Genomic DNA, 69,729 nt, shown 5'->3' with positions numbered 1-69,729 from the left:
CCTTCTCCCTCAGTCACCGAAGACTTTGCAGTCGCTGCAGGCTTCTCGCATTCCCCGGCTCCTTTTGCAGCTGCTTCCGCTTCGTCAACGTCCATGATGTGGTCCGCCGAATCTACCACCGACGCAGTTCCCGTAGCCACTGCGTACGTACGTACGAATTCCTCCTCACCGTTGCCAAAACGTCTACATTTCGAACACCTTGGTATCTTGCATTCTCGGCCTATGTGGCCCGTGCCGCGGCAGCGCAAGCACTGCATAGGCCGTCCAGGCACGACTACGAGGGCCAGCTCTCCTGCAACTCTCATCTGATGCGGCAGGTCCTCGAGCTTCATACCAGGCTTCATCTCTAGGAGCACGGTTCTCGTGGTTGAACCCTTTTCGAGGACGCCTTGAACAGGCCAGCGCTCACGGGTCACTTCAGTGACCTTCCCAAACGCCGCAAGCGCCGCTTGAATGTCGTCGTCGGCCACGCCATGAAGCATCCAGTGGAGTCGAAGCTTCACCTGTTGGTATTCTGGGTCCAGGACAAAGCACTGGCGCCCCTTGACGTTCAGCTCCTTGAAGGCGAGAAGCCGCTTCGTTGCTTTCGTGCTGCCTAAAGTCACCGCCCAGACGTGGTTGATTTGGTACGCCCCCAAAGCCACCACTTCAGGGAGCGTACCGGTCTTGGTCAGCGCGTCTCGGAAATCTTCGACTCTAAACGGTCGCACTCGTGGGTCTCCGTGCAAAAAAACCGTGTTCAAAACAACACGTCTGGTGGGCAGAGTTGGCAAAATAATCTGATACTCGCTATCTTGAACTTCTTCAGGCCTGTTTCCCCGGCCGCCGAAGGCCGCAATCGCCGCTCCGCTGGAGCTCATGATTCGCCGTCCGTCACGCTCGGTGGCAGAAAGTAGAATGCTACCGAGGCAGACAGTACGCACCACACGACGTGTCCAATCTCCTTACTGCTATTTTAGACGGAGTTGAGAAAGTAAAATAGTGTGTAGCAGTGACACCGCATAAGATTGGAATATACTTTCAGTATAATGCCTAAATATGAGTGCACCATCGCGTCAGGGAGCAAAAATAGATCGCCGCCTTTGCCACGAGTGAGGATAGAACTCAAGACCTTCAGGTTATGAGACTGACGCGCTGCCTACAGTGTTACCGAGGCTTTTCTTTTTTTTTACTTCCGGTTTGCAATACATACAAATATGAACAAAACACTGCGAGAAAAAAATTAAGAGCGCCTGCTACTCTGAGGCTGACGCGAGGTATTTAAAAGCACTTCATAGATGCCAGTTCATCTAATACTGAAATCCACTCATTGTCCTCGTTTCATGCCGTGTACACTTCCCGCACGAGGACCATGCTCACAATAAAGTTTTCCCTTGAAGACTGAACCTTAATATGCTCATGACGTATCGCCATTCGTGTTTTCCATAGACTGTGTAGACACAATAACATGAACATATTGGCACGCACTAGTTACGCTAGAGGTCGAGGAAGAAGAAGTGTGCGTGGTAGCTGCTGCAAACACGAACTGTAAACGGCTGTTCGCTTAGAACTGACTGACTGGCTTTTCCTCTCATGACAAACTGGTGGAAGTGCTGGGTACGCATCCATCGTATGCCTACGGGTCCTGAACCAGAAGCTACCGACGCCAGTACCTCGGGGACGGCAGAAATCTATCGAAGCAGCCGTCGCCTCCAAGGTCTTCCACCGCAATACAGTCCCCTGGCAAGCTCCGTGAGGAAGATGTCAACAACTACCGCAAGCCAAACCGAGGTGATCCCAAATGCTCCCGTACCATGCATTCTCAACGCGCCTCGCACGCCTAACCCGTTCCATGGCGACGCCTTTGAGGACGTTGAAGACTGGTTGGACCATTTCGACCGGGTCGCCGCCTTTAACGACTGGGACGATCGCCGTAAGTTGAAGAACGTCTACTTTTCCCTTTTAGACGCGGCGAGAGTATGGTACGAGAACCACGAAGCCTCATTTACCAGCTGGCAGGAGTTTTACCGACTGCTATGCGAAGCCTTCTGCACTCCCGAAAGGAAAGAAAGAGCCGAACAGGCACTGTCTTCGAGGTTCCAAATGCCAAACGAAACCGTCGCCATGTTCGTCGAAGACATGACGCGATTGTTCCGTCGGGCGCACCCACTAATGCCAGAAGACAAGAAGGTGCGTCTGTTAATGCGAGGCGTAAAGGAACAGCTTTTCGCGGGCCTCGTGCGTAATCCTCCTACAACAGTCTCTCAGTTCGTTCGTGAGGCAACAGTCATGGAACGTATGCTTCGGCAGCGGCTCTCGCAGTATGAACGCCAGACCACCATGACTGCTGCATGCTCTCTCGTACCTGCAAATGATGACAGGGAGTCACTTACCGAGCTAGCTAATACGACAAATTGTTCGAGAAGAACTGCAGAAGTCCTATGCATCGGCTTCGACACCTCCTAGTGCCGCGGTTCTTGCGGATGTCATTCGAGAAGAAATCGGCAAAGTGGTTCATCCCTCGCCACCAACACGACCCGAACCTCCCACGTTCTCGTACGCGGATGCTCTTCGGGCTTGCGCGCCGTCGACGGGCCGTTTGTCGCAGCCGCCTGCTGGGATTTCTCGACGCTCCCAAAGTCCAATCCACCGCACGAATCCGCCAGCACCCTTTCATCCTGGTCCGCGCAAATCTACAGTATGGCGCGCCCCCGACAACAGTCCGTTGTGCTATCACTGCGGGGAGGCTGGTCACATGTATCGCGATTGCCAGTACCGACGGATTGGTCTGCGGGGATACCATCCGGACGCCCGTTGCCCGCGCTATGGCGAACGCCCGCACGAAATCGAGAAATACTTAGAAAGTAACCGGCTTCCTCCTACCCAACAGCGAAGACAGTCACGGTCGCCTTCACCTCGTCGGTACGCGTCACCGAACCGTGCTCGACCCGCCTTTGATTCCGCTGGAGTCAACGGTGGAAGCCCGCGCCGGGGAAACTGAAAACGGCGACCTCCGGGGGTGAGGCCGCTGTCATGCGAACCGTCAAATATCCTCCGCCGACGCCATCCCCTCGCGACGTACCACTGACGCCTTCATTCGCAACTGCAAAAAAAAACTTCTGCTGCTATTACTGCTTCAATCGACGGTTATCCAGTAACTGCACTTGTAAATACGGGAGCTGACTACTCGGTTATGAGTGCCTCACTGGCGACTCGGCTACGCAAGGTGCTGACAGCGTGGGACGGCCCACATCTGATTACGGCCGGAGGACACCTCGTGTCACCCATTGGACGATGCACCGCCAGACTTGCAATTTCTACTTCGACTTTCGTAGCGTCTTTCCTTGTGCTGCCCAAGTGTTCTCGGCTAGTTATACTGGGCATGGATTTTCTCCAGGAATATGGGGCGATCATTAACCTTCGTGACTTGTTCGTGACTTTTTCTAACTATGTTTCTTCGGATTCGAATGTGGCGGATGAACATCACCGCGCGGCTTTACGCGTGGTCGATGACTGCGTGACGTTACCGCCTCGAAGTAGCATCTTCGTCCTCGTTGAATGCCCTCAAGAACAACTAGGAATAGGCATCGCCGAAGGTAACCTCACCATATTGCTGGATCGCGAAGTCGGCGTCGCACGAGGTCTCGTAGAGCTCCAACATAGGCAAACCACGATTCTAGTTACGAACTTCAGTGGCGACTACAAACACTTTGCGAGGCATACCACCATGGCCTACTTTGAAACGGTGGCCGAGTCCAACGCCTGTGCTTCGGTAACGACAATCTCGATTCCGGAACCCAGCGATGTGGACTTGACCAGTCACATCAACGTCAACCCACAGCTCGACCAAGACGAGAAGGAGAGGCTCCTTACTCTGCTATCGTCATTTAGCGACTGTTTCGCCACCACGTCGAAGGTCAAACAGACTTCTTTAATCAAACACAGAATCATCACTGAACCGACCGTCCAACCTGTTCGCCAACACGCTTATCGCGTGTCGCAAAGAGAACAGGATGCTATTCGTCATCAAGTGAAACAAATGCTCGACGATGTCATTCAACCATCGACAAGTCCTTGGGCTTCACCTGTTGTATTAGTTAAAAAGAAAGACGGTTCACTAAGATTCTGTGTCGATTATCGCAAACTGAACAAGGTCACGAAAAAAGACGTTTACCCACTTCCTCGAATTGACGACTCCTTGGATCGCCTGCGACATGCCCGTTACTTTTCTTCAATGGATCTACGTAGTGGGTACTGGCAAATTGAAGTTGACGAACGGCACCAGGAAAAAACGGCGTTTATAACACCCGACGGTCTCTATCAATTTAAGGTCCTCCCTTTTGGATTGTGTTCCGCTCCGGCCACATTTCAACGCATGATGGACACAGTTTTATCTGACCTCAAGTGGAACTCGTGTTTAGTCTACTTAGACGATGTAGTTGTTTTTTCCACCACGTTTGAACAACACATCCAGCGGCTTGAGGCGGTTCTTCAAGCTATCCGCACCGCCGGCCTCTCCCTGAAGCCCGAAAAATGTCACTTTGGCTACGAGGAGCTCAAATTTCTAGGTCATATTGTCAGCAGCACCGGTGTGCGCCCTGACCCTGACAAAGCCCTGGCAGTTGCTCTGTTCCCGATACCGAAGACAAAACACGATGTCCGCCGATTTTTAGGGCTTTGCGCGTATTACCGCCGTTTTGTACCCAATTTTTGTGAAATTGCCGAACCTTTGCAACGACTCATCAAGAGCGACGTCACATTTGTTTGGGGCCCAGCACAATCCGACGCCTTCCACGACCTTCAGCGACGTCTACAGACACCACCGATCCTTGGTCACTTTGACACCGAGGCTGACACAGAAGTGCATACTGATGCTAGTAACGTTGGTATCGGAGCGACACTCGTTCAGTTTCAAGCTGGTGTTGAGCGCGTTATTGCGTATGCCAGCCGAACCTTGTCCGCTGCTGAAAAAAACTACTCAGCAACTGAAAAAGAATGTCTGACAGTCATATGGGCTATCCAGAAGTTCCGCCCATACCTGTACGGACGCCCCTTCCGTGTCGTCAGCGACCACCACTCTCTCTGCTGGCTGGCGAATCTCAAAGATCCTTCAGGCCGTCTCGCAAGATGGAGCCTTCGGTTACAGGAATTTGATGTGACCATCGTCTATAAGTCTGGCCAGAAACACACTGACGCCGACTGTCTCTCCCGCGCCCCCGTCGAACCCGCACCACTAGATACTGACGACGATTCTGGTTTTCTTTGCACTCTTCCGTCTTTAAACCTTGCTCAACAGCAACGCCAAGATTCCGAGCTCCAGCCCTTGATTGAATACCTTGAAGGACGCTGCCCACAACCCCCACGGCTGTTCGCGCGCCACTTGTCCTCTTTCTGCCTACGTGGCGACATCCTATACAAGCGGAACTTTCACCCTACGGCAGCCGTTTTCCTGCTCGTTGTTCCCGCTACTCTCCGCGACGACGTTCTACGTGCATGCCATGACGAACCAACGCCCGGGCATCTTGGTTTCACGCGTACTCTCGCGAGGATCAAGCAGAAGTACTATTGGCGAAAACTCACAAAAACCGTGAAGCAGTACGTCAGAAGTTGTCGAGATTGCCAGCGCCGCAAAGTTCCACCACTAAAACCAGCCGGTCTGCTTCAGTCTGTCCGACCTCCTTGCTCACCTTTTGAACAAGTCGGGATGGATTTACTTGGCCCATTTCCCAAGTCTTCGGCTGATAACCGCTGGATCGTCGTCGCCACCGATTACCTCACTCGATACTGCGAAACACAAGCCGTTCAGCGAGCTACTGCTTCACATGTTGCTAACTTCTTTATCAAAAATATCGTCCTTCGACATGGTGCTCCCGCTGTCGTCATCACAGACCGTGGTACGGCCTTCACTGCCCAGTTGGTCCTAGACATTCTGCAGCTGAGCGGAACAACGCACCGTACGGCAACTGCGTATCACCCGCAGACTAACGGTTTAACAGAGCGTCTCAACAAAACGATTGCGGATATGCTTTCCATGTATGTTGCCACGGATCATAAAAATTGGGACGAACTGCTCCCGTATGTGACATTCGCGTACAACACTGCCTTACAAGAAACCACCGGGTTTCCTCCTTTTCGTCTGGTCTACGGACGCGACGTCACCACTATGCTCGACGTGATGCTCCTACCAACTTCGTCTCAACCTACCACAACCTATACAGACGCCTTTGTTCAGCGTGCCGAAGCGGCGCGGCACCTTGCGCGGCAACGAATTCTATCCCGACAAAGTCAAGATGCTCGTCGATACAACATATGCCATCGAGACGTCGCATACAACCCGGGAGATCTTGTATGGGTTTGGACCCCTATACGTCAACGAGGCCGGTCAGAAAAATTATTGCGCCGATACTTTGGACCCTACCTAGTTTTGCGTCGTCTAAGTCCTGTCAACTACGAAGTTATTCCAGCCGACACTTCGCACCACTCCCGTAGACCACGTTCCTCTGACATTGTTCATGTTACCAGGATGAAGCCTTACCTTTCGCGCTGACTCTCATCCACAAACTTTGTGATGCGGCCCCTGTCGTCTCGTCCGTTGTCTTTCTCATTTCTTTTATTTTTCCTTGTGGCATTTAACATCTCCCCAACTTTATTTATTTATTTCTTCTTTATTTTTGGAGGGAGGGGTAATGGCACGCACTAGTTACGCTAGAGGTCGAGGAAGAAGAAGTGTGCGTGGTAGCTGCTGCAAACACGAACTGTAAACGGCTGTTCGCTTAGAACTGACTGACTGGCTTTTCCTCTCGTGACAATATTATGAGGGACTCCGCCGTCATTTGATGTAGGGAGAAAGCGGATTCCGTACGGCGTCACCGGTAGCTCCTTTTTTTAAAGTTCGTTGCAAAATGTCCCACAAGAATACTGCGTCTGGCCGATCCAGGAACATGTGCTCTATTGTTTCTGGTTTTCCGCATATTAAACAGTTGACTGACCATGCTACAAACAAGCCTTTTTGTTCGAGCCATGGCTTAACCGGTAACGTTTCGCTGTGAAGTTGAAAGAAAAAGGACTTGGCTGACGAGCGCACTGGCATCCGCTTTACCCTTTTTAACCCAATTTCCTCCATTTTCTATACAAAACTTGGCCCTATAGATAGGTGTAGGGAGCAATGTGTCGACGTCATCTTTGTAGAGATTATTTCGCTTAACACTGCTTAAATACTCTAAAGAAAAACGCGTGCACAAGAATTGGTACGCCCGTACAACTTCACGCAGAAAGCCCTTGATAGTTGTTCTCACTAGTCGTGTTGACACAATATAATTTGGTAAAGCGTCACTCAGACGTTCCTGAAACAGAGTTAATAAAAATTCATTTTGTTGATCACGCAAGAACATAAAACGTGAAACAACTTGCTTCAAGAACAAGTGAGCTAGGCCCAGGCCGCCTCGTTTAACCGATGTGAACAAATTGGTGCGGCTGGTACGTTCCCACACAGATCCCCAGATAAATACGGCAAATTCCCGGTGCAGTTTTTGTATGCTCGTTCTTGATGCGCGTATGGCCTGTAACACGAACCAAATCTTGGCGACGAGAAAGAGGTTGCATACGGTTGCTCTCGCGAACATGGAAAGGTCCCTCCCACCAAATTGTTTTGATTTTTCCTTCACTTCTGTGCATTGCTCTTTTCAGTTGTCCGGAAAATGCTGTAGCGGTACACCGAGGTACCTCATAGGGGTAGTCCTCCACTGTACACTTTCCATTTCAGTGGGAAAATGTTCCCAAACCCCATACAATATGCCAACTAATTTTCCCCAATTAATGACCCTTCCTGACAATTTACAAAAACTTAGGGCCCCATCAACCGCTTTATTAACGCTTTCTTTATCCCGGGAGAACACTGCCACGTCATCTGCGTATGTTAGTATCTTTATTTCCCTCGTGCCTATCCGATAACCTGCGATTTCACTACACAAAAGTACCTTTAAACAATATGGCTCTAAATATAATGCAAAACGCAAAGGTGACAAACAGCAACCTTGTCTAAAAGAAGATTTGAGTTGTATATTTTCTGATAATGTATTAATAATGATATTCTTAGAAACTATTTGATCATAACACATTTTAACACCTTCTAGTAACATACATCCAAGGTTCACATGTTCAAGTATAAGAAAAAGGATTTTATGCGCCACCCTATTGAATGGCTTTTCCAGGTCCAACTGTAATATTGCCACCTTCTCTGAAAAGACGTCACAACACTCAAGGACCGTCCGTACCACATGAATGTTTGTCATAATGAACCGTCCTTTTATTCCACACGTTTGGTGTGGTCCAATTAACTTCTGTATGACCGACTGTAGTCGCCTCCCGAGAACTTTCGTGTATATCTTGTAGTCTGTATTTGTAAGGCTAATGGGACGATATGCCCGCACCGAGAGTAGAGTTTGAGGGTCTTGACGCTTTGGTATTAATACCACTTGGCTCTCACGAAACGAAGGTGGTAGAACTTGTTTCTCATATGCCTCATGAATTAACTGATATAAAAATTATTGCCATTTCCTTTTTAAAAGCCTTATAAAAAGCGGCGCTTAATCCGCCAGGCCCTGGCGCTTTACCTACAGCTAACTCATATATTGCTTGTTCTATTTCTGCGATAGTAATTGGCTGCACAATGTTCAGCCTTGCGTCCTCATCCAACTATGGAAGAAGCGTTAAAAATTCACTATTGAAACCTTACGAGTGCTCGCGTTTACTGCCTTACAACTCGCTGTAATAGTCATAAAAAGCCCGCTGGATAAGTTGGTTTTCATGTACAATTGCGTTTCCATATGCGATGGCCCTTATCTCCTTTCGTGGAGCGTAGCCCTTTTCGTCCGACAGAGCTCTTTTGGTCGGTACTTCACTGCACCATAATCTTCCTGCGCGCGCACGTATAACCGCACCTCGATATTTCTCTTGATCGCCGCTTTCTAATTGAGATTTTACTTCTTTTATTCCCTTCGCAAAGCTACCTGGACAAACACCTTCCATTGTTAAGTAGAAGTTAAGTTGACACTGCAACTTTTTTTCTTTTCTTTTTTCCTCCCGTCGTAAAGTACATGATCTTTCCATTGCCATTAACTTCGTTTCCTGCTTGAAACATTCCCATGCTTCTGCAATACTTTGATGGTCCTTTATTAATAGGTTCTGAATATGATCTTTAATTTTCTGAAGGAAGACATCATCATCTAGTAGTTTAGAGTTTAATTTCCACAACGCCCAATTAAATTTTGGTTTTCTAGGGCCCAACACAAACATAGCTAAACAGTGGTCACCATATGACACAGATTTTACCTCATAGTTGCTACACATTGGAATCAAATCAGCAGACATATACACTCGGTCTAATCGTGCGTGGCTGACACCTTGAAAATGCGTGAACCTTGTATTCGTACCATTTCGCATGACATGGCCCACATCTACCATATTCACTTCGCCAACAATTTCGGTTATAAATTGCGCACTTGCATCGTGAACCGGCGGGCTTAGCACTCTGTCCTCAGCGTAACACACACAGTTGAAATCCCCCATCAATAATATGTTGGTTTCAGAATTAAATCGGCTTTTAAGGCATTGAAAGAAAACCTTGCGCTCACATTCCGTGTTAGGTGCGTACACACATATCGCTCGCCACTTCACTGCTGCAATAACAAAGTCGCACACTATTTGTGGGCCATTAACATCACAAGCCACGCTTTCAATACTTAGGTCCAGAGAACTGCGAACAAAGAAGCCGCACCCACCAGACTTCCCTACGCAATGTGACACACACACATAATACCGTGGCCGAAAAGCTGCTACCATACGTTCCGTTCCTTCTTCACTTTCGATTTTAGTTTCTTGCACTGCGATAATGTCAAGATCGGTTTCCATGAACAGCCTGCTTAGCTGGTACTGTTTGCGTTTAGAACCAAGGCCCTTTACATTTATACATCCAACACGTAACGCGACATTGGTGGAATTCATTATGTTATGAAGGAGGAAAAAGACCGGTCAGGACCTACATTCACTGCACCTAACTCGCTGCACACTCACCTTTACCGGCATAGCACAGCGAAAACCATCCTGTGGATTGTCGTTGTTGGATGCCATATCTATGAATTTCCATCGCGAAACTGGCGTCTTGTTGCAGTCACCCGCTACCCCACCGTTCCCCAGCACCCCCCAAAAATAAAGGTAAAAGGAAAACGGAAAATATCTGTAGGCACGCTCATGCTATGTCAGCGTTGACGCCGACGGTTTCCTATTGGACGGCACATTCGGCGTCGGCTTCAAAGTCGGTCGCCGGGCATTGGTTGTCTTCAAAGGCGGCTCGCTTTGAGCCGCTTTGATTTTCCCTCGTTCGCCGTCATTGCTCTTCTCAAGGGACCTCTTCGGCGCCGTACCGCTTGGGCCACTGGTGTCCATAGGGGTTGCCTTCTCCGCTTCTGTCTTCTTTTTGTCTTTGCTGCTGTCCTTTGTGAAGACCTTAGTCACTGCGTCCTTGGCAGACGTTTCCGCGTCCGCCTCTGTTCTTTGCACTTTATCGTCCTTTCCCTGCTTGACAGTGCTGCTGGCTCCGTCAGGCGTAGCGAGGACCTTTGCCTTTGAGCCTTGCGTAACGTCGGACCCACCAGCCGCTTCCTCGGCATCAGCGGCATCCATGACGTGCTCTTGTAATACCTCGTCAGACTTTGCGGGGCCTGCGATGTTCGCATACTTCCGCACACACTGGCTCTCGTCATGGCCAAAGCGCCGGCAAATAGAGCAGCGCGGTACGCGACACTCCCTCCTGATATGTCCCGTGCGGTTGCACCTCAAGCATAAGAGAGCCTTTCCAGAGGCCACGAGAAGTGCCATCATACCGGCTACTCGAAACTGATGTGGCAGATCCTCAATGGTCACGCCCGCTTTCAGCTTCAAGGTTACGGTGCGCGTTGTCGAACCTTTGTCCGTGGTGGCTTGCACACGCCAGCGTTGCCTTGTCACGTCACCGGCTTTTCCATATGCTACGAGTGCCGCGCGGACGTCTTCGTCTGGGACATGGTGAAGGAGCCCGAAAACCTTCACGCGTATCTCCTGGTTAGCCGGGTCCAACACTAGGTACCTTCTTTCTTTTACCTCAGCTTCGCCGCACGCCAACATTTTTTTTCGTAGACTCCGAGTTCCTGAACGTAACCGCCCAAACGTGGTTCATCTGGAACGCCCCCAAGGTGACAACCTCGGGCAGTAGTCCCGGACGAGCCAGCATGTCCCGGAAATCTTCGGCGCGAAATGGCCTTGCCGTCACGGCCCCGTGAAGGAACACAGTATTCAAAACGCAGGGTCCTGTAAGCAATTGCGGCAAAACAACTTGGTATTCCTTGTCTTTATCGGCAATAAACCTGTTTCTGCGGCTCAGCTGAGCCGCAAACACCGCCCCACCGGAGCAAGTCATTCTGCGTCCGCACCGACCGGTAGCCGGAAGTAGAATTGCCACTGCGCTACCGAGGCAGACAGGGTGCACGACAAGACGTGTCCAATCTCCTTACGGCTATTTTAGACGGAGTTGAAAAAGTGAAATAGTGTGGAGCAGTTACGCCGCATAAGATTGGAATGTACTTTCAGTATAATGCCTAAATATGAGTGCACCATCGCGTCAGGGAGCAAAAATAGAGCGCCGCCTTTGCCCGGAGTGAGGATCGAACTCACGACCTTCAGATTATGAGACTGACGCGCTGCGTACTGCGCTACCGAGGCTTTCATTTTTCTTTATTAGCGGCTTGCCAAGTACATACAAATATTGTCAAATACAAACGAGTGTTAAAACGTCTAGCCGTTAGTAAGACTGACGTGTCATGTTAAAATGGCTTCATCGAAGCCAAACTGTCCAGCACCGAAAGCCAAATTGGTGGATCACTTAGCAGTTTCAACACTTCGCTTGTATAATTAACATTCTCAATAAAATAATACATTGCTGACCTCGCATGAACATCAGCATTTCGTACAGCCATAGGAGTTCGCCACACGCTTTGCATGCACAATAGCATCAACATGTCTACCGGCACACCGTCAGGTTCAGCACATGGCAAAAACGCATTGATAGGAAGCTCCTTTTTTAATGTTCTTTGCAGGATGCCCCAAAGAAAGCGGGCACCGTGACAGTGAAGAAAAATATGTTCGACAGTTTCTTCCTTGTTACATATAGGACAGTTGTCTGAACATTGGACAAACAAGCCCTTACTTCTTAGCCACGGCTTAACAGGCAGTGTGCCGGTATGCAGTTTGAAAAAGAATGATTTTGCGTTAGTTCGTACAGGCATATTATTTACTCGTTTGAAAACATCTCGTTCAGGCCCTAAGTAATAGATAGAACGATACACTGGTGTAGGTACAAACACACAAGATCCTTATACAATTGTTTTAGTGACACTGCAACCAAGTAGCCTTTCGAAAAACGAGCGTTTAGAAGACGTATCGCCATGGAAACTTCACGCAGATAGCCCTTTAGTGCCATCGGTTTGATTGCGTGCGACGATACAACAAAATCGGGCAAAGCGTCGCGCAATCTCACTTGGATTACCGTTCGCAGAAACCCATCGCTTTGGTCGCGGAAGAAAACAAATCTCGACACAAGTTGCTTGAAAAACAAATGTGTTAAACCTAGTCTCCCATTGCGCAATGTGTGAAACAAATTACTTCTGCTCATGCGTTCCCACACCGAACCCCAAATAAACTCAGCAAACACTCTGTGTATTTTTTGAATTGAAGATCGGCTCATGCATAGCACCTGCAGGACGTAGAACATTTTAGCTACTAAAAAGATGTTACATACTTTGGCCCTAGCAAACATTGAAAAGTTGTGGCCTCCCCATTTGTTAGTTTGCTCTTTCATTCTGTCTCTCTCGCTCGTCCAGTATTCGATTGGCTCACTGTAGGCACAGAGCGGAACCCCAAGATAAGTGCCTGGTAATACACTCCACTGCACTTTGCAAATGGCTTCAGGTGCATCTGGCCAATTCCCGTGCCAAAACCCTAAACATTTTGACCAACTTATGGCACTACCGGAAGCATTGCAAAAAGCTTGGGCTTCTCTCACAGCTTCTGCAATGCTCTGTTTATCGCGACAGAACACTGCTATGTCGTCGGCATAAGCTAAAACATTTATTTCTCTACGAAGGAATGTGTACCCGCGAATATTATGGCTATGTAGTAACTTTAAACAGAAAGCTTCTAAATAAAGTGTAAAGAGCAAGGCCGAGGTCGGACAGCCTTGCTTTATGCTAGACATTACCGCAATCCGCCTGCTCAGTTTGTTGTTAATAATTAAGTTTGTGGTACAACCATCATACATCATTTTCACCCCATCCAAAATGACTGATCCGACATTAACATAATCAAGAAGCATAAACAGGATTTCGTGTGACACCCTAGTAAAGTTTCGTTCGTTCTCCGTCCTCGCTTCACCGCTGGAACTTGAAGCTTCTCGGACGATGATCGGCAGTTGTTGATCAAACGCAGACAGGAAGCGATGCAGATCAGATGTACAAGAAATATTTATACGTAAACTTTTCTATATACATGGCAGGTAAAACAAATACATTACAAACTTGAACAACTGAGAAACAAAGTCTCACTCTTCGACTGTCTCAATGACTGTTAGAGCCCAGACTCGTTTTAACGTACATAGTACGGAGGCTCACTGATCTATCAGCAATCCTGATTTCAGCCAAGTCTAACGTACATGGTACGGAGCCTCACTGATCTATCAGTAATCCTGATTTCAGCCAAGTCTCAGGGACAGCATGTCGTCCCGATTTTTATAGCCCAATTACACAAAGAAAAAAAAGGCGGTAGGGCCGTTGGCCCGTCCCACAAGTTCAGTTGCCAATCAGAGTCAACCGTTTGTTAAGCCACAACCCACAGGGATGGGCTTACTCTTCAAAATAAACATATTGGAAAACAAAGCTATTTTCCTTCTTCCCTAAAACTCCGATGCCCTCTCATTTCTCCGTAGTTAGTGACGGGGTCAGCAAAACACGCCAGGCCCGAACAAGTTATCGCTAGACCGTTTCAAATCCCAACGGCGTCTAGGCCGCAAATGTCTCGGAAGCAGGGGCATCGATACCACGTAGTGCGGCCGTACTCAAAGTTTGTCCGCGTGGGAGACTGATGGCCCTCCTTGTCCTTCAAACTTATTGTCTACAAGACAAAGTTCTCCGAGTGCGCGTTTCCAAGACGCCGTCGTCCGAATGCACTCTTTACGTGTGCACCGCATTCCTACAGCGTGCACTGTAAGCTGGCCTTCGACACCACACCGGCAGCCGCACCCAACAACAAGGCTGGCGATTGCGTTCCGGACGCGTAGAAGATTAGGTCCCTGCTCACTGCATGCGGAACGGGGTCAGCGTTGCTAAGCCCTTCTTAACCTCGGCGGCGCCTCCAATTAGTCAGGCACTCGGGAGCCACAGCCACAATACCTTGTACAGCGGTCCCTTTCAAGGCTGGTCTGTGTGGACTCGTGTGACCGTCGGCGGACTGCCAACACCGTGCGCACAATGCCGACTTCCCGGAATCGGCACTCGCCCACCTGACACCTGCCGCGACGCGTCACCCAACACCGCGCGGTGCCTGTGACCCCACATAACACAGCAACTGTCGCCCGGTTGACACGGGGACAAGTGAACCCCCTCTCTATGCACAACGCACGTGGCTGATTCGTGACACTTACGAACCCGAACAATCAGAGCGACCTTACACGTCCCTCCTAAAGAGTATACTGGGCTCACAATGTGCCCAGCTATACTACAAGAGCCAAAGGGCGCTGTATCGTAAAATTTAGGCTCTGAAGGTTCCGTCAAAGAAAATTGACATACGCTGCCCAACACGGGTGCTGCGGAGCCCGTAAGGAACAGGAAAATGAACTAAAAGGACCACGAAAAAAAAAACAATTTTCTCACAGCGATAAAAGAAAAGGGCGAAAGCTCAACACATTCATGACAGTGAGCATGCAAAAGAAACATTCATGTATGTACAGGAACACTCCAACGCACTGCACGGCACAACAGCAGCAAAGTAACATATGCAGGTTATATACATAGTATGTCCACAGTCTTATAACCCTCACACACAGGGACGACGACAACCACCGAAAGTTCCATCAAGGCTGAACTGTCCCACGCACACGTCCTTCGGGTGAAGGGGAACATTCACGCCTGTCGTAGCTGGCATGGCTGTTTCTGTCTATCCTTTCTTTTCTGCTCTTTACTCGGTTGGCTCCCATGAACGATTCGAGAGCCTTGACAATGCATCAGCGTTGGCGTAACTTGTTCCTTTCCGGTGACGCACCGTTACATTGTAGCGCTGTAGTGAAAGCGCCCATCTTGCTAACTTGGCCCCCTGCGGGGTGCTGGTTGTCAAATATGACAATGGGTTATGGTCAGAGACAACATTCACCACTGCTCCGAAAAGCCAGTAGTCAAATTTCTTGAGTGCCCAAATAATAGCAAAGGCTTCTCTTTCTATAGTCGACCAGCGCGCCTGTGTCGGGTTAAAGCGATGGCTAGGAAAAGCGATCGGCTTTTCTTTTCCGTCCGCTGACATTTGAGCTAAACAGGCACCAGCCGCCGTCGCCGACGCATCAGTGAATAGCCGGTACGGCTGATGAGGCTCAGGAGTGTTCATGACGACAGCCAGACAGAGAGTTAACTTTTGACTTTCGAACGCGCACTGCGCATCTTCCAACCATGGAATTGAATTAGGAAACCCTCGCCTTGTCAAAGCTGTTAGCGTGCTCCCCGCGTCGGCGTAGTTCTCTCTCAGAGTTGAGGGCACCGCAATTTCACCCGTCCAAGTTTGCTGCAACATTGATAGGGACCCATTTGGGTTTCTACCGTACAATGGCCTGAACGGCGCCACCCCGGTGGTATCATGCGGCACTTCGTGATACGCCCACAGAACAAATGGGATCAGCTTGTCCCACTTTCTTCGGTCCCGTTCCATTACATGATACAACATATTTTTGAGGACCGTTCCATCTCTCAACCACTCCGTTGCCCTCAGAGTGTTCGGCAGTGGAGAACCTGGGTGAACAGCCCAGTTTTTCTAACAACAACTGTGTCAATTGAGATTTAAAGTTAGTACCTTGATCTGAATAGATCGTTCCCGGCACTCCAGTACGACTGAAAATTTCCAGTAAAGCCTCGCATGTGGCCCTCGCTGTCAGGGATCGGAGCGGCACTGCCTCATTGCGTCTTTCTTCTGGTAGGACCAGTTGTCTCACTTTGACTCCCGCTAAGGAATCCCAATGGTACAAAAGTCCGTCTGACACGAACATGCTAGCTTTTCCATTTCTCGCATCATACGAGGCCTTTTTCAGGCTTTCATCGGCTATCTGAGCAGCTCGAAATTCCTCGCGCTGACTGGGCACCCCATTGATATCTTGTAACAAACTGTTCCCTTGCAATTTAGGGATTTCATCTGTCGTTTCCTCGCAACTTAGACCGCAGTCTCGCTCGGTATTATGGACCATTTCAACTGATCGAACTCCAACGGAATTGGCTACCCGCGGAATACTTTCTCGTTCAAACTCGTCTTTTTCCTGCGCCTGTAGTAGTTCCCAATCTTCCTTTGACAGCAGGCAGTCAACCCCGTTTGCAAGTTCGTCTGTAACCGCGCACACCAGATCGATCCTCTGCGGTTGTATCACAGCCCCCGGGCGATGTATGCCTACGGGCAGCGTAGCTAGGTTAGCTCGAATGGTCTTTCCGAATGCCGACTCGAGCCTTACTGTTCCCGATGGCTCCTGTAAAACGACCGGCAACATACTTTTACGGACGACCGTTATCTCACTACCTGTGTCCAACACAGCTTCTGTTGCTATATTCCCGCACATGATAGGGATAAGGTCCAGCTTTGACCTCCCTGAACTAGCATTTTGAGCTACGACTTGCACTCTAGCGCTTAGCACCCTTTCTTGCCCTGGTGGAGGTTCTTCACTTACAACAGCAACCTTCTGTACCCTTTGTTTTTGCACAGTCGGCACGTTCCCCTGCTGTTCTTTATTTGAAGCTTTTGGGCAGTCTCTGGCTAGGTGACCCTGTACATGACACATGTGGCATTTTAAATGTGTCCTGTGCGGGCTAGCTAGTTTTGCGTGCTGCAGCAGTGATGCTGTTGCGGCTGGCTTAGTTGCTCGTCCTTTCCCTTTAGCTTGCTCGAAAGTCTCGAGCACTTTCGCCACCTCCACTGGCTTAAACCAATCTTCGCCCTCCCGCAAAAGAACATATTCAAGGGCTTCTGAGCTTAGACTGGCTTTCATACGGTCAGCGACCATAAGCTCCGTCATAGCTTCTTTGGTGTTTGCATTTCGAGATTGAAGGTAATAGGCCAAATAAGTTCTCCCGCGAGACGCGAACTGAGCCCAAGTTTCCTCCTTTCGTTTAGATGCCTTTTCAAACCTCTCCAAGTATTTAGCTGGCGTGAGCTTAAGTTCATCTAATACCGCCTTCTTTACAGTCTCATAATCTGTACATTCCTCGTCATTGAGGCCACGCAACAGATAACGAACCCGCTCGGCTAGCGCCGGCATGATCAAATGTACACGGCTATGTGCTGGTACTTGAAAAGATGCAAACAACTTTTCGACCTCATTAAACCATATCGGAACGTCAGCGTCACACGGCAACCTGTATGCCTTAAGCACTTTAGCACATTGTGCTATTCCATCCGTGATGGCACCGCGCCGATCGCTTCCTTCCGACACCGAAGGCGGCCTGCTCGACTGCTCGAGCTCCACTCTCCGTAGAGCAATGCGCTCGCACTCTAGCTGTAGGCGCACCTTTTCCAGCTCCAGCTCCAGGCGTCTCACCGCCATGGCCTCTGGATCTGTCGTGCTCGGAGCCTGAGCAGCGCCTTGCGCCTCACTATCCATTTCAGTATCCGACGTCTCAGACTCGGTCTCTCCGACGCGTTGCAGCTCCTGCCGTCTCTGACCCTCTATTTGTTCAGATGCAGTATCAATGTTTATGTTAGCCTCAATCGCATTTGCTGTTCTGCGCGTGAACACCATTAACCTCACTGAACAACAGCCATGCCAACCTCGACAAAACGCAAGGAATCCCGCTCACCCGTTGCTGCTGGGGGCGCCGCCTGACGTCCTCGTCCAGATGAAGTGCAACCCTTGCGGAATTGGCTGGTGGCCCTCTGATGCCTTGCGCCTGGCTCGCTGCTCGTTGTGGGGCTTGCCGATCCTGTCGGCTGCGCCAGTAAAGTTTCGTTCGTTCTCCGTCCTCGCTTCACCGCTGGAACTTGAAGCTTCTCGGACGATGATCGGCAGTTGTTGATCAAACGCAGACAGGAAGCGATGCAGATCAGATGTACAAGAAATATTTATACGTAAACTTTTCTATATACATGGCAGGTAAAACAAATACATTACAAACTTGAACAACTGAGAAACAAAGTCTCACTCTTCGACTGTCTCAATGACTGTTAGAGCCCAGACTCGTTTTAACGTACATAGTACGGAGGCTCACTGATCTATCAGCAATCCTGATTTCAGCCAAGTCTAACGTACATGGTACGGAGCCTCACTGATCTATCAGTAATCCTGATTTCAGCCAAGTCTCAGGGACAGCATGTCGTCCCGATTTTTATAGCCCAATTACACAAAGAAAAAAAAGGCGGTAGGGCCGTTGGCCCGTCCCACAAGTTCAGTTGCCAATCAGAGTCAACCGTTTGTTAAGCCACAACCCACAGGGATGGGCTTACTCTTCAAAATAAACATATTGGAAAACAAAGCTATTTTCCTTCTTCCCTAAAACTCCGATGCCCTCTCATTTCTCCGTAGTTAGTGACGGGGTCAGCAAAACACGCCAGGCCCGAACAAGTTATCGCTAGACCGTTTCAAATCCCAACGGCGTCTAGGCCGCAAATGTCTCGGAAGCAGGGGCATCGATACCACGTAGTGCGGCCGTACTCAAAGTTTGTCCGCGTGGGAGACTGATGGCCCTCCTTGTCCTTCAAACTTATTGTCTACAAGACAAAGTTCTCCGAGTGCGCGTTTCCAAGACGCCGTCGTCCGAATGCACTCTTTACGTGTGCACCGCATTCCTACAGCGTGCACTGTAAGCTGGCCTTCGACACCACACCGGCAGCCGCACCCAACAACAAGGCTGGCGATTGCGTTCCGGACGCGTAGAAGATTAGGTCCCTGCTCACTGCATGCGGAACGGGGTCAGCGTTGCTAAGCCCTTCTTAACCTCGGCGGCGCCTCCAATTAGTCAGGCACTCGGGAGCCACAGCCACAATACCTTGTACAGCGGTCCCTTTCAAGGCTGGTCTGTGTGGACTCGTGTGACCGTCGGCGGACTGCCAACACCGTGCGCACAATGCCGACTTCCCGGAATCGGCACTCGCCCACCTGACACCTGCCGCGACGCGTCACCCAACACCGCGCGGTGCCTGTGACCCCACATAACACAGCAACTGTCGCCCGGTTGACACGGGGACAAGTGAACCCCCTCTCTATGCACAACGCACGTGGCTGATTCGTGACACTTACGAACCCGAACAATCAGAGCGACCTTACAACCCTGTCAAAAGCATTGGCCAAATCTAGTTGTAGCATAGCTACATGATCTCCCATCGCATCGCAACATTCAAGTATGCTTCGCGCTATATGTATATTTGTGAATATAGTCCTGCCTTTTATACCGCATGTCTGATGTGCACCTACTAGGGATTTCACTACACTCTGAAGGCGATGGGCGAGCACCTTCATAAATACTTTATAATCAATATTTGCTAAGCTTATTGGCCGGTAGGCCTCTACGGATTGAAGTTTGATGTGGTCTGTTGATTTAGGTATCAGTACTACATGTGTCTGTCGGAAAGAAGGAGGCGTCCATTTTTGCTCGTAACACTTGGTTATGACGCGGTGCAAAGCCTCAGCCATTTCAACCTTGAAAATTTTATATATCGCTGCCCCAAGTCCGTCCGGTCTAGGCGATTTCCTTACACTAAAGGTCATCTATAGCTTTTTCAATTTCTCTTACAGAAATCGGCCTCTCAAGGGCGTCCTTAAGTTCGCCATCAATTTTCGGCATCAGAGGTAAATATTCCCTCTTAAACGCTTGTCCTCTTGCTTAGCAGCGTGCTATAGTAGTCAACGAAAGCGCGTTCTATCATTTCCCCGTCATTAGCGTCATTTGTAAGCTGCCCTTGATAAACGATTTTTTTTACTTCCTTGGTCATAGCGTACCTCTTCTCATCACTTAAAGCTCACTTGGTGGGCGTTTCACCCAGCCATACACGTTCAGCGCGTGCTCTTAAAACCGCGCCACGATATCTCTCTTCATCAATCACTTCAAGTTTCGCTTTAAGTTCTTTGATATCATGTGCAAATATACCAGGCGCGCCGCTTTTCATGTTCAACAGGTATGCTAACGTGCATTGCAATTGGTTTTCTTCTTGCTTTTGTTTCTGCCGCAACACGCATGCTCTCTCTAAAGCAATCGTTTTCGCTTCGGTTTTGAACATCTCCCAAGCTTCTACAACATTTTTTGCATCCTCAAGGAGAACAGCGTCTAATTTCTCTTTTATTCTTTTAAGAAATACTTCATCTTGCAAAAGGTTGTCGTTAAGATTCCATAGGTGCCAATTAAATTTCTGTTCTTTCTTTTTCATACCTATCGTAACCATTACCAAACAATGATCACTGAAACTGATACATTCTACACCATATTCAGAAAGTAGCGGAACTAAGTGAAGAGGAACATAGATGCGGTCTAACCTTGAGTGGCTGTCTCCTTGAAAATGCGTATATTGCACATGACTGTAAGAACCAAGAACACTCCCAACATCCTCAAGATCAACATCACACAAAATTTCATGCAGAAGTGCAGCAATTTAATCTTGGCTAAGTTGCTTTTTCAATCGATCTATCGGCCGGCACACACAATTGAAGTCTCCAAACATTAGAACGTCTCTTTCACACCGCAAGAAAGACCTCAGATAAACAAAACATTGTTCACGTTCTCGAGCATTATTAGGTGTGTGTGAAGTGATTTTTAAAGAGAAATGGAAGAGATAAGTGCAGTGCCGTAACTGTCTCTCACAGGAGGACACCTCAATAGCACTGCACGGGGAAAGGGTTGTGGGGAGAAAAAGATGGAGATAGTGACCGGAAGTAAAAAGGAGACAGAGACCGGAATAGCAAAAAAGAAAAGACGACCATGTAGCTAAGCGTTTGCGGGGCCTACAGCCGCGCTGTGAGGTGTGTTGCTCCACAGAATTCCATCAATGCTGAAAGTGCACGCTTGGTGATGGAACTGGGAGCATTGGGGAAGAGTAGGCACTGCAGGGTGGTGGATGGCAAGTCACATCGGCGGTAGGAAGCGTACAGAGCCTCCCTGTCGGTCCCGAAGGCCGGGCAGTGGCGCAGAAGATGCTCCAGTGTCTCCACGCCGTCGCATCTACCACACACGGGGCTGCCGGTTCCCGTGAGCCTGTGTGTGCGCGCCGCTGTTTTGTAGCAGCCGATGCGCAGGCGGAGAAGGAAGGCGCAGTCAGCCCGAGAGAGGCCCGCACGCGGGAGCAGGCGCGGGGGCGTTCCCGCCGCGACGCGCCGATCGGGTTGTTGCGCAGTGATGCTGCGCAGAACCGCTGTCTTGGCCGCGTCGAAGCTCGTCACCAAGTGGGTGAGGGGAAAGCGCTCACCGTGCGCCGCCTTGGCGAGGGTAAGGTGTTCTAGAGGGGGGTAGTGGGCTCAGGAGGCGGAGCGCCCTATGCATTGCAGCGAGGCGGCGAGTGCGGACGGGACGCGGATTTTTCTGGCGGCGCTGCAGTCGCGTGGGCTGGCTCCCTCCGCTGCTTCGCCATGGAATAAAGGGCTTCGCGCGCTTGTTCATGCGGGCTTGATTCGCCACGTTGTCTGTTTTTTGGTGTCTCAACTTGCCATTCGAGTCTGTTTCGCGCGCAGTCGGCCCAACACGTGCGAAGTAGGAATGTCGAAACGTCAACGGCAACGACACTGCTTCGCTCCCGGCTGTGAAACGGGATATAAGTGGAAAAAAGGTAAGCAGCCGTCGTTGTTTACCGCGCCGAAAGATGAAGAAAGACGGCGAATTTGGGAACGGAACTTGCACCGCCAAGACAAGAAACTCGACGAAACATGTGCTGTTTGTGAACTTCATTTCGACCCATCGTGTATTGTGCGAGATTATGTGCACATAATAAACGGTGAAGAGGTGCGTACTCCACGAGGAAAGCCGGAGCTCCTGCCCGATGCCGTGCCGACGCTGCTGCCAAATGCCCCTAGTTACTTGTCAAAAAAGCCGGCGCAGCCAAGACGACCTAGGAAGCGAAGCAGCGCCGACGTGTTATGTTGTGAGTACAAGAGGTCCAAAGTGTGCGGTGATGAGCAATCCGACTGTCATGAAACGGAAACAGATGCCGATGAAGCTGCCGCGACGACGTCTCAACGTGCGCCCGGTGTGCCTGAGTATTTACTGGCTTTGAGTGTTCCTTCCATCTACTGGAGTTGCCACCGTGTTCCCGATTACACTGGCGTTCTGTACTGCAAATTGAGGATGCACGCCAACCAAGTAACATCAGAAAGGGTGGTGATCTTCTCGCCGGATGCGGAGACGAGGACACTCGGCGTCGCATATACAGCGTACCTTTGTGGCCGAATCATCGACCAAGGACACGTCACATGCGGTGCGGAAGCTGAGAAAATTCTACGAAATGTTGACACATATCGTATCTGCAAAGGTGCATTGCCAACTAGCAGCATGTCACGGGCGGACTTAACTAAGGGCCTTGAGCTGCAAGTGACCACCCGTGAGGGCATGTACTTCAGCAAGCGCTGTGCTGGAAAAGAACCATCGGAAGGTATGTTTAACTGCTGCATGATTGTAATTATAACTGTCATGCAAATAATTTTTCATCATAGTTTTTTAACACCTGCACTGTCTGTTAGAACGGATCGGGTAACTGCCCCATTTGCTGTTTTTGGTTTTCAGGGCAAGCATGCATCTCCTGTCGATACCTGAGAAAGGCCCTTCTAACGCGACAATCAAGGCTGAAGCGACAACTTAAGAGGAAAGTATCAACTACGGCACAGAAGCTCCGCGCAGCAAAGAATAGAATCAAACGACTGGCATCTCGCTCTGCAGCCCTCAAAGACCAGCTGATAAACATGCAGCAGGAGAATGCCTCAAAACCAGAAGAAGTCCTGCGAGCACAGATTGAAACTTTGCCTCTCAAGCAGCGGGAATGTGTTATGCACTGTTTCTCTGCTGCAAAGAAGAAAAATGCTAAAGGAAACATCTATTCAAAAGACTGGATTCTTGAATGTATTCTAATGAAAATGAAAAGCGCCAAATTGTACGAGCATCTTCGCAGACATAACATCATTTCCCTCCCGAGCAACAGTACATTGAAGCGCTACCTGAGGCTCTACAAGAGTGCATTTGGGTTTAGCCACAAGGTGCTAAACCAGCTCAAGCTCAGAACAAAACATATGAGCAGCATGAATAGACGGGGCGGCCTTTTGGTCGATGAAATTAAGCTGTCTGAGCACCTTATGGTAACTCCTTCTGGCCACATAGAAGGCTTTGTCGACATGGGCCCTTTCACGTCTGAAGGGCAAACTGTTACCTGCGACCACGGCATGGTAGTAATGTTCGTGCCATTTACTGGAAAATGGAGCCAGGTTATTGGTGCATTTGCTACAAGCGCTAACGTGAAAGCAGAAATGCTTGCGAAAATATTAATTGAGGCAACAATTCTTGCTGAAGCGAGTGGACTGTTTGTTGATTTTGTTACGTGCGATGGCGCGTCTTGGAATAGGCGGATGTGGAAAATATTGGGAATTGGAGTCAAGTCAAACAAGATCACTTGCAAGCTAGACCACCCTGTGGACTCTGCTAGGCATCTCCACTTCTTGTCCGATTTTCCACATTTGCTGAAGTGCCTCAGGAACACGCTCCTCAAGCATCCCCTGAATACACCTGATGGCATGGTATGTGGCAAAATTTCATATTTGTAACACAGTTGTGGACACAGTTGTGTAACATCTTGTGGACGTTCCAGTGGAGAGTTATTTATGCTTCCAAGTACAATAACACAAATAAAGAGCTAAATGTCTGTTTTATATTATTTGGCCATTTTTCCAGGTTTCTATCCAGCCTTTGAGGGAAGCTTTCAAGATCGACTGCACCAACGTCACTTTGAAAGCAATACCTGGCCTTTCATCCGTTCATCTGCAGCCAAATAGTTTTGAAAAGATGCGAGTGAATTTCGCTTTTCAACTCTTCGGAGACCGTGTTATCAATGGACTCCAGTTTTATAAGGATAAACTGGAGACTTCGTGGGGCAGCATTGATGCTACACTGTCATTCTTTCGGTAAGCACCACGAAAATAATCCATGTTACTGTTATTCTGCATGATGGAACAGTACGGTGCGCCATGTCAATGGCATTCCAATTCGCCGCTCGAGCGTTGGTGGTGGGGAGGGCGTAGAGTGCCCTGGATGTGGCCACAGAGTTGTACACGCGCAGTGCGAGTTGCGGCGTGCATCCGTGTCCACGCGCGAGAAGAGAGCGCGCGGAGCTGGCGACTTTCCTTGGTTGCTTGCAGATGTGGGAGACGGCCGCATTGAAGTTGACGCGGCAGTCGATCTGCAGGCCGAGGTAACGGACGCTCTTGCGCCACGGGAGAGGGCAACGGCGCAGAGTCAGCGGTGGCGCTTCGGAACGTGCTCGCGTTCCTCGCGGGTGTACCAGTAGTGCCTCTGTTTTGGTCACCGACAGCTGGAGGCCGGGGCTTCCCATGTACTGGTCCACCGCGTCAATTGCAGTCTGGACAGATGCACGCACCTGATAGCCGACTTGAGTAGGGCCAGTCGCAAAGAGGGCGATGTCGTCAGCGTAGATTGCCACCCGTACTTCGTGCGACATCGCTTTTGGGATGTAGTCCGGAAGTCGCGCGAGGGCAAGATTAAACAAAAAGGGGCTTAAAACACTGCCCTGCGGAACACCAGAAAACACACTGCGCGGCCGGCTGAGCGCACCTCCAACCCGCACCCGAAGCGTGCGATCAGACAAGAAGGCTCGCACGTAGTCGAGTAGCCGGTCGGTGATGCCGAGCTCGTGCAGCGCACTGACGATCGTAGAATGCGGCAGCCCATCGAAGGCGCCCTGTACATCAAGCAGGACAAGGTCCGCGAGCTGCTCTGCGTCCGCGAGCTGCTCTGCGCTCAAGCCGTGTGCGACCGCGATGGAAAGCGCAGGACAGCGAGGGACCTTTGGTCGAAGGAGAGCGCCGAGAATGCGCCACGGGCGCGATCTGTTGCGCGCATCGTCGAGCGACACACACAAACTGCTCCAGCTCTGATTGCGCCGCCGCCTGGCATGACGGCGGCACGCCGCATCAAGGCGATTGTAGATAGTCCAATCCTCTCTCCTGTCACTCTTGATGGCTCGATGTTCAGCGCGGCGCCGGACAGCTCGAAGGTTAAGCAGCTTGATGTCGGGCACCGGCGTTCCCGCAGGCACAGAACAGCACTTCGTGGCGGCGTCGACACAACGTGTCACGTGAGTCAGGAAATCTGTGTTCGCAGTAGGGGGCGTGGCACAGAGTTTCCGAAACTGTGTCCAGTCGGTAACACGGTAGGAGCGCCGCGATCCATGGGCTGTAGCGTGCGGCTCGAGGGAGATCGGGTAATGATCGGAGCCCTGAGTGTCGGGGCTGCGTCGCCACTCGTAGTGGCAACCCTCGCTCACAAGCGGCAAGTCGATGGCGCTCTTCCGCGCACCCCGGCGCACGAATGTGGGACTGCCGGTGTTGAGAAGGAGGAGGCCCCAGTGGCGTAGCAACAAGGGGGGCCGGGGGGCCGGGGGCCCCGGGTGCAAGGGGCCAGTGGGGGGGGGGAGGGGGTGTCATATACGCCTGAAGACACCCCTCTTTCTGCCGGCTTGACTGGGCGCAAATTGCAAAGAATGCTCCGGTATCCAGTAGCCCGAGCTCATGCACCCGATGCGTTGCGCCGCAGAATTGTCGGCTGCAACGCTGTCAACACCCCACGAAATAATTACACGAATGTGCGGGCTAAAAAATACAATTCTCAAAATGGTCACTAAACTACTCGCCTTAGCGGAACGTTTCATGTGGGGTGCGCTCGTGCCGTGAGTTCATGCTGGCAGCAGGGGTCGCTAAACATACAGTGAGGCGTTGTAAGGCGTTGGGGCTCTTGGGTCCCTCTTCTGCTCAGAACGCGCAACGAAGACGAACAAAGACAGCAGCAAGAGGGCGTTCAACCAGCGCACCCGGCGCTCGCGTTTACGGCGAAGCGTTCGTAGAGAGCGACGTTGCATAGGTGCGAACGTCAAAAGTCGCGAATGGGATTCTCTGGGCCTTCTTCAGACTCGATGCGGCAGAAGAGTTCGGCGGCGTACGACTCGAGAGGCTGTAGTCGCGGGCCCGCCGCGATGTTTGGCTCGCTTTTACTTCCCCTCTCCCGTTCGCTCCGAGAAGCCGCTGCGAAACCTGCCGTTATGTTTCACGCTTTCCTTCTTACCCTCGAAAGTTTCAGAAAACTGTTGTTGTTGCGTGACTTAATGTCACAAGCACAGTGTCTGTATCAGCTGCACAGAACTTTATAAAAGAAGAAAGGTGAATTTCGTAAGGATATTTCCCGATATTCTATGAAGTTATGTATCTTTGTGATTAGTGGGAACTCGGTAGCGTGAAAAATATGGCAGATAAGTAATAACCATATCCTTAATAATCCTTTAATTAGTACTTATAGAGGAAGCACTTCAATTCGAGAATTGAGGACTCAAAAGTCATATTATTAACTCAACAAAAACTTCTTAAACAAAACCGTTTTGGGTGCTACAACTTACAGAACTTTGGCACTGCGGGCGGCGCCCAGTATGGCAGTACCGAAAGAAATATGAAATAGTGAACCAGTGACGTCGATCTCTCTATCCGCTCCATTGCGGGTGCAGACCAACAGTAGTGGAAGCTTTCGCTGGCACGGGCTTCATCGCGGTCTTCTTTTTTTTCTTTTTTTTATGATGACGCCAAGAATCGACGCGAAGCGTGCTCTATTCTGTTCCCAATCTTTTGGTGGTACCGCAGCTCGGATAATCACGTTTGTCCGTATAGCAACAACTAAAAACAAGGATTTATTGATCACAATGAAGAGCACTCGTAATTGTCATAACATTGGCGCCCGTGCTGCAGGGATGCAGGTGGCGTTTTCCGTTTTTCTAATAGGCTGAGGCGATCGGCGTCACTGACACACAATTTAATTTTCGTTTTCGTTCAGGGCTGTCCACAGCCAAAATATTGCGTGCCATATAGTGCCTACGAGGATTTTTGTGAAATTGTTGTTGGGCAAAATATGAATGTCGGCCTTCAATTTTGCAAATGCAACGTTGCCGCTAAAATTGGTAATTAAAACTTTATAAAGATATTTTTCGTTACTTGTGACGTGAGCCGTATTTGCCACGATGCCGCATTTGTATTGGCTGCCAAGCCTTACAGTTTGACAGAAGATGTGCACATGCGCTTATCACAAGTTATCAGTGCAGCACCCTGTGTTATTTGGCGCAGAGAAAAACTGCGTGTATACCTGCTGCATTCGCCATCTCTGGGAAAGAAAGCGAAGCAGAGGGGGACCCGGGGGACGTGCGCGGTATCCAAGGCGGCTGTAGCGGTGCTGAAACCCGGAAATTGTCGATATCCTCGCCTTCCTCGACTACACCCGGTGGGGGGGTGAGAGAAGATCTATGGGCCCCGGGTGCCAGACGACCTAGCTACGCCACTGGGAGGCCCGCAGAGAGGATGGAGTTCAGCAAGTCCCTACCTCGCGGCTCGGTGTGCGGGCACCCCCATGTTGTGTGGTGACTGCTGAAGTCAACCAACACCACACAGTCACCTCCGATGCGAGTGACAAGCGCAACCACGAACGAACTGTCCCACCGACGCACGGGCCGAACATAAACACTGGCGACACAGGTGTCCGCACCCCCAACACGCACAGTCACGGCCACGCACTTGATGCCACTAGTCACGATGTCGGTGACATTTACGTCGGCTTGAGCGAGACATGCGCGAACATACACAGATGCGCGGGACCGTCCAGGCGAATGCAGCGGGTCACAACAATGAGTATTGTTGCAGGTCTGCGACTGGCATTCGGTGGCACTGTGATAGACCACAAATCTGGGGAGGTTAAACTCGCCGGGACGCGCGTAAGTTTCTTGTAGCGCGAGCACGTCGTATTCGTGTAGTGAGAGGTGCTCGGCGAGTTCAGCGTGACGGCGGCGCATCGAGCGGACATTCCACTGGAGGATGCGCGGCCGACGTTTCGGAGATCGCCTATCCATGCTGGGGCAGGGCTTGCTGGGCTGCAAGGGCCGCGACGCACATTTGCTGATTGGTGTCGTACATCGTTGCTGTCTCTATGAGGACGCGCAGTGCTGCTGCGAGGGCCGCAATAACTGCATCCTTCAGGCTGACCTACCGCTGCGGCGTAAGAACGCTCACATTTGGCGTCAACAAGCCCGAAACTTCGGCACAGAGAACATCGGTGAACTTTACAGTCGCGGCGTACGTGACCGTTTCCTTTGCAGCGCAAACACTGCATCGACCGTCCAGGGGCGACGACGAGGGCCAGTTCACCGGCGACCCGGATCTGATGGGGCAGGTCATCCACGGTGACACCGCTCTTGAAGTTCAACAGCACGGTCCTCGTCGTCGAGCCTTTCTCACTGACGCCTTCAACGCGCCAGCGCTCCCGGATGACCTCCAGCACCTTGCCGAAGGCCGCAAATGCCGTCTTCACATCCTCGTCGTCGACACCGTGGAGTAGCCAGTGCAGCCGCAACTTCACCGTCCGGTCCTGCGGATCGATGATGAGGCAGCGCCGCCCCTTCACCTGAAGCTCCTTGACGGCCTGCAGACGCTTTGTTGCGTCAGCGCCACACGTGGTGACCGCCCAGACATGGTTTATCTGGTACGTTCCCAGCGCAACGACTTCAGGCAGCAATCCGGTAGGGCGCTGGGCCCATCACGAAAATCTTCAACCTTAAGAGGCCTCGCCCGGATGTCGCCGTGAAAAAACACGGTGTTCAACGCGACACGACCCGTAGGCAGCTGCGGCAAAACAATCTGATAGTCGCTATCGTCGTTCTTGTTGAGCCTGTTACCGCGGGACACGCCCGCCTGAGCCGCTCCATAGGAGCCCATGATTGCACGTCCGTTCGCTGTGGTGGCCGAAAGTGAAATGTGCGCTACCGAGGCAGACAAGGGGCACGACAAGACGTGTCCAATCTCCTTACTGTTATTTTAGACTGAGTTGAGAAAGTAAAATAGTGTGGAGCTGTTACACCACATCAGATTGGAATATACTTTCAGTAAAATGCCTAAATATGAGTGCACCATCGCGTCAGGGAACAAAAATAAAGCGCCGCCTTTGCCCCGAGTGAGGATCAAACTCACCACCTTCAGATTATGAGACTGACGCGCTGCCTACTGCGTTACCGAGGCAGACAGGGGGCACGACAAGACGTGTCCAATCTCCTTACTGCTATTTTAGACTGAGTTGAGAAAGTAAAATAGTGTGGAGCTGTTACACCACATCAGATTGGAATATACTTTCAGTAAAATGCCTAAATATGAGTGCACCATCGCGTCAGGGAACAAAAATAAAGCGCCGCCTTTGCCCCGAGTGAGGATCAAACTCACCACCTTCAGATTATGAGACTGACGCGCTGCCTACTGCGTTACCGAGGCAGACAGGGGGCACGACAAGACGTGTCCAATCTCCTTACTGCTATTTTAGACTGAGTTGAGAAAGTAAAATAGTGTGGAGCTGTTACACCACATCAGATTGGAATATACTTTCAGTAAAATGCCTAAATATGAGTGCACCATCGCGTCAGGGAACAAAAATAAAGCGCCGCCTTTGCCCCGAGTGAGGATCAAACTCACCACCTTCAGATTATGAGACTGACGCGCTGCCTACTGCGTTACCGAGGCAGACAAGGGGCACGACAAGACGTGTCCAATCTCCTTACTGTTATTTTAGACTGAGTTGAGAAAGTAAAATAGTGTGGAGCTGTTACACCACATCATATTGGAATATACTTTCAGTAAAATGCCTAAATATGAGTGCACCATCGCGTCAGGGAACAAAAATAAAGCGCCGCCTTTGCCCCGAGTGAGAATCAAACTCACCACCTTCAGATTATGAGACTGACGCGCTGCCTACTGCATTACCGAGGCAGACAGGGGGCACGACAAGACGTGTCCAATCTCCTTACTGTTATTTTAGACTGAGTTGAGAAAGTAAAATAGTGTGGAGCAGTTACACCTCATCAGATTGGAATATACTTTCAGTATGATGCCTAAATATGAGTGCACCATCGCGTCAGGGAACAAAAATAAAGCGCCGCCTTTGCCCCGAGTGAGGATCGAACTCACGACCTTCAGATTATGAGACTGACGCGCTGCCTACTGCGCTACCGAGGCAGACAGGGGGCACGACAAGACGTGTCCAATCTCCTTACTGTTATTTTAGACTGAGTTGAGAAAGTAAAATAGTGCGGAGCAGTTACACCGCATCATATTGGAATATACTTTCAGTATGATGCCTAAATATGAGTGCACCATCGCGTCAGGGAACAAAAATAAAGCGCCGCTTTGCCCCGAGTGAGGATCGAACTCACGACCTTCAGATTATGAGACTGACGCGCTGCCTACTGCGCTACCGAGGCATTTTTTTTTCTTTATTACCGGTTTGGCACTTCCAAACACAGAACTCTTAAATACAATTTTACAAGTACAATAAAAGACGCGTGAGCCTTTTCATGGCTGGAGTGTGAAGCTAAAATGGCTTCAGAGAAGCCAGCTTATCGAGCACAGGTATCCAATCCGGTGGGTTCCTCTGGATTTTGAGAACATCTCGTATGTACACACAGTTCTCACTGAAGTTTTGCATGGCCGATCTTGCGTTGACATCCGCATTTCTGACCGCCATCCTCGTTTTCCACACACTATGCAAACACAGTAACATGAACATGTCGCATGGCATTTCATCTGGATCTTCACATGGCAAGAATCGGATACCAAAGGGTGTTACTGGCAAATCTTTCTGAAGTGTCCGTTTAAGGATGTCCCACAAGAAAAAAGCATCGTGACAGTCCAAAAAGATGTGTTCTATCGTTTCCTCCTTTCGACATATCAGGCAGTGTAATCCCCATGGGACAAAGATACCTTTGCTTTGAAGCCACGGTTTTACAGCGAGCGTGCCCGTGTGCAGTTGGAAAAAGAATGATTTAGATGACGCTCTTACTGGCATTTTTCGAACTCGTTTTAATACGTCTCGTTCTGGTCCTAGTTGATAGATGGAGCGGTACAACGGTATTGGTAAAAACACATCAATTAGATCTTTGTACAATCGTTTACGTGCCACTGCGCTCAAATATTCTAAGGAAAACCGTGGCTTCAGTACTTGATATGCAGACACTATTTCGCGCCAAAAACTGCTCAGTGTTCCACGCGTATCTGCATTTGATGAGACAATATAATCCGGGATATGATTACACAACCTCATGTGTATAACAGTACGCAAGAAAACATCTCTCTGGTCTCTCAGAAAGAAAAACCTTGAAACTATTTGTTTCAAAAATAAATGACACAGACCAAGCCCTCCGTGTCGCACCGAAAGGAACAAGTTTAACCGACTGGTGCGTTCCAAGGTAGAATTCCATATATAGGTGGCAAACACTCTGTGTAATTTTTGGACACAAGTTCTGCTCATACTGAACACTTGAAGTACGTAAAACACTTTTGCAACAAAAAACACATTACAGACTGTAGCGCGGGAAAACATAGAAAAGTTATGCCCTCCCCATTTTTCAGACTGATCCTTGAGCCTTTCTGTCTCTCCTGCCCAGTATTCTGCAGTATTTCCATAATGTTGGAGAGGAACCCCCAAGTATCTAGCAGGAATACTTGCCCATCTCATGTTTGCATACGCCTCCGGCTCTTGCCCCCAATTTCCATGCCAAATGCCCAGAGATTTATCCCAGCTAATGGCACTTCCGGTAGCACTACAGAATGATGTAGCTTCCTTAACAGCTTCTTTAATACTGTCTTTGTCTTTGCAGAATATAGCTATATCATCGGCATATGCCAGTATTTTTACTTCAGTAGCATAAATGGAGTAACCATGCACCATTTTATTTATGCGAATTTTTAAACATAAGGGTTCCAAATAAAGTGCAAAAAGAAGAGACGAACAGGCACACCCTTGTTTTATACCAGACAGTACTGGAATGTTTTCACTTACGGTGTTGTTAATTATAAGGTTTACTGCACACTCTTCATACACCATCTTGATGCCCTCCTTGATAACGCTACCTACATTACAATGTTCTAGTAATAACTGTAGTATGTCATGATTAACTCTATCAAATGCTTTTTGAAGATCCAGTTGTATCATAGCTATGTTATCTTGAGTCATGTCACAGCATTCTAGGATAGTTCTAGCGGTGTGTATATTTGTGTAGATTGTCCTTCCTTTGATGCCACATGTCTGGTGAGGTAATACGAGGTGTGTGATAACGCTCTGCAATCTCTTGGCTAGCACCTTTGTAAATATTTTATAGTCTACATTCGTAAGACTTATAGGTCGATAGGCCTCAACATCCAACAATTTCCTGGGATCATCCGATTTTGGAATGAGTACTACATGACATTTTCTAAAAGATAAAGGTGCTCTTTTTTGTTCATAGCACTCATTTATCACGCGATGTAACGCTTGTGCCAGTTCTTCCTTGAAGCATTTGTAAATGGCAGCCCCTAGTCCATCAGGCCCAGGTGCTTTGCCAGTGCTTAGTTCATCAATGGCCTGTTTTACTTCATTCAGACTAATTGGCCGTTCAAGCGTTTCTCTTACTTCATCGCCTAGCCTTGGCATGAGCGACAAAAATTCGTTTCGAAAGGCTTCTGTATCTTTCATTTTTGGGCTTAGCAGTTTTCGATAGCATTCAACAAACGCTTTCTCTATCAGTTCCTTGTCGCGCGTCACATCGTTTTTATATCTTATTTCTTTTATCTCTTTTTTTACTGCTTGCCTTTTTTCTTCCCCGAGTGCCCGCTTAGTAGGCGTTTCCCCTAGCCATAGTCTTTCAGCCCGTGCTCTGACGATCGCTCCACGATATTTCTTTTCATCTATCACTTCGAGCTTACTTTTAAGGTCACGTAGTTCCTTGCTAAAGTGTCCAGGGTTAGCACTCTCAACCGCAATCTTATAATCTAACGTGCTCCTAAGTTCTTTCTCTTGTTGTTTTTCAATGCTGCGCCGCACGCAAGCTCGTTCAATCGCCGCAATCTTTACTTCATTTTTAAATTGCTCCCAAAGCGCTGTGAAATTGGAAGATTCAACCGAACATATTTCCTCTATCCTTTCCTTTACTTTTTTAACAAAAATTTCATCATCCAACAGTGTATCATTTAATTTCCACAAGTTCCAACTAAACTTTGACGCTTTTGTCTTGGTTCCTAGTGTCGCTATCACCAAGCAGTGATCGCTAAATGTGACGTTCTTTACTTTGTATGTAGTAATGTGTGGTATCGCAGCTGCCGGAACATATATGCGATCTAGTCTAGCATGACTTACACCTTGGTAGTGCGTATACTGTACGTGCTCGTCACCGTCAAAAATACAACCAACGTCGTCCAGTTCAAGCTCGTTTACAAGCGCGTTTAATAGTGTCGCACTTCTATCGCGGTAAGTCAATCTGTTGATTCTGTCTTGCGGCCTGCACACACAATTAAAGTCTCCAAATAAAATTATGTTCCTTTCGTACGTCATGCATGTTCTCAGGTTATCTATGTATTCTACACGTTCGTTAATGTTATTCGGAGCATACACACATATTGCACGCCAAAGGAGGCCACAAATGCCAAAGTCGATGAATAGTAGCCTGCCATCATCACTGGATTCTACAGATTGCGTTACAATATCGGTGCATTTTCGAACGAGTATCATGCAACCCGCTGAAGTGCCTCTAGCATGAGACACACATACATTATACCTATCCCTGAAAGGTTCGACCATTCTGTGCGTTTGCTCTTCGCTTTCTACTTTGGTTTCCTGCACTGCCATTATGTCAATGTCATTTTCCAACAAGAGACGGCTTAACTGGCACTGCCTCCTGCGGGATGCCAAACCCCTCACATTCAACGTAGCTACACAAAGGGGAAATGTCAGATTAACAGCCATTTTTTGGATTAGCAAACAGACGGAACGGTACTCACATCTGGACAGGCAGTGATAGCAAAAACCAGCACAGGTCACATTCTACTTGTCCGCTATGTAACGTCTTATACTGAGGACAGGCTGGCTGAACACACTTCGCGCCCCTAAGTCGGGGTCAATGTTGAAGCCGACCGCCTATCAGGCGGTATCTTCGGCTTCGGTTTGAGGCCCATTCGTCTCGTTATAGCGGTCTTCGGCGACGGCTCGCCGCTGCTCGATGGTTCGGGTGAGGCTTGAGATCCGTCAGTGGCCTCACGAGGCCTCTTTGCAGCTGCTTTAGCGGCTGCTGTCATTTCAACATCCTCAATGCCTTCGGTCTCGTCTTTCGCGGTAGTCACTGATGCGCTTACTAAAATCGCGTCCTTTCTCTCATTGACGTTTTGGTCGTTAGTCGGCTTCCCAACCAGCACGCTCTTTGCCTCGCCAGATTGGCTGTCGCCGGGCCCAGTGGAGTTTTCCTGAAGTGGAGACGCGTCAGAGGGTGTGCTGTCTGCCGCCGGTTCTTCGGTCGTTGCTCGGGATGCTGCATCGGCATCAGCATGGTCCATTATGTGTTCAGCCATCTCGTCGCCTTTAACTGGACTTGTTACCGCTGCATAGGATCGCACGCAGTCTTGTTCTTCGTGGCCGAATCGTCGGCAGAGTGCACAGCGTGGTATGCGACACTCGCGCCTGATATGTCCAGTTCCATTGCACCGGAGGCATAACGGGGGCCTTCCTGGTACATGCACGAGCGCTAAGTTTTCCGCGACGCGCACGCACCTGATGAGGCAAGTCTTCAACTGTAATTCCAGGCTTTGGCAAGAGTGTCACCAAACGGGTGGTGGACCCTTTATCATTACATCCCTGTACCCGCCACTTTTCGCGGGCGATATCTGTAGCCCTTCCGTAAGGGGCTAACGCTGCTCGAACCTCGTCGTCGTGAACGAAATGCAACAGCCAATAAAGCTTCAGTCTGATGCCTTGGTTGCAGGGATCATAAACGACACAGGGCTGGTCTTTCACGTTGAATGTTTCTGCCGCAAGCATCTTTTTCTTCGAAGCTTCATCACGGAAGGTCACCGCCCACACATGGTTCATTTGGAAGGCGCCAAGGGCCACCACTTCCGGCAGCAGTGCAAGACGCGCGAGCGCATCTCGAAAGTGCTCGACCCGATACGGCCTGGTTTTAACATCCGCATGCAAAAATACTGTATACAAAACTGATGTACCTGAAGGCAGATGAGGCAAAACAACTTGATAATCCGGGTAAGGCTTATCCGTACACCTGGTGCCACGGCCGAGGGCCGCTGTATCCGCCCCTACGGAGCAAGGCATTCCGCGTCCGTTCACCGCGGTGGCCGGAAATGGAATCACTGCGCTACCGAGGCAGACAGGGGGCACGACAAGACGTGTCCAATCTCTTTACTGTTATTTTAGACTGAATTGAGAAAGTAAAATAGTGTGGAGCAGTTACACCGCATCAGATTGGAATATACTTTCAGTATGATGCCTAAATATGAGTGCACCATCGCGTCAGGGAACAAAAATAAAGCGCCGCCTTTGGCCCGAGTGAGGATCGAACTCACGACCTTCAGATTATGAGACTGACGCGCTGCCTAATGCGCTACCGAGGCAGACAGGGGGGACGACAAGACGTGTCCAATCTCCTTACTGTTATTTTAGACTGAATTGAGAAAGTAAAATAGTGTGGAGCAGTTACACCACATAAGATTGGAATATACTTTCAGTATGATGCCTAAATATGAGTGCACCATCGCGTCAGGGAACAAAAATAATGCGCCGCCTTTGCCCCGAGTGAGGATCGAACTCACAACCTTTAGATTATGAGACTGACGCGCTGTCTACTGCGCTACCGAGGCAGACAGGGGGCACGCCAAGACGTGTCCAATCTCCTTACTGTTATTTTAGACTGAGTTGAGAAAGTAAAATAGTGTGGAGCAGTTACACCGCATCATATTGGAATATACTTTCAGTATGATGCCTAAATATGAGTGCACCATCGCGTCAGGGAACAAAAATAAAGCGCCGCTTTGCCCCGAGTGAGGAACGAACTCACGACCTTCAGATTATGAGACTGACGCGCTGCCTACTGCGCTACCGAGGCAGACAGGGGGCACGACAAGACGTGTCCAATCTCCTTACTGTTATTATAGACTGAGTTGAGAAAGTAAAATAGTGCGGAGCAGTTACACCGCATCATATTGGAATATACTTTCAGTATGATGCCTAAATATGAGTGCACCATCGCGTCAGGGAACAAAAATAAAGCGCCGCCTTTGCCCCGAGTGAGGATCGAACTCACGACCTTCAGATTATGAGACTGACGCGCTGCCTACTGCGCTACCGAGGCAGACAGGGGGCACGCCAAGACGTGTCCAATCTCCTTACTGTTATTTTAGACTGAGTTGAGAAAGTAAAATACTGTGGAGCAGTTACACCGCATCATATTGGAATATACTTTCAGTATGATGCCTAAATATGAGTGCACCATCGCGTCAGGGAACAAAAATAAAGCGCCGCCTTTGCCCCGAGTGAGGATCGAACTCACGACCTTCAGATTATGAGACTGACGCGCTGCCTACTGCGCTACCGAGGCAGACAGGGGGGCACGACAAGACGTGTCCAATCTCCTTACTGTTATTTTAGACTGAGTTGAGAAAGTAAAATAGTGTGGAGAAGTTACACCGCATCAGATTGGAATATACTTTCAGTATGATGCCTAAATATGAGTGCACCATCGCGTCAGGGGAACAAAAATGAAGCGCCGCCTTTGCCCCGAGTGAGGATCGAACTCACGACCTTCAGATTATGAGACTGACGCGCTGCCTACTGCGCTACCGAGGCTTTTTTTTTTCTTTATTGCCAGTACTCGACATAACACAACACAAATTCCTAAATGATATAAACAAAGACCAAAGAAGCAAAAAGGGATGAATACACAAACGGAACAAGGAACAGTAATATTTACATTCGCTGCCGTCCGCTACTGTGGCACGACGTTGTCGGATTAAAATTCCTTTAGTGCTGTAAGGGGTTCAACCCTCGACAGCCACTCAGGAACAGGCTGTTGCATCTTCATCACTTCCACATACCGTTGCATGGATTCACAAAAGTACAGACGCGCCGGTCGGGCATCCGGGTCACAATGGTAACCCGCCATTCTTGCGCGCCATAAACAGTGGAGGCCCGTAAGCATGATCAGGTCGTACGGGAAACCTTCGTCGTCATATACTGGCAGAAACCTGATTCCGTGGGGATCTATAGGTAGCTCCTTTTTTAGAGTCCTTTGTAACACGTCCCAGAAAAAGACCCCTTCCCAACAGTGGATGAAGACATGATCTATGCTTTCTGTTTTTTTACATATAAGGCAGTGGGTTCCCCATGGCATGTAGAACCCACGTTGTTCAAGGAAGAATTTAACAGGTACAGTACCAGTGTGTAATTTAAAAAAGAACGATTTAGTGGCTGGTTGGACTGGCATCTTCTTCACCCTTTTCAATACATCTAGGCCTGGGCCTCCACTGTACGGGGCTCTGTACATAGGTACCAGCAAAACACTGTCACATAAATCACGATATAACTTTTTCCGTTTTACACTCCACAAATATGCACTTGATAAACGAACACGCAAAAAGGAAACACTCTGAACTATTTCCCGAAAGAAACCACGGACTGGTCCTGGCATTATTTCCGTACCTACAACGAATTCGGGAAGTGATCTTGACAGCCTCATTTGGATCACCGTGCGCAGAAATGGGTCGTTTGTATCTCGAAAGAAGGAGAATCTATTCACCAGTTGACGCAAGAAGAGGTGCGCCAACCCCAGACCACCATCCTTCACGCGCCGGAAGAGATTATCTCGGCTACATCGCTCCCAGCTTGATGCCCACACGAATACAGCGAACACGCGGTGCAGTTTCTGCACATTAATACGAGAGCACTGTAGTACCTGCATTACGTACCAGATCTTTGTCACGAGAAACATGTTGCACGCTGTAGCTCTCGCGAATATTGACAAGTAACAGGCGTTCCATCGGTCGGCTTTTTCTTTTAGTTGTTTTGTCCGCTCCTTCCAGTACTCGCTACTGTCCTTGTAGGCATCAAGGGGTGCTCCAAGGTACTTCACTGGCGTCGTGACCCAGTTTACGTTCGAAAAGTGGTCTGGTGTAGACGCCCATCTTCCATGCCAAAACCCCAAACATTTCTGCCAGTTAACGTAGCTGCTAGTGACGTTACCAAACTTTTTGACGATATTCACAGTATTCAATACACTTTGTTTGTCCTTACAGCACACAGCCACATCGTCAGCGTATGCCAGTAGCTTCACTTCTGCTGATTGAAGACTAAACCCCTTAATACATTCATTTTCAATGATGGCCAGACATAGCGTTTCTATGTAGACACAAAACAGGAGTGGACTGAGTGGACAACCCTGGCGAACGGAGCGCTTCACGTTAATGGGGGCCCCCAACATCTGATTAACTATAAGTCTGGTATAGCAGCTCCGGTACGCCATGGTCACCCCTTCAGTGATTATGTGGCCAAAATTAACGTGTTCAAGGATGGTAAGCAATATGTCGTGAGAAACACAATCAAACGCCTTCTCCAAGTCTAGCTGGAGGATGGCTACTGCATCGCACATGGCGTCACAACACTCCAGCACACACTTCATTTTATGGATGTTAGTGAAAATGGTTCTTCCACGAATACCACACGTCTGGTGTGGGCCGACTACTTCCTGAATAACTGACTGGACCCGTCGTGCCAACACCTTCATCAATATTTTGTAGTCGCAGTTAGTAAGCGCTATGGGTCTGTAGGAGGAAAGTTGCTTGAGCTTTTCGGTCTCTTCTGTTTTCGGTATTAGTACTGTATGGGACTGGCCAAAGGATGGTGGAAGTATTTTCAGTTCATATGCTTCCTTGAAAACTGCTGTTATGATAGGAGCTAGGTGGCTTTTGAACGATTTGTACCATGCGGCACAAAGACCGTCTGGACCTGGCGACTTCCCAGGATTCAGGTCTTCGATGGCTTTCATCACTTCATGTTCTGTTAATGGTCGTTCTAAGGTTTCTTTAACCTCACTCGACAGCTGTGGGATTCGTTGCAAAAATAATTTCTTGAAATCGTGCATGTTGACAGGCCTGAATGTAAAAAGTTCTTTGTAATGCTCAAAGAAAGCACGCCCTATATTATTGTTATCCGTTAATACCACCCCTTCATATTCGATAGCCTCAATCTGCTTACGTCTCGAGTGCTTTTTTTCTAACCCCAGTGCTCTTTTCGTTGGCGTTTCCCCGCATGATAGCCTTTCTGCTCTGGCGCGCACTAGCGCACCTCGGAAGCGATCTTCGTCGAATACCTCGAGCTTCTTCTTAACGGTTCGCATATCTTGTTGATAGGCGCCAGGTTGCATGCATTCAAGCTTCGCAAATTTTTCTAGCAATGTTGTTAAATCCTTTTCTCTGGCCTTTTGTTCATATCGCAGTACGCTACTTCTTTCGATTGCCTTCAATTTAATGCTTTGCTTCAGCAACTCCCATTCCTCACCAAATTTCGTAGAACTGTCTGTTCCAAAAGAATTCAGAGTAGCCACTACATTTTCGTTAAAAGTTTCATCCCGTAACAGCTCTGCATTCAATTTCCACAGTTCCCAGACGAACTTGTTTCGTTCTTTCTTCCTGCCCACCGTGCATTTTACCAGGCAGTGGTCAGAATATGATATGGCCGTAACTGTGTAGCACTGGCATTTTTCAACTAAATCATATGAAAGATAGATACGGTCTAAGCGTGCGTGACTTGTGCCCTGAAAGTGAGTGTAGCTTACGTCTCCGTGACCGCGAAAACATTCTGCGATATCTTCTAATTCGAATTCGTGTGTGATCTGCGCCAGGATATCACTACTTTTGTCACAAACCACGCGACGCGTAGACCTATCCTCAGCTTTCAATACGCAGTTGAAGTCGCCTACACAGGCTATCATTTTTTGCACATGTAAATGATGCTTTAAACTCAAAAAGAAATTTGCCCTCTCTTGCACAGTATTAGGCGCATAAATGCAAAACACGCGCCATTGGACATTACAATAGCTGAAGTCACAAAAGACAAGTCGACCAGAAGTACAGGAGAAGTAACCATCTATAACAAGACCAGGGAGCTTCCTCACGAACAGCACACACCCTGCCGAAGTCCCTAAGGCGTGGCTCACTACCGTATAGTAGTTATACGTGAACCTTTGCACCATGCTCCCGGTCTCCTCCTCGCCGTCTACCTTGGTTTCTTGCACGGCTAAAACGTCGAGGTCGTGGTCCACTAGTAGTCTGTAAACCTGACTCTGTTTCCTTTTGGCGGCCAGACCTCGAACGTTTAGCGTGCCGAGGCTAAGCGACGGGTTGGTAGCCATTATTGGTGAAAACCGGAGGGGAGAAGGCCCGGAGCATGGTGCTCACCTTAACGTCTAGCTGACCGCTAGACGCCTCCGTGGCCATCCGGCGGCCGTCGCCCGGGTTCCTCTTTGGTCGGCTTCGGGGTAAGCCTACGGTCAGTCTCCAAGTTCGGCTTAGGCTTGAGGGTGGAGCGCCTTCCAGGTAGCGTCTTAGCGGGTGGTGCCTCGGAGTCACCGCCAGCCTTTCCGTCGACTTTCTCCTCGTGCTGCAGGGATCTCTTGACCGGTGCCGAGACGGATTCGACGCGGGCGCTAGCAGGGGTCGCGTTGTCGTCCGCCTCTGCCTGCGTTGCATCCGTAGCTGGCTGGTGGCTCTCATTTTCATGCGGGGCCGTCTTCACGCTCTCGACTGTAGCTGCTGGTTCTTTGGGGGGAGGGATATTCCTTCCTCCTTCGGCTTGCTTGGTCGTCACGCCGGTTTCTGCCGCCACTTTGCCGTTTCCAGCTCCCGTGGCCGCTTCCTCCGCCTCGGTCACGTCCATTACATGGTCTAACGTCGACGGCTCGCTCTCCGCCGAACCCGCGGCTACTGCGTATGAACGCACACAGTCCGCGTCGTTGTGTCCAAAAAGCCTGCACCGCGAGCAACGGGGAACCTTGCATTCACGACGAACGTGGCCAGAGCCTCGGCAGCGCAGGCACTGCATGGGACGTTCTGGGGCTACCACCAGCGCAAGCTCGCCGGCGACGCGGATCTGGTGGGGCAGGTCGTCGACTTTCATTCCTGCCTTCAGCTGCAGCAGCACTGCTCGGGTCGTCGAGCCCTTGTCGGAAACGCCATCCACTCGCCAGCGCTCCCGGGTCACTTCCGTCACCTTGCCGAAGGAGGCCAGCGCGGTCTTGACGTCTTCGTCGTCCACCCCATGCAGAAGCCAGTGGATACGAAGCTTCACCTGTTGTTCCTTGGGGTCGATGACCAGGCAGCGACGCCCCTTCACCTGCAGCTCCTTCAGGGCCGCCAGCTTTTCGGCAGCCTCGGCTGTCTTCATCGTCACCGCCCATACATGGTTGATTTGGTATGCTCCAAGGGCGACGACACCAGAGAGCATACCAACAGCTTGAAGCGCGTCTCGAAAATCTTCTACACGAAACGGGCGAACACGAGCGTCGCCGTGCAAAAAAACTGTGTTCAAAACAATACGTCCTGTAGGTAGGCGAGGCAAAATTATCTGGTAATCTTTATCTTCTTCCGTCGAAAGCCTGTTGCCGCGGCTAACAGCCGCATATGCCGCTCCATTGGAGCCCATGATCCCGCGATCCGTTCAGCTCGGGAGCCGGAAGCAGAATGTGCGCTACCGAGGCAGACAGGGGGCACGACAAGACGTGTCCAATCTCCTTACTGTTATTTTAGACTGAGTTGAGAAAGTAAAATAGTGTGGAGCAGTTACACCGCATCATATTGGAATATACTTTCAGTATGATGCCTATATATGAGTGCACCATCGCGTCAGGGAACAAAAATAAAGCGCCGCCTTTGCCCCGAGTGAGGATCGAACTCACGACCTTCAGATTATGAGACTGACGCGCTGCCTACTGCGCTACCGAGGCAGACAGGGGGGCTCGACAAGACATGTCCAATCTCCTTACTGTTATTTTAGACTGAGTTGAGAAAGTAAAATACTGTGGAGCAGTTACACCGCATCAGATTGGAATATACTTTCAGTACGATGCCTAAATATGAGTGCACCATCGCGTCAGGGAACAAAAATAAAGCGCCGCCTTTGCCCCGAGTGAGGATCGAACTCACGACCTTCAGATTATGAGACTGACGCGCTGCCTACTGCGCTACCGAGGCAGACAGGGGGGCACGACAAGACGTGTCCAATCTCCTTACTGTTATTTTAGACTGAGTTGAGAACGTAAAATAGTGTGGAGAAGTTACACCGCATCAGATTGGAATATACTTTCAGTATGATGCCTAAATATGAGTGCACCATCGCGTCAGGGGAACAAAAATGAAGCGCCGCCTTTGCCCCGAGTGAGGATCGAACTCACGACCTTCAGATTATGAGACTGACGCGCTGCCTACTGCGCTACCGAGGCAGACAGGGGGGCACGACAAGACGTGTCCAATCTCCTTACTGTTATTTTAGACTGAGTTGAGAAAGTAAAATAGTGTGGAGAAGTTACACCGCATCAGATTGGAATATACTTTCAGTATGATGCCTAAATATGAGTGCACCATCGCGTCAGGGGAACAAAAATGAAGCGCCGCCTTTGCCCCGAGTGAGGATCGAACTCACGACCTTCAGATTATGAGACTGACGCGCTGCCTACTGCGCTACCGAGGCAGACAGGGGGGCACGACAAGACATGTCCAATCTCCTTACTGTTATTTTAGACTGAGTTGAGAAAGTAAAATAGTGTGGAGCAGTTACACCGCATCATATTGGAATATACTTTCAGTATGATGCCTATATATGAGTGCACCATCGCGTCAGGGAACAAAAATAAAGCGCCGCCTTTGCCCCGAGTGGGGATCGAACTCACAACCTTCAGATTATGAGACTGACGCGCTGCCTACTGCGCTAACGAGGCAGACAGGGGGCACGACAAGACGTGTCCAATCTCCTTACTGTTATTTTAGACTGAGTTGAGAAAGTAAAATAGTGTGAGGCAGTTACACCGCATCAGATTGGAATATACTTTCAGTATGATGCCTAAATATGAGTGCACCATCGCGTCAGGGGAACAAAAATGAAGCGCCGCCTTTGCCCCGAGTGAGGATCGAACTCACGACCTTCAGATTATGAGACTGACGCGCTGCCTGCTGCGCTAACGAGGCAGACAGGGGGCACGACAAGACGTGTCCAATCTCCTTACTGAGTTTAGACTGAGTTGAGAAAGTTAAATAGTGTGGAGCAGTTACACCGCATAAGATTGGAATATACTTTCAGTATGATGCCTAAATATGAGTGCACCATCGCGTCAGGGAACAAAAATAAAGCGCCGCCTTTGCCCCGAGTGAGGATCGAACTCACGACCTTCCGATTATGAGACCGACGCGCTGCCTACTGCGCTACTGAGGCAGACAGGGGGCACGACAAGACGTGTCCAATCTCCTTACTGTTATTTTAGACTGAGTTGAGAAAGTAAAATACTGTGGAGCAGTTACACCGCATCAGATTGGAATATACTTTCAGTACGATGCCTAAATATGAGTGCACCATCGCGTCAGGGAACAAAAATAAAGCGCCGCCTTTGCCCCGAGTGAGGATCGAACTCACAACCTTCAGATTATGAGACTGACGCGCTGCCTACTGCGCTACCGAGGCAGACAGGGGGGCACGACAAGACGTGTCCAATCTCCTTACTGTTATTTTAGACTGAGTTGAGAAAGTAAAATACTGTGGAGCAGTTACACCGCATCAGATTGGAATATACTTTCAGTACGATGCCTAAATATGAGTGCACCATCGCGTCAGGGAACAAAAATAAAGCGCCGCCTTTGCCCCGAGTGAGGATCGAACTCACGACCTTCAGATTATGAGACTGACGCGCTGCCTACTGCGCTACCGAGGCAGACAGGGGGCACGACAAGACGTGTCCAATCTCCTTACTGTTATTTTAGACTGAGTTGAGAAAGTAAAATCGTGTGGAGCAGTTACACCGCATAAGATTGGAATATACTTTCAGTATGATGCCTAAATATGAGTGCTCCATCGCGTCAGGGAGCAAAAATAAAGCGCCGCCTTTGCCCCGAGTGAGGATCGAACTCATGACCTTCAGACTATGAGACTGACGCGCTGCCTACTGCGCTACCGAGGCTTTTTTTTTTCTTTATTGCCGGATTTCAACTCGTACAATGGCCAGGAATTCTTCTTGGAATTCGACATACATACACATATGTTGCATTAAAAACGAGACTCGTGCTTTGTCTCGTGTTGTTAGGTTAGTAGGGCTCTTGTGTTAGCAACTGATCAAGCACAGGTAGCCATTCTGGAGGATCGGAAAGTGTCCTGTAGACGTCGCGGACGTACATAATAGCCTCTCTGAAGTACACTTTTGACGGTTGTGATTTAACGTTCTCCTGTCTTACATCAATTCGTGTCTTCCATACACTGTGCATTGTCAACAACATCAGGAGATCACACGGCACGTCCCCTGTCTGATCAAACGGCAGAAATCGAATCCCGTGAGGTGTAAGTGGAAGTTGCTTTTTGAGTGTCCTTTGTAAGATGTCCCACAGAAAAACAGAGTCTGAACAGTCTAAAAATACGTGCTCGATGGTTTCGGGCTTATTGCCTATTGTACAGTTAGTACTCCAAAGGACAAAAATACCTTTTTCTTTAAGCCAGGGTTTTATAGGGAGTGTGCCGGTGTGAAGAAAGAAGAAAAACGTCTTGGTCGACGCTCTAACAGGCATCTTTTTTAACGCGACTCAAAACATTACGTTCTCGTCCTAGTACATATAAGGAACGATAGATCGGCACAGGACACATCACATCAAGCAAGTCTCTGTACAATTTTTTCTTTGTTACAGCCGAGAGATATTCAGTCGAAAAGTGGCTTTTCAAAAAACGAAAAGCATCAACGACTTCTTTCATAAACCCTTTCAATGGAACATGATTAGTAGAATACGATTACACTATGTATTCGGGTAATACCTGGCTCAAAAACACTTGACAAATACTCTGCAGGAAAGCATCGTTCTGTTGCCTCAAGAAAAAGAACCGTGTAACAACTTGTTTAAGAAATAAATGCGATAAGCCGAGCCCTCCGTTTTTAACCAACTGAAATAAATTCAGACGACTAGTACGCTCCCAGTTCGACCCCCAGATAAAAACAGCAAACAGTCTGTGTAACTTTTGCACAGACATCCTTGCCATGCAAAGCACTTGCATCATATATATAGAAAACTTTTGTTACGATGAACATATCACACACAGTTGCACGTGTAAAGATTGAGAAATCGCGTCCGCCCCATTTTGCTGTTTGGGATTTAACCCGGTCAATTTCACCCGCCCATTGGTCTTTCTTTCCGCGATAGTGTTCCAAAGGGATGCCAAGGTATTTGCCCGGCGTATCAGTAAACCTTATACCTTCGAATTGTGTCGGCCTCTCGTCCCATTCACCGTGCCAGAATCCTAGGCATTTTTTGCCAACTAAAGGAGCTTCCAGTTAGGCTGCAAAATGTTTTTGCTTCCTTATTGGCACTTTCGATGCTTTTTTGAGTTCGGCAAAAGATTGCGATGTCGTCTGCGTATGAGAGGATTTTATTTTGTGCGTTAAGAAGCGATAGCCGCGTATCGTTTTGTTGTTCAGAATTTTTAAACAGAACGGTTCAAGATATATGGCGAATAGCAGGCTTGAGGCTGGGCATGCTTGGCGCACACTAGACCTTACTGGGATTCCTTCGCTAAGCTTTTTGTTAATGATAAGCTTAGTAGTACAGTTTTTATGTGCCATTTTCACACCTTCACTTATTACGCTGCCTACGTTAATTTCTTCTAGCACTGCGAACAGAATGCCATGTGTGACTTTGTCGAAAGCTTTCTCTAGATCTAGTTGAAGCATTGCTATCTTTCCGGAAAAAGCGTCACAACCTTCTAGTATGCTTCTGGTGGTATGTATGTTTGTGAATATACTTCTTCCTTTAATCCCGCATGTTTGATGTGGGCCAACTATAGCTGTAATTACTGACTGGAGTCTTCTTGCTACTACTTTCATAAAGATCTTATAATCTACATTTGTCAAACTTATGGGCCGATAAGACTCTAGTGACTGCAATTTGGAAGGTTCATCGGTTTTAGGAATTAGAACTACGTGACTTAGTTTGAACGGTGGAGGCATTTGTTTACTATCGTAGGCTTCTGCTATAACATGGTATAGTATTTCTGCTACTTCACTCCTAAAAAACTTTATAGAACGCTGATCCGAGGCCGTCTGGCCCAGGCGTCTTTCCTTTGCTCAAATCTTCAATTGCTTGTTTGATTTCATCTCTAGTATTTTGTCTTTCAAGCTCTAGTTTAATATCCTCGTCAAGTCTTGGCATTTGCTTAACATAGTCGTTGATAAATATATCATTTACTTGCACTTCGTTGCCGAGCAAACTACGGTACCGCTCTACAAATGCTGTTTCAATGACGCTCTTATCTGTCGAGACTTCGTTTTGGTAGCGAATTTCATTTATTTCGTTTTTTGTTGCATATCTTTTTTTCTTCACCAATCGCCCTCTTAGTTGGTCTTTCGCCTAACCAAAGCCTCTCCGAACGCGCTCTAATAACAGCGTCTTTATATTTTTCTTCTTCCATCTGTTCCATCTGTCTTTTAACATCTTCGACTTCACTTTTAAACAAACCCGGTATTGTAGTCTCTGCGTTCAAAAGGAAATCAAGTGTGCACTGTAGTTTTTTTCCTTTTGATTTTCTTTATGCCGTAGTATGCATGATCTGTCTATTGCACTAAGTTTAACTTCGCACTTGAATTGTTCCCAAGCTTCGATGAAATTTGTGCGACTTGTGGACTCTATTTCCAATTTTTCGAGTACTATTTGGACAAATGTGTCATCGGTTAAGAGCTGCTCATTTAATTTCCACAGTTCCCAGTTGAATGCAGAGACTTTGCGCTTTCTACCTATTTAAAACATTATGAAACTATGATCACTAAAACAAACATGTTTCACGGCATAGTTACAGCACATAGACATAACATCGGAAGAGATATAAACGCGATCTAATCGTGCGTGGCTTCCGCCCTGAAAGTGGGTAAATTGCACTTAATTTCCACGGAATATGTCCCCTACATCGACAAGGCCACATTCATCTACCAACGCCTTAAGCTGTAGGGCGCTTTTGTCCCGTGCTGGTTCATTCTTAACTGAGTCTTCGGGCATGCAAATACAATTAAAATCGCCAAGCAAAATGAGTTGCCTGTCACACTTTAGAAAGCCAGCGACATAATAAAAAAAAAAACTTTTCTTTCTGAAATTTGGTTCGGCGCGTACACACATATAATTCGCCATTGTACTTGGTTTAAATAAATGTCGCACAATGCTAACCGTCCGTCATCAGAGGTGTTACACCCTCTTCAACGATTCCTATACCTCGTTTCAGAAAGATAGCACAACCGCCAGACTTTCCAACGGCATGGCAAACACAAACGTTGAAATCTAGTGCGTAAGTTTGGACCATGCGGTCCGCCCACTCCTCGCTGTCTATTTTTTATTCCTGTAAGGCTAGAATATCGATGGTATTTTCTTTTAGCAGACGTCTTAACTGCACTTGCCGCTTTCTAGCCGTGAGACCGCGCACATTCAGCGTGCCTATTCTTAATGCCGATAAGGACGTTGAATTCATAGAAAGCGAAAGGTCAAGCGGACCGCTGGGTGATTGTGCCGAATTGACAGGACGCACACTTACACTGTTATATCGCACTAATTCTGAGTGCTTCGTCAAGCATGGCGAAGCCGAGGTGTTTTCCTTGCCGGTAGGCATGGCGACGTTTCGTGCTGCGCGTGCCACTCCAGTCTAGCGGTGAAGTCGTCCCTCGGACAGCGCCCTCCGCTAACGCGGAGGCGCTGTCGGTGTAGTCCTCCTGTCTGGAGGCACGTTGGGCTTCACTTTCAGGGGAGCCCTACGGTGGGACCCTGCCTTTGGGGGCGGTTCACCGGCGTTGACCTTCTCGCGGTTGTCATCGCCGATGGTGATTTCCCGTGGTCTCTTTGAGACGGCGACGCCAGGGTTGGTTTTTCCTTCTTCCGAATTGATGCCCTCCATTGCGGTTCCGCTCTCTTCCGCCTCGACTGTTTCGCTAACAGCAGCACAGTTGCTAGGGGTTTTCTCAGCCTCTGGCGTATTCTGTGGTTCGTCGTTCTTTCCATTTTCACTGGCCGCAGCTTTCATAGGTCCCTTGTTTTCGGATAGGACTGAAGGCGTGGCACCCGACGTTGTCGGCTTCTCGCCTCCACTGACGGTCTGCTCCGCGTCGACTTGGTCCATGAGGTGCTCATCGACGGTGTCGCTTCGCCCAGTTCCGGTCACACTGGCGTAGCTACGCGCGCATTGACTCTCGTCGTGGCCATAGCGACGACAGAGCTTGCAACGCGGAACTCGGCACTCGCGCCGTATGTGACCGGTGCCATGACACCGGAGGCAGAGCGGGGGTCTGCCTGGGACGTGCACAAGCGCATGGTCTTCCCCGACGCGAAGTTGATGAGGCAGGTCTTCGACGGTAACGCCTACCTTCAGCCGTAGGGACACCAGGCGCGTGTGGGAGCCTTTGTCGTTGCAGCCTGCAACGCGCCACTTTTCCCTCGAAATATCGCTGACCTTGCCAAAAGGCGCCAGGTCGCCTCTGACTTCGTCGTCCGGAGTCATATGTAGAAGCGAATACAGCTTCATCCTGACGTCTTGATTTCGAGGGTCTATTACGATGCATCGGTGGTCCTTTACGCTGAAGGTTGGAGCAGACAAAATATTTTGCTTGCCCTTTTCGTCCTTGAAAGTGATGGCCCAGACGTGGTTCATCTGATAGGCACCGAGGGCCTCCACTTCCGGCATCAGCTGCAGATAGTCAAGTGCCTCAAGGAAATGCTCGACTCGATAGGGCCTCGCCTTCACGTGCAAAAAAACGGTCGTTGTAACAGTCGATCCTGTAGGTAGTTGCGGCAGAATAACCTGGTAGTCATCCTTCGGTGTGTCGTTCAACCTGAGACCGCGGCCCTGCTGGGCCGCTGTAACCGCCCCTTCGGAGCCAAACATTCCGCGACCGTTCACTGCGGTGTCCGGAAGTGGAATTGTCGCTACCGAGGCAGACAGGGTGCACGACAAGACGTGTCCAATCTCCTTACTGCTATTTTAGACGGAGTTGAGAAAGTAAAATAGTGTGGAGCAGTTACACCGCATAAGATTGGAATATACTTTCAGTATAATGCCTAAATATGAGTGCACCATCGCGTCAGGGAGCAAAAATAAAGTGCCGCCTTTGCCCCGAGTGAGGATCCAACTCACGACCTTCAGATTATGAGATTGACGCGCTGCCTACTGCGCTACCGAGGCTTTTTTTTTTCTTTTTTCCAATGTGACAAAACAAAACAGAGAAACCAACACAAGAATGTTAAAAGCGCCAACCAGTAGCTTGTTGACGCGACATTGCTAAAAACGTTTTAATGACCCCCGGCATTGATACCATGGAGACGAACCAGGAAGCGGCGAGCATCATGGCTGGGAAACGTCCGCATGAAGCAAGCGTCGACGTGAAGGTGCAGCCTGGCGGTTGCGGTGATGAGCCTCCGCCGAAGACAGGGGGATTGAGACGCTCGACTTTAAAACCGCGGCCGAACCTTCCGGCCGACACGCGGAAGGCGGGGAAACCGCCTCCGTAGTAGCTCATGGTCCTGGTTGGTGTCAGCGCCGGTTGGGTTGGTCGACCGGTGTCAAGAGGTCCTGGCAATCATGAGGAAGGCTACGTCAACCATGGTAGGCACCATGCGGATAGAGGCCTTTCTTCTTCTAAGACATGCCTTTAATCTTATTGCTCCACTTCGAGTTGCGACCTTGAATATCAGAGGGCTGGGAGCAAGAAGGCGACAATACCAGCTTAATGGCCTTCTTCTGGATAACGATATTGATATAATTGCTATACAAGAGTCGAAAATAGAGAGCCAAGAGTACACTGACCGCATGGTGTCTCCCTTTCAAGCAAACTTTCATGTGTGCGTTTGTCATTCTGTTTGGACGTCGGGTGGGTATCTTGTATTTATCCGTAAGACGTTAAGAGTGAACGTCGAGTCTGTATTTGCATGCCCAAGTGGTCACCTTTTGATTGCTGATTTCACATTTTCGAATTTATGGTGGCGAATTGTTTGTGTATATGCTCCTAATGTAGAAAGCGAGCGTAAAATTTCCTTTGAATACCTTGAGCCATGGTTGAAAGGCGACAAGTTTTTGCTTGTACTGGGAGACTTCAACTGTGTGTGTGCCGCAGTTGAAAGAGTGAAGTGTAGGCGACTGAGAGACAAGAGCTCTGAAGTTTGGAATACTTTTGTGCATGAGTATGGTTTCGAGGATGTTGGCAATGTGTTTTCCAATGGGACCTACCCTGAATACACGCACTTTCAGCGGGAGAACCATGCGAGACTACACAGGATGTATGAATCGGGCGAACTTATGCCGCTATGCTCAAGTTTTGACGTTAAACCTGTGCCTTTCAGTGATCATTGCCTCGTGAGCATGACTTTAGGAATGAAGAGCAGGAAATCGCGCTTTAACTGGCACTTATGGAAACTGAACACAAAGCTTTTGGAGGATGAAGGGTTCATTATGCAAGTAAACACCAAGCTAGACAAACTGCTAGACGCGCAGCCAGCCAGTTTTGCAACTGAATGGGAGGAGTTCAAAGAGTGTGTAAAAATGAAAGCAATCGAAAAGAGCAGCGTGGCTCGTTAGAAAGGGAAAGAAAAAGAAATGAACGGGCAACTTGAATGGATGCTGAGCATGGAAAGTAGCGCGCCGGGAACTTTCACGAATGAAATACGGGAAGTGAAATGCCAGCTCGAAAGAATTGACGCTGACAGGTATAGGGCCGCCGTCATACGCGCAAGGTCTGAAAAATTGTGGGCTCGCGAAACGCGGACAAAACAAGCGCTATCAGACGAGAAAAGATACGCTTGCCAGAAAGAAATTGGGAGCATCCGATATGACGGCCGGACTTCAGAAGATGCGAGAGATATTCAGAGCGCTATAGCCGAACATTTCACGGAACTTTTTAGCAATAAGCTCGAGACCATAGAAGGCTTTCATGTAGACTTTTTAAGACTGATGCCAACACTAGATGACGAAATTAAGCAACGCCTTGAACTGCATATAACTTTACAGGAGATAGAAAAAGCAATAGACGACCTACCATCTGGGAAAGCTCCTGGGCCAGATGGGCCAAGTGCGGCCTTTTATAAAACCTTTAAGCTTTCTGTTGCACAGTGCATGCTCCATGTGATAACTGAGGCTTACGAACGCAAACAGGTTCCATTGTCTTTCAATACGTCCCACATCGTTCTAAACCCAAAGACTGATGATCCGGAAGAACGACTGTTGGTGGGGTCATAGCGACCGATTAGTCTCACCAACGTCGACTACAAAGTATTTATGAAGGTTCTAGCAAAAAGACTGCAGTCTGTGATCACGAAATTGGTAGGGTCCCACCAGACATGTGGAATTAAAGGTCGCAGCATTGCCACAAATATACATGTCACACGCAGCGTATTAGAGTGTGTCGATGCAGTTGGCGGGCAGATAGCAATGATGCAGCTCGACTTGGCAAAAGCCTTCGACCGCGTCTCTCACGAAATTCTTTTTTCCATCCTGGAACATTCCAAACTAGGTGACGTTATATTAGAGGGCGTAAAAATGGCCTACAAGAACTGTACGACCCGCATTATAATTAATGGCGATCTCACTGACAAACTTGCTTTACGTTCTTCAGTAAGACAGGGATGCCCGCATTCCCACTTGCTTTATGCAGTGTATTTAGAGCCACTATGCCTGGCAATTATCAACTCTGACCGAATTTCAGCTTACAGACTGCAGTCATCACACGTGAAAGTACTCGCGTATGCTGACGTTATAGCGGTGTTTTGCGCTGATAGACAGAGCATCTGTGAAGTCACGAGTGTGGTCGAAAATTTCTGCGCTCAGACTAGAAGTCAGATCAATTGGGGCAAAAGTTCCGGTTTTTGGCATGGCAAATGGGACGTAACACCGGGTTGTTTTTCCCGGCTTCGATGGTGCACCTTACCAACGCGGTATCTAGGACTGCCCCTAGATTGTTATCGGGGGTCAAGCTCGTACTGGAAAGAAGAAATTTTCAGAATGAAAGAGAAAGTGGTGGCGTGGCAAGGACGACAGCTATGAATGTTTTCCCGTGCCTATATCTGCAAAGTCTTTTTCGTTTCGAAGCTCTGGTATGTCTTGAATGTGCTGTGTGCGACACGAACAGCAATTCAAAAAAGCATCCTGTTTTTGCTGTTTTCATTTGGGCGTGCACCTGGGAAAGAACCAGCCAAACTAACCTGTTTGTTTCAGTTAAAAGAGGAGGGCTTGGCCTGGCGCATCTTTTTTTGCGACAAGTGGTCTCGCGATTTATGTTTTTACGTGATCAAAGTGATCCCTTTCTAAGAACTGTTATGCAAGTGCGCCTACAGAGTCTGCTCCCTGGAAGGCTAGTCTCCTGTGATAACATGTGTGGTGCTGTGACAGGATACTTGCGCGAGGTTGTTCTTTCGTGCAAGATGTTGGAAGTACGTTTCAGCCGCGATACCTATGCAATGTTAATAAGAAAAAGCTGTACAAAGCGCTGGTCGACGCGATGTTGCCGGTACCCATTTATCGGACACCACACTTTGGAGGCCCAGGGCAAGATATTTTTAAAAGAGTACTGCATTCCGGTACGCTGCCTCTTAAAACCTGGCTGCATGATAAGGGGCTAGTCGTGCAATGGACAACAAACTGTCTCTTATGCAGGAAGCCCGAGACAGTGGAGCATGTTTTCCTAGAATGCTGGGATCCAATTTTTTATTGGGATGTCCTTCAGAGGACGATTAAAAAGGAACTCCCTTTAAATCCCTACGGAATCCGGTACCTACCAATTGAAAGTGAAGAAGTGCCCTACGATTTAATCATGCTTCTTGGCCTCCACAGTTTGTGGAAAACAGGAATGCAGGTACGACATGCTGATATAAATACTAGTTCCACACGTGAAAACTTCATCGAAAGTGTTGTATATCTTCGAGAACGTTTCAAGGCGCAGACTGATCCACCAGAGTGGATACCACTACTTGATGAATTAGTACATTTGAAAAGATTTTGGCACCACTCGTGCCAGCCCAAGTGTGGCTGGAGTGTTTTATCATTAGTTTAATTGTATTATGCATCCAAGACGGTAATAAAGAAAACAAAACAAAAAGTCCGCGTGGCTTAATGGATAAGGCGTCTGATTTCGGATCAGAAGAGTGCAGGTTCGAGTATTGTCGTGGACGTTGTTTGAATATTTTTATTTACACCTTCAAGAATACATATTAAACTTGTGTGTGCCGCCGAGGCACACTTGTCCGCGTGGCTTTGATTCCACTTCCCGCCACTGTAGTGTACGGACGTGGCTGTCATGAGTTCCGTCGGAGCGGCATCAGCGGCCCAGCAGGGCCACGGTTCTAGGTTTTTTGTTAACGAGGATCCTGATTATCAGGTGCTACTGCCTGAACTACCAACAGGGCGACTTGTTACTAATACTTTATTTTTGCATGCTGATATGCGTGCAAGGCCATACCGGGCGGAAAACTTCCGTCACATGCTGTCGAGCATGAAGTTGCTGTCTGACGTTGTCGCCCTAGGGGCGTATCGAATGAGTCATGTGTGGGCCGTGACATCAAAAGTAGTGACGGAGTGAAAGAACTGCTGCGGGCAAAGGATTTGAAGGTGAAGTATAGACCATGCATCGTCGTCGACCCTGGAAATCAAGCAATGCACCTCAAGCTGCACTGGATGTTACACAACGTGCCGGACGAGGACATTCATGAAGCCCTGGCGCCTTACGGCCGAGTCAAGGATGTGGCAAGAGAGCGGTGCCGGGTGCATGGCCTTCAGGATAGAGGTTCTTCAACGCGCCTGGTCACCCTGATGCCGAGGAAGGGCTTGGGGGCGGACGTTGTGCCTCATCTGTTACGGATAGCCGGTGAGGAAGCTCTCGTGGTGATTCCTGGAAGAGCACCGCTCTGCCTTCGTTGCCGCAACTCAGGGCACATCCGGCGCGACTGCCGCGTCCCTCGCTGCGCACGTTGTCGTCGTCATGGCCACGATGAGTCGCAGTGCGTGAGGACATACGCAAACGTGACGGGGTCGACGGCTGCATATCAAAGCGCTGAACTTCTTATGGACGAAGTGGATGCCGAGGAAGCCTCTGCCGGGAGCGCCAACGAGGCGAAGGTCACAGCGACACAACCACCGAAACCGTAGGGGCAAACGGCTGCCGGAGCAGTGGGTGTGCCAGGAACGCCTACGCGACCTGTGAGCAAGGGCTCGGCCGTCGACGTTCATAAGCAAGACATCGCGGCCAAAGTAACGCCTGCCGTCTCGACTATGGCATCAGCTGACAACGCAGCGATGGACGTTACCAATGCTATCGTGGCGGTCGGGAAGCGAACACACGAAGAATCAACAAGCGACGGCGGGAAAACTGGCCCACCGAACAGCGAGGAACCGCCGCCAAAGTCGGTGGTAACGCGCCGGCCGTCATTACGGCCGACGCCGAACATCCCGCCTGACAAAAGAACGGCGGCGCCGACGCCAAAGTAGCCGTAGGGACTTGTGCCTGCAAAGGCACTCAGACGCGAGCTTGCGAGAGCCCAACGCTACCGAAGGGTTGGGGAGGTCAGCTGCTGCTCAAGCAAGGTATTTTGTGGACTGCACTTCAATGTGTCGCGAAACAGCTGCTCTGTCCGTTAGCACTTGTAGACGAAACTATAAGTAGACCTAGAAGTGCTACGTGTGATTATATACGTTTTTCTGGTGTGTTTAACTTTTCCGCTTATTAACAATGGATTTGAAGAGGGGAATAGGAGTTGCTACTATTAATGTACGCGGCCTCGCTGCAAGGCGGAGGCAGTACCAGCTTAGCCGACTATGCGTTGAAAATGAACTCGATAATATAGCTATACAAGACATGAAAGTTGAATGCGAGGAGCAAACAAACAAAATGGTAACACCTTTTAGAACCTATTATAACATATGCACATGCCACGCTGTGGGCACATCTGGTGGATTCGCTGTCTTGGTTCAAAGGGGTATCGGTATAAATGAAGATATGGTTACTTCAAGCAAAAGTGGGCGATTTATTGTTCTTGATTTTTCTTTTAATGGACCACAATGGATGATTATATGTGTGAATGCGCCAAATGATATCAATGAAAGATGTCGTTTTTTCTCGAATCTAGAAGAGGAGCTTCGTTGTGACAAGTACATCATCTTTCTTGGTGACTTTAATTGCGTGTGTCATGCAAAAGATAGTGCTAAGCGTAAATTGCCGCGGGACAAGAGTGCAGTGATTTTGAAGACTTTAGTAAACAATTTCAACCTAAAAGACCTTGGTCGCCTTTTGGCCAGACTTTGCTGCCACAATTTACACACTATCAACGAGATAGCCAGGCACGACTTGACAGAGCTTACATCTCGTTAGATCTTGTGCCTCTATGCGATAACTATGTCGTGCAGCGGGTGTCCTTTAGCGATCACAGTATAGTGTGGTTTGCACTCGGTGCCAAGCCAAAAAAACCGCGGTGCGATTGGGCACATTGGAAATTTAACGAAAAACACCTAAGTGATGACAAATTTATAAACGATGTAAAGCGCGAAATTAAAAACATGTTGAGTAATGAGAGTGCACCTTGGGCCGAAGTATGGGAAGACTTTAAGGTTCGCGTGAAAATGGTGGCAATTGAAGTAGGAACTGTTAGACAATACAATGAAAAAATGAAAGAAAGTGAGCTCCAGAAGGAACTCAATTTTCTGATTTTCATGGACAGTGCGGAACATGGAAAATTTTGTGAAGAAATCAAAACAGCTAAACGCGCGATGGAAGCTATCGACACAGAAAATATAGAGCAGCGGTTATTCGGGCACGGACGAAAATACTGTGGGTTGAAGGAAAGCCGAACAAACGCGCCATTGCCGATGAAAAGAGGTACGCAAGGAAAAATGAAATAAGACAGATTACTTATCGGGATGAGGCTACTTCCGACTCGAATATGATTGAACAGGCCTTTACCGAACACTACCGCAATTTGTTCGGCGTCCCAATCCACGTGGGAGCTGAATTTGAAGCAAGTTTCGTGAATTTTATCCCGCGAGTTGATGACGACGTAAAAGCCAGTGTCGAGGAACCGATAAGCGTCCGAGAAATAGAACACGCGATCGAAGAACTTCCTGCAGGCAAATCACCGGGTCCCGACGGCTTAGGAGCCGCCTTTTATAAGGCATTCGCGCCTACGCTTCCTCAAGTGTTGGAGCTCTGAGGCACATAAAAATAAGCGACTGCCACGTTTTTTCAGTAGTGTGCACGTGGTTTTAATACCGAAAACAGATGACCACAAGGATCTTTTGTCGGTTAAGGCATACAGGCCAATTAGCCTTACAAATACCGATTATAAGATACTGGTGAAGGTATTCGCAAAGAGACTTTAAACAGTCATTACAAATCTTGTCGATCCGCATCAAACTTGTGGCATAAAAGGCCCCACTATTACTACAAACAGTCACGTAGCGGGAAGCGTTCTGGAGTGTTGCAGCGTTCTCGCAAGACACGTTGCTTTGTTGCAACTCGACCTGGCGAAAGCCTTCGACCGTGCGTCCCACGACGCTCTTCTTCTTGTTTTGGAATATGTTAACGTAGAGAAAGTAATCTTAGATGACGTCAAAATGGCCTACGACCAATGCGCCGACACAGATTATAATTAATAAGTCCCTCAGCGAAAAGCTTTCACTAAGATCTTCCATTAGACAGGGGTGTCCACTAAGTCCATTGCTTTTTGCATTGTACCTCGAGCCTTTCTCTTTAGCAGTGATACGCAATGACAACATCCGAGGATTTCGGCTACAGCTTTCTGAAGTCAAGGTACTGGCATACGCTGATGACATCGCAGTCTTCTGCGAGGATCGTGATAGCGTTCTTGAAGTTGTACGTCTTGTAAAGAAGTACTGTGAACAATCTGGATCCCAGATCAATTGGCAAAAGAGCATCGGTATATGGCACGGTCATTGGGACATTATACCAGCTCACTTTGCAAACATCCGGTGGTCAACAACGCCAACTAAGTACTTGGGTGTGCCGCTCGAGTACTATAATGACACCGCACAGTACTGGTCCGATGAAGCTGATAGAATGAGTGAAAAATCAAAGGGTTGGCTTGGCCGAGGTTTGTCAATGTTTGGACGCGCTTCTGTTTGCAATCTGTTTTTAGTAGCGTAAGTGTGGTATATTATGCAAGTGTTATCAATGTGCCGTTCAAGTGTGCAAAAAATGCATTGTGTTTTTGCCGTATTCATTGGGCTTCTAGTTGGGAGAGGATAGGCAGAACCAGTTTGTTTCGTTCAGCTCGAAGTGGTGGGCTAGGCCTGTCGAATTTGTTTATGAGACAAATTGTGTCGCGTTTTCTTTTTTTTTTCGGGATCAGAGAAATGATTTTCTACGCACACTAATTCAAGTCCGTTTGGGAAAAGCATTGCCGCAATATGTTGTAACGACCAGTGATGTGAAGGGAGGAAGTATTAGAGGATATCTGCGCGAAGTGGTTGATTCACTTCGTATGTTGCGTGTGCGGTTTTCCATAGAATATCTGTGCTCTGTGACAAGAAAAACACTGTATAAAGACTTAGTTGACACAATGTTGCCAATACCATTGTACTGGTCTGTAAACTTGGGAGGCCAAGGAGATGATTTACTGAAACGGGTGAAAAAAATGCCAGTTAGACCCTCTCAAAAAACGTTTTTCTTTAAGCTACACACAAACACGCTACTCGTAAAAACATGGTTAGACGAAAAAGGAATATAAGTGCCATGGACAGTAAACTGCTTACTTTGTAAAAAGCTAGAGACCATCGAGCACGTTTTCATCGATTGCTGGGATCCAATATTTCATTGGGATGCCTTACAACGTGCATTTGAAGAAGAACTGCCGATTACACGTCTTTGTATTCGATATTTGCCAACCGATAAAGAAGGAGGAGTTCTGTATGATATGCTTATGCTCCTTGGCCTCCACAGTCTGTGGAAAACGAGAATGGCAGTGCGACGCTCGGATGTAGATACCCGTCCGGCGAGAATAAACTTCATCGAAAGTGTCGCTTATATTCGGGAAATATATCGTGCCCAGAGTGAGCCTCCCGAGTGGATGGCTATTCTTGATGAACTGATCAAGCTGAAGCGATTTTAATATATAATTTTAGCCAAAGTGTGGTTGACATGTTTTAGCATTTGAATGTGTTCTTGGTTTGTGCTGAAAACAGGCAATAAAGAAAAAAAAAGTCCACGTGGCTTAATGGATAACGCGTCTGACTTCGGATCAGAAGATTGCAGGTTCGAGTACTGTGGCGGACGTTGTTTGAATATTTTTATTTACGCCTTGAAGAATACATATTAAACTGGTGTGCACCGCCGAGGCACACTTGTCCGCGTAGCTTAATGGATAAGGCGTCTGACTTCGGATCAGAAGATTGCAGGTTCGAGTACTGTCGCGGACGTTGTTTGAATATTTTTATTTATACCTTGAAGAATACATATTAAAGTGGTGTGAACCGCCGAGGCACACTTGTCCACGTGGCTTAATGGCTAAGGCGTCTTACTTCGTATCAGAAGATTGCAGGTTCGAGTACTATTGCGGACGTTGTTTGAATATTTTCATTTCATCATCATCATCATCATCAGCCTGGTTACGCCCACTGCAGGGCAAAGGCCTCTCCCATACTTCTCCAACAACCCCGGTCATGTACTAATTGTGGCCATGCCGTCCCTGCAAACTTATTAATCTCATCCGCCCACCTAACTTTCTGCCGCCCCCTGCTACGCTTCCCTTCCCTTGGGATCTTAATGACCATCGGTTATCTTCCCTCCTCATTACATGTCCTGCCCACGCCCATTTCTTTTTCTTGATTTCAACTAAGATGTCATTAACTCGCGTTTGTTCCCTCACCCAATCTGCTCTTTTCTTATCCCTTAACGTTACACCTATCATTCTTCTTTCCATGGCTCGTTGCGTCGTCCTCAATTTGAGTAGAACCCTTTTCGTAAGCCTCCAGGTCTCTGCCCCGTAGGTGAGTACTGGTAAGACACAGCTATTATATACTTTTCTCTTGAGGGATAATGGCAACCTGCTGTTCATGATCTGAGAATGCCTGCCGAACGCACTTCAGCCCATTCTTATTCTTCTGATTATTTCCGTCTCATGATCCGGATCCGCCGTCACTACCTGCACTAAGTAGATGTATTCCCTTACGACTTCCAGTGCCTCGCTGCCTATTGTAAATTGCTGTTCTCTTCCGAGATTGTTAAGCATTACTTTAGTTTTCTGCAGATTAATTTTTAGACCCACTCTTGTGCTTTGCCTCTCCAGGTCAGTGAGCATGCATTACAATTGGTCCCCTGAGTTACTAAGGAAAGCAATATCATCAGCTAATTGCAAGTTACTAAGGTATTCTCCATTAACTCTGATCCCCAATTCTTCCCAATCCAGGTCTCTGAATACCTCCTGTAAACACGCTGTGAATAGCATTGGATGGATTGTATCTCCCGGCCTGACACCTTTCTTTCTTGGGATTTTGTTGCTTTTTTATGGAGGACTACGGTGGCTGTGGAGCCGCTATAGATGTCTTTCAGTATTTTTACATACGGCTCGTCTACACCCTGATTCCGTACTGCCTCCATGACTGCTGACGTTTCGACTGAATCAAACGATTTCTCGTAATCAATGAAAGCTATATATAATGGTTCGTTATATTCCACCCATTTATCTATCACTTGATTGATAGCGTGAGTAGGTTCTATTGTAGAGCAGCATTTACGGAATCCTGCCTGGTCGTTTGGTTGGTAGAAGTCTAAGGTGTCCCTGATTTTATTTGCGATTACCGTAGTGAATACTTTGTAGGCAACGGACAGCAAGCTGATCGGTCCATAATTTTTCAAATGTTTTGCGTCTCCTTTATTATGGATTGAGATTATGCTAGCGTGCTTTCAAGATTCCGGTACGCTCGAAGTCATGAGGCATTGCGTATACAGGGTGGCCAGTTTTTCTAGAACAATCGGCCAACCATCCTTCAACAAATCTGATGTTACCTGATCTTCCCTAGCACTCCCTCCCTTTTCAGCACTGTATATGCTTCTCTTGGCCTCCTAACTTCACTGAGCCATATTATATCCCATTTACTGCCCTCTAATTCCTCCAATAGCACTACTAGACTTGCCTCACTAGATAACATTCTAGCGTTAAACGTTGCCAGGTTCATATTCCAATGGCGGCCTGTCCGGAGCCAGTGATTCTTAGCACCCTCTGCTGCGTCGCAGGTCTGACCGCCGCCGTGGTCAGTTGCTTCGCAGCTGCTGGGGACTGAGGGCCAGGGTTTGATTGTTGTGTTCATACACGAGGTTGTGGCCAAGTACTGCACCAGGGTGGCCAATCCTGCTCTGGTGAGGCAGTGCGTTACCGGTTCTTGTCACGGGGATCAGGCCACACTCCAGGCCTGTTTCTGCAATTTTATCAACACGCGGATTTTTTTTAATCCGGTTGAAAATTACCGGCAGCGGGATTCGAACCACGGACCTCTTGCATGTGAGGCGGGTGTTCTACCTCTACGCCACCGCCATTTTCTACCTCTACGCTGCGCCATATTTATTTACACCGTGATGAATACATATTAAACTGGTGTGCACCGCCGAGGCACACTTGTCCGCGTGCTTAATCATTCTACTTCCGGCCACCGAGCGTGACGGACGGCGAATGATTATCTCCAGTGGAGCGGCGACAGCGGTCTTTGTTGGCCGCGGAAACAGGTGGAACAGCGATGACGACGCAGGCTATCAGATTATTTTGCCTCCACTGGCAAAGGGGCGCGTCGTGCTAGAAACCGTGTTTTTGCACGGCTACGTGCGAGCTAGACCCTACAAAGTAGAAGATTTCCGGGAAGCTCTTGGTCCGACAGGATTGCTGCCGGAAGTGCTTGCTCTGGGGGCCTACCAGATTAACCACGTCTGGGCTGTGACCATGAACACTGCGGACGCCACGAAAGGGATGTTGGTGGTCAAGGAGTTGAAGGTAAAGGGGCGGCGCTGCATCGTGGTTGACCCTCAGGACCAGCAGGTGCGACTGCGTCTTCATTGGTTAATACATGGTGTGGCCGCTGAAGATGTAAGAACGGCATTGGCGGCTTTCGGTAAAGCCGTACTGGTCACCCGAGAGGGATGGCGCGTTCAGGGTATCAACGACAAGGGGACGACTACCCGGTCCGTCTTGCTCAAGCTCAACAGCGGCGTCAAGGTAGATCTCCCGCACAAAATTAGGGTCGCCGGTGAGCTGGCCCTAGTCGTCGTTCCTGGCAGGCCAATGCAGTGCTTGCGCTGTGAAAGCACTGGTCATGTACGACAAGACTGCAAGGTTCCCCGGTGCTCGCAATGCCGTCGGTTTGGACACGCCGACGACCAGTGCGTACGTACATACGGCTCTATGACTGGGCTAGCCGAAGGCAACGACACAGCAAGGTTGGTAATGGATGCGGCCGAGGCCGAAGACGCGGCGAAAGGTGTAGGAGACCAGGCAACCCCATGTGCTGTAGGCCGTGTGCTTGCACCTGATGCGGGCACGGGGACATCACCGGACAGGGAAAACTCTACGGAAGGTGCGGAAAAAAGCCAGCAGAAGAGACCAAGGAAGAAAGCAAGAGCAGCCTAACCGAAGCCAGCGAGCAAATGAAGACAGCTGAGGACCAGTCGGCGCAGAACGACCCTTTGAGCAGCAATGTCGGAGCCTCGGTCAAACGGCCTCTTGAGAAGGCTGCAGACAGCAGCGCAGCGAAACAAGGAAGTGGGGAAGACGGGCCGCCTTCGAAGACGCCAACGGGTAGGCGCAGCAGCTACAAGCCACGACCGAACACCGCTAACGCAGACAAGAAGTCCGAGAAGAAGCTGCCACCGCTCTCCAGTGGTACCGGTCCACCGGGCGGCTCCGGGGGCGTCTAGTTGTGTGCTAGGCGCTAAAGGTAAACACCATGCTCCGGGCCAAATCTTTTCACTAGACCTATAATCATGGCTGCCAACCCGTCGCTTAGATTGGCCACGCTAAACGTTCGTGGTCTGGCCGCCAAGCGAAAGCAGAGCCAAGTGTGTAGGCTGCTGGTGGACTATGACCTTGACGTGTTAGCCGTGCAAGAGACAAAAGTAGATGGTGATGAAGAGACCCGCAGCATGGTGCAGCGGTTAACGCCACGGTACTACGCGGTAGTGAGGCACGCCTTAGGGACGTCGGCGGGCTGCTTGCTGTTTGTTAGAAAATTACCCGGTATAACGGTGCAAGGTTTTTATTCATGTCCATCTGGTAGATTAGTTTTCTGTGATATTGCTTTGCATGGAATTTAATGGCGGGTGGTACGTATGTATGCACCAAATGCGTTGGAGGAACGGGCTTTGTATTCTTCCATGTTTAAAGAGTATGTATCTTCTGAAAAGCAGATGGTGCTGTTAGGTGATTTTAATTGTGTTCTCAGTGCCCGATATCGGTCTAATAGAGGATTAAGGAGCGATAAAAATAGGGATGTTTTGAACGAGATAATTACTGAATGCGAATTAGCGGATGTGGCGGAATGTATGATAGGGAGGCCAGATGTGCGTTTCACGCACTTTCAAGGAAATAGCCACGCGCGCTTAGATCGTATGTACTTGTCGCTTCAAGCAATACCAATGTGTAATAGTTACAGTGTATATCCTATTTCCTTCGCTGATCATTGTCTGGTTAAATGGGACATAGGAAGGAGGAAAAAAGGCGGCAGCTTCTCTTGCGAGCTGTGGAAAATGAATTCAAACTTAACTACTGACGAAAGTTTCGGAGAATATGTATCGGCCTGCATCAAAAAAATTCTAATGAGCGGCGAGAGTGAATTAAAAGATCGATGGGAAGAGTTTAAACAGTGCATTAAAATGAAAGCCATCGATCGTTCCATCGCAATAATGCATGAAACAAAAAAGAAAGAGAAGGAACTGAGAATAATCTTGGCAAAGCTGACAGAACTGGAGTGCCAAGAACCGCGAGCATACAAAAGCGACATACGGAATATTAAACAGAAACTTGAACTGCGTGATGGGGAACGCTATAGCGGAGCGATAGTTCGTGCTCGAGCCGAATCCTCTGCGCTGGGCGAGGCGCCCACAGGAAGGGCGCTCGGACTGGAAAAATCGCACCCTCGACGTAATCATATTGACGTGATCGAGATGGGTGGTAACGAAGTTACAGATAATGATAGTATCGCACGTGCGTCTTTTGAACACTACGAAAATCTGTTCGCATTTAGGCAGGTGGACCTAGAACGGTTTAAGACGAACTTCTTGAAAATAATGCCTCAACTGACTGAAGAAGGAAAAGTTGCATTAGAAACGCCGATAACTGTTTTTGAAGTGGAACGCGCAATTGACAATTTGAATCCTGGCAAGTCACCGGGCCCTGATGGGCTTTGCGCTCTGTGGTACAAGCGGTTTAAAAAAGGAATTGTCAGCAGTACTTGTAGCAATTTTAGACGAAGCGTACGATGGTAAGGCGTTACCGCCATCTTTCGGTCAATCACACACGGTGTTGATTCCGAAGACAGAGGATGTAGATAAGTTGAAAAGTCTAACATCATACAGACCAATAGCACTCACAAATGTAGACTATAAGACACTAATGAAAGTCTTAGCAGCTAGACTTCGGTCGGTTGTTAAAGACATAGTTGGCCCACACTAAATGTGTGGAAATAAGGGTCGCACTATAGCGACGAATGTTCACAAGATGCGCTCAGTTCTTGAATGTTGTGACTCCCTTGAAGCGTGTGTGGCCATACTTCAGTTGAATATGGAGAAGGCATTTGATTGCGTAGCGCATGCTATTTTGTTTCCAATGTTGGAACATTAATGTCGGATCTGTCATCTCGGATGGTGTAGCTCTGGCGTATCGGAACTGCTCTACCAGACTAATTGTTAACAAAGAATTGGGGGCCCCCATTAAAGTGCAGCGTTCCGTGCGTCAAGGCTGTCCCATCAGTCCACTTTTGTTTTGTATATATATTGAAACCTTATGTTTGTCAATAATTGAAAATAATTCTATCCGTGGTTTTCGTTTACAATCTTCAGAGGTAAAACTCCTCGCATATGCCGATGATGTGGCGGTATGTTGTACTGACTACGAAGGCACTGAAGAAACCATTTGAAGTGTTTAATTCTTCAACGACGTTACAGGAAGCCGAGTGAACTGGGGAAAGTGTCTGGGGTTTTGGCACGGCGTGTGGCCGTTCAGCACGGGCAATTTTTCCAATGTTGTATGGCAGAAAACGCCTGTGAAGTACCTTGGTGTGCCACTTGAGTTCTACAAAAATAATAATGACTACTGGGAGCAACAAGCAGAACTCTTACGCGAAAAGGCGAATGCTTGGAGGGCGAATTATCTCTCCATGTTGGCGAGGGCAACCGTGTGTAACATGTTTTTTGTGAATAAACTATGGTATGTGATACAAGTGATGCACTGTTCGAGGGTAAATGTGCAGAAACTTCATAGGGTTTTCGCGGCCTTTGTGTGGGGAACTACGTCGCACAAATTTGTTCAGGAGTGTAAAGTGTCGGAGACTTGGACTGGCACACCTTTTTCTCAAACAATTAGTTAATAGATTTTTCTTTTTTCGCGAGGTCAGCGACCCATTTCTGCAAACGGTGTGCCAGGCCAGATTAGGGCGACTGCTACCTGAATATGTTATTAGCACGCAAGTCCTGACGGGGACGGCACAAGGTTATTTTCGGGAAGTAGTGGCGAGTGTGCGATTTTTGAGTGTGCGTTTTTCTAACAATTATTTATATTCTGTTAAATAGAGGAAACTGTATAAAGACTTATGTGATATAGTGTTGCCAATCCAGTTGTACAGGGTAATATACAGTGCAGGCCTGGGTCGGATCGTACTCAAACGAGTTAAAAGAATGCAAGTAGCACCAAGTGCAAAAACTTTCCTTTTCAAACTGCATACCGGAACTCTCCCTGTAAGAACCTTCTTAGAGGAACGTGGGTTTAATATGCCATGGGGGTCTCACTGCATTATTTGCAAAAAGCCGGAAACGATCGACCACGTTTTCCTTCACGGTTGGGAAGCGGTGTTCTTCTGGAATGTGTTGTAGAGGACAATCAAAAAAGAATTCCCACTAGACACGCATGGAATTGGCTACATTGCGATAGACAACGAAGAAGGAGTACCTTTCGGTATAATCAAGCTAACAGGCCTGCACAGTATATGGCGCTCAAGAATGGCTGGCTTCTACTGTGAACCCGATGCAAGACCAGCAAGGCTGTACTTTCGAGAGAGCATTCCTCGGTTATTAGAAATTGAAAAAACAAAAGAATGTCTTTCTCGCTGGGTAGCCCGGGTAGAATCCTTAGTCACACTAAGGGAATTTTAAGTGACAACGTCAGTCACAACACGACTGATGGCTTTTCGCTCAATGTGTTGACAAATTGTATTGTAACCCCGTCTTGACTTTTCAGGTGTTGTAAGTGTATTGTTGTTGCAAAACCGGTAATAAAGAAAAAAAAAGTCCGCGTGGCTTAATGGATAAGGCGTCTTACTTCGTATCAGAAGATTGCAGGTTCGAGTACTGTCGCGGACGTTGTTTGAATATTTTTATTTACACCTTGAAGAATACATATTAAACTGGTGTGCACCACAGAGGCACACTTGTCCGCGTGGCTTAAAGGATAAGGTGTCTTACTTCGAATCAGACGATTGCAGGTTCGAGTACTGTCGCGGACGTTGTTTGAATATCTTTATTTACACCTTGAAGAATACAGATGAAACTGGTGTGCACCACAGAGGCACACTTGTCCGCGTGGCTTAAGATTCCACTTCCGGCCACCACAGCGGACGGTCACGGAATGTTGTGCTCCGTAGGGGCGGTTCATGCGGCCCAGCCGGGCCGCGGTATCAGGCTTACGGAAACGTCTTCACAGGATTACCAGCTTGTTTTGCCGCATCTGCCATCAGGTATGACCATGTGTAATTCCGTGTTTTTGCACGGTGATTTGAAGGCCAGGCCCTATCGAGTCGAACATTTTCGCGATGCGCTTGACCGTCATAAGCTGTTGCCGGAGGTGGTGGCCCTGTGGTGGAACCATGTCTGGGCTATAACATTCAAGGACGAAGTCGGAAAAAAGAAGCTGCTGTCAGCGAAGGCCTTTAGTGTCAAAGAACACCGCTGCGTCGCCATTGACCCTTGCAACCAGGATATTAGAATGAAGCTGTTCTGGCTGCTTCACACGACTCCCGACGAGGACGTCAGAGCAGCCTTGGCGCCGTTCGGAAAGGTGACCGAAATTTCCAGGGAGCGGTGGCGAGTACCAGGGTGCGGCGACAAAGGTTCTCACACGCGTCTGGTATCGTTACGGCTGAAGGCTGGTATGACCATGGAAGACATCCCGCATCAGCTACGAGTATCAGAGGACCATGCGCTCGTGATCGTGCCAGGCAGAGCTCCGCTCTGCTTCCGATGCCGCGGCACCGGCCATATACGGCGCGAGTGCCGTGTGCCACGCTGTGGACTCTGTCGTCGTTTCGGCCACGACGAGACCCAGTGCGTGAGAAGCTACGCTAACGTGACCGGGTCTGGCCGGAGCGACGCGTTAGGCGAGCACTTAATGGATCACGCGGACGCGGAAGAGACTGCTGGAGCGGGCGGAGACCCACGAGGCACGGAAGAGAAGACAGTGGTCATGGCAAGCGTCAAGTGCCAACCCAGAAAGGGCAGTAGCGAGGCAGTGGCCAAGAATGAAGTGCAAAGTGAACCGTCTGCAGAAAATTATACGGTGCGTGAAAGTGAGGGGGACGCGGAGGCTGCCGAGGGCGTTCTGCGACAGGGCAACTCTGGCGCTGCCTTCATCGAAGAATCCGACGAGAAAATGGACCAGGCCAGCGCCGTTTCAAAGAGACCTCGCGAAATACCCGATCAAGATGTCAGGCTTGAGCAAGACGACGGTGTCAGCAGCGAAGGGCCACCCACGAAGGCTTCCTCTTTCCGGCGGTCTACACTCAAGCCCAAGCCGAACGTTCCGCTCGAGAGGAGGCCGACGCGAGAACATCCACCTGAGGGGCGCCAGACGCCGACCAATCCGCCAGGTGGTCAGCAGACGCCGACCGTCCCACCAGACGGGCGACAGACGCCGACTGTCCCACCAGATAAGCCGACAACGCCGACAGTTCCCCCGCGGTAGCGGGGTGCTGTTCGGTAGACGGCTCAGTAAGGACTAGGTGCTGCGGAACCTTTAAGTGAATGATGAGTAGTGCATTTGGTAACGTCATGCCTTCGCTGTATGAGACGGAGCTTATGATGGTGCAGGGTTTTTGTTTTTTGTAAGTTTGGCGGTCTTTGATTTCTGAAATGTATTGTAGTTTGTGCTTGCTCTTCTCTTTCAATGGCAAATAATCATGGAATAGCAATACGTATTGGAACGCTTAACGTACGAGGGTTAACGGCTAGACGGCGACAAGCACAATTAAGTCGCCTGATGCTGGAAAACGACATAGATATTCTTGCTGTTCAAGAAACTAAAATTGAAAGCGAAAAGCAAACGGACAAAATGGTTCAGGTTTTTAAATCCCGTTACAACACTTGTGTTTGTTATGGAGTAGGTAAGGCCGGTGGCTGTCTTTTATTTTTGCGTAATTCAATAGGTATTGTTGCGCAGAGTGTAATGTCGGCCCAAGATGGGCGATTGGTCCTATGTGATTTCTCTTTCAATAATATTGATTGGCGAATTGTCTGTGTGTACGCTCCAAACAAAATTAGTGATAGGAAATTTTTTTTTAACTTTGTTGAGTCACACCTGACGTGTGAAAGAAATGTTGTTCTTCTTGGTGACTTCAATTGTGTTTGCGTGTCCGAAGATAGGGTGCCCAGTAAAATAATACGGGATACAAGTGCGCATCAACTCTGCGCAATCGTGGCAGACTATGATTTAGTAGACGTTGGAAGCATATTAAGCGGTAACAGTGTTGTTTTTACTCATTTCCAAGGACAGAGTCACGCTCGACTAGATCGTTTGTACGTATCAGCAAACCTTGCGCGAACGGTCACTAGCTACGCAGTAAAGCACGTGAGCTTCAGTGATCACAGCCTAGTAACGTGTACATTGGGCACGAAACATAGAGGGTCTCACTTTAACTGGGAACTGTGGAAAGTGAACGAAACGATCTTAAGTGATGAATGGTTTGTCAAAACGGTAAAAGGAAAAAATTGACGTAATGCAAATAGATGCTACAACAAATTGGGCTGAGCTGTGGGAGCAGTTTAAAATTGAAGTGAAAATCAGTGCGATCGAGAGGGCTTGTGTGATGCGTCATAAAGCTAAACAAAGAGAGAAAGAACTGCAAAGCATGCTCGATTATTTTCTAAACGCGGAGTGCACAATACCGGGATTGTTTTCGAAACAGATTAGAGAAATTAAACGCGAACTTGAAAGGGTGGACGCTCAAATTTACCAAGGAGCCGCGATAAGAGCACGATCCGAGAGGCTGTGGCTGGAGAGGCGCCAACTAAGCGCGCGCTCAGTGACGAAAAGGGTTACGCATCCAAAAACATAATAAAAGAAATTTGTTTTAACAACACAATGTCAAAAGACCCAGAAGTAATTGAAAAAGCTTTCGTTGAACACTACCGAGCGTTGCTCGGTAGGCAGGTGCCCGTAACAGAAGAGTTTGTGAACACCTTTCTAACACTTCTGCCAAAATTACAAGACGAAATAAAAGAGGGACTCGAGAGACCGATCTCTGCGAAAGAAATTACAGAAGCCATAGAAGACTTGGGTAAAGGAAAGGCGCCTGGACCAGAGGGCCTAGGAGCAGCTTTCTATAAAACTTTCAAGGCCGAAATAAGCGAGATACTGCACTGTGTAATATCAGAAGCTCATGAAACTAAGCACTTGCCGCCATCATTCAGAAAAAGTCATGTTGTGCTTATACCGAAAACCACCGATACGGTAAAGCTGAAATCTGTCGCTGGATACAGGCCCATAAGTCTTACGAATTCGGATTATAAAATCTACATGAAGGTGCTCGGAAAAAGGATGCAGTCAGTTATTAAATCCATAGTAGGCCCACACCAAACATGCGGTATCAGGAATAGAACAATATTGTCGAATATTCACATCGCTAGGAGTATATTGGAATGCTGTGATGCGAACCTCGAATGTGTAGCAATGGTTCAGTTAGACCTAGA

At 48.6% G+C, this 69,729-nt stretch overlaps 1 protein-coding gene and 21 non-coding genes across 22 annotated transcripts; 2 read left to right on the top strand and 20 right to left on the bottom strand.

The window, feature by feature from the left end:
* Window positions 1–11,660: 11,660 nt before the first annotated feature.
* Window positions 11,661–11,733, bottom strand: TRNAM-CAU (transfer RNA methionine (anticodon CAU)). The gene has a single exon. It is a non-coding gene; the product is annotated as a tRNA-Met (tRNA).
* Window positions 11,734–23,174: 11,441 nt separating this feature from the next.
* Window positions 23,175–24,028, top strand: LOC142574996 (uncharacterized). Its single transcript, XM_075683973.1, has one exon. The coding sequence runs from the start codon at window positions 23,177–23,179 to the stop codon at window positions 24,026–24,028; it is 852 nt and encodes a 283-aa protein (XP_075540088.1). The 5' UTR covers window positions 23,175–23,176.
* Window positions 24,029–30,450: 6,422 nt separating this feature from the next.
* On the bottom strand, window positions 30,451–30,523 carry TRNAM-CAU (transfer RNA methionine (anticodon CAU)). The gene has a single exon. It is a non-coding gene; the product is annotated as a tRNA-Met (tRNA).
* A 172-nt stretch (window positions 30,524–30,695) lies between these two features.
* TRNAM-CAU (transfer RNA methionine (anticodon CAU)) lies at window positions 30,696–30,768 on the bottom strand. Its single transcript has one exon. It is a non-coding gene; the product is annotated as a tRNA-Met (tRNA).
* Window positions 30,769–35,862: 5,094 nt separating this feature from the next.
* TRNAM-CAU (transfer RNA methionine (anticodon CAU)) lies at window positions 35,863–35,935 on the bottom strand. Its single transcript has one exon. It is a non-coding gene; the product is annotated as a tRNA-Met (tRNA).
* A 173-nt stretch (window positions 35,936–36,108) lies between these two features.
* TRNAM-CAU (transfer RNA methionine (anticodon CAU)) lies at window positions 36,109–36,181 on the bottom strand. Its single transcript has one exon. It is a non-coding gene; the product is annotated as a tRNA-Met (tRNA).
* Window positions 36,182–36,353: 172 nt separating this feature from the next.
* TRNAM-CAU (transfer RNA methionine (anticodon CAU)) lies at window positions 36,354–36,426 on the bottom strand. Its single transcript has one exon. It is a non-coding gene; the product is annotated as a tRNA-Met (tRNA).
* A 173-nt stretch (window positions 36,427–36,599) lies between these two features.
* Window positions 36,600–36,672, bottom strand: TRNAM-CAU (transfer RNA methionine (anticodon CAU)). The gene has a single exon. It is a non-coding gene; the product is annotated as a tRNA-Met (tRNA).
* Window positions 36,673–36,845: 173 nt separating this feature from the next.
* TRNAM-CAU (transfer RNA methionine (anticodon CAU)) lies at window positions 36,846–36,918 on the bottom strand. Its single transcript has one exon. It is a non-coding gene; the product is annotated as a tRNA-Met (tRNA).
* A 175-nt stretch (window positions 36,919–37,093) lies between these two features.
* TRNAM-CAU (transfer RNA methionine (anticodon CAU)) lies at window positions 37,094–37,166 on the bottom strand. Its single transcript has one exon. It is a non-coding gene; the product is annotated as a tRNA-Met (tRNA).
* A 5,076-nt stretch (window positions 37,167–42,242) lies between these two features.
* Window positions 42,243–42,315, bottom strand: TRNAM-CAU (transfer RNA methionine (anticodon CAU)). Its single transcript has one exon. It is a non-coding gene; the product is annotated as a tRNA-Met (tRNA).
* Window positions 42,316–42,489: 174 nt separating this feature from the next.
* On the bottom strand, window positions 42,490–42,562 carry TRNAM-CAU (transfer RNA methionine (anticodon CAU)). Its single transcript has one exon. It is a non-coding gene; the product is annotated as a tRNA-Met (tRNA).
* A 175-nt stretch (window positions 42,563–42,737) lies between these two features.
* TRNAM-CAU (transfer RNA methionine (anticodon CAU)) lies at window positions 42,738–42,810 on the bottom strand. The gene has a single exon. It is a non-coding gene; the product is annotated as a tRNA-Met (tRNA).
* Window positions 42,811–42,985: 175 nt separating this feature from the next.
* On the bottom strand, window positions 42,986–43,058 carry TRNAM-CAU (transfer RNA methionine (anticodon CAU)). Its single transcript has one exon. It is a non-coding gene; the product is annotated as a tRNA-Met (tRNA).
* A 174-nt stretch (window positions 43,059–43,232) lies between these two features.
* TRNAM-CAU (transfer RNA methionine (anticodon CAU)) lies at window positions 43,233–43,305 on the bottom strand. The gene has a single exon. It is a non-coding gene; the product is annotated as a tRNA-Met (tRNA).
* A 174-nt stretch (window positions 43,306–43,479) lies between these two features.
* TRNAM-CAU (transfer RNA methionine (anticodon CAU)) lies at window positions 43,480–43,552 on the bottom strand. The gene has a single exon. It is a non-coding gene; the product is annotated as a tRNA-Met (tRNA).
* Window positions 43,553–43,723: 171 nt separating this feature from the next.
* Window positions 43,724–43,796, bottom strand: TRNAM-CAU (transfer RNA methionine (anticodon CAU)). The gene has a single exon. It is a non-coding gene; the product is annotated as a tRNA-Met (tRNA).
* Window positions 43,797–43,969: 173 nt separating this feature from the next.
* TRNAM-CAU (transfer RNA methionine (anticodon CAU)) lies at window positions 43,970–44,042 on the bottom strand. The gene has a single exon. It is a non-coding gene; the product is annotated as a tRNA-Met (tRNA).
* A 174-nt stretch (window positions 44,043–44,216) lies between these two features.
* TRNAM-CAU (transfer RNA methionine (anticodon CAU)) lies at window positions 44,217–44,289 on the bottom strand. The gene has a single exon. It is a non-coding gene; the product is annotated as a tRNA-Met (tRNA).
* A 173-nt stretch (window positions 44,290–44,462) lies between these two features.
* TRNAM-CAU (transfer RNA methionine (anticodon CAU)) lies at window positions 44,463–44,535 on the bottom strand. The gene has a single exon. It is a non-coding gene; the product is annotated as a tRNA-Met (tRNA).
* A 5,158-nt stretch (window positions 44,536–49,693) lies between these two features.
* TRNAM-CAU (transfer RNA methionine (anticodon CAU)) lies at window positions 49,694–49,766 on the bottom strand. The gene has a single exon. It is a non-coding gene; the product is annotated as a tRNA-Met (tRNA).
* Window positions 49,767–58,918: 9,152 nt separating this feature from the next.
* TRNAR-UCG (transfer RNA arginine (anticodon UCG)) lies at window positions 58,919–58,991 on the top strand. Its single transcript has one exon. It is a non-coding gene; the product is annotated as a tRNA-Arg (tRNA).
* The last annotated feature ends 10,738 nt before the right edge of the window (window positions 58,992–69,729 follow it).

Source organism: Dermacentor variabilis, chromosome 3 (assembly GCF_050947875.1).
Source record: "Dermacentor variabilis isolate Ectoservices chromosome 3, ASM5094787v1, whole genome shotgun sequence".
In the NCBI taxonomy this organism is placed as follows: Eukaryota; Metazoa; Arthropoda; class Arachnida; order Ixodida; family Ixodidae; genus Dermacentor; species Dermacentor variabilis.
This window is presented reverse-complemented; position numbering and strand designations above follow the sequence as displayed.

Excerpts from the sequence above, each read along its gene's own strand:
- LOC142574996 (XM_075683973.1), top strand. The coding sequence starts at position 23,177 with ATGCAGCAGGAGAATGCCTCAAAACCAGAAGAAGTCCTGCGAGCACAG.